Here is a 72089-nt window from a genome sequence, read left to right as displayed (position 1 = left end):
TTCGTAGTGACACATAGCAGAATAAGAAGCACTCCTGTGTCACGCTATCTTACATTTGCAAATGTTGCCTTTGGCTCTTAAAATATGATGCTTGTGTTTGATGTACTGTGTTTGCATCCATCCAAAAGAACAACCTATATCCTTATTAGTCTGCTATATATAATGTTTTAAATAGCATTTCTTGTTCCACAAACCATTGTCATGCTATTGAACAGCATAGCTTTGAGCAGAAAACAACTTTTCCATTCCTTGTGCATTTAGAAGGTGTATGGGTAGAGATCAGGCAGATAATTTATTATTCATTTAGAAGGTGTAGGGGTAGAGATTAGGCAGATATATGGGGCAGCATGCTTGTCATAATTTACTGTGCATTTGGATTAAATCATGAGTCCATTCTGGCAGTGGCTTTTTAATACTAGTGGATAAATAGTAGGTGGCTGGAGCAATTCAGTGTTCAGACTTGTATCCAGCATCATAGAACTTGTATAACTGTAAACATATAGTATAAAGTCTAACAGTGAAAATCACACAAGTTGTGTTCATCTAGCTGCCTCTGCTGCCCTTGAGTGCTGTGTAAAGTGCATCAGGGATTTGTTGACACACATTGGTGCACAACCTTGGAACAATCAATCTGGTGAAATGGCAGTAGCAATACAAGACTTCCTCTTCAAGCTGCCCCCGTGTCTCTGTATGGGTTAAGAACTTCAGTTAAATATTCTGTAAAACATGCAGGGATTGATCATTCTGCATGCTAAACCTTATATATTTACATTTTAATTTGTTCCTGACAGGAAAAGCATTAACACCCTTTTTAATCTTAATCTTAAATGATCTAGAATGCTTGAGACCTTTCCATAATTTGGTTTACCATTTGTCCAGAAAAAAAAAACATTTAAACATTAAATAAACCTGATAGGATGATTTTGCCTCCAATATGGATTCATGTGACTTAATTACCGTCAAGTAAAAGAAAATTTAAAAAATTGTTATTCACTTAAAATTTACAGTTTTGGACATTCTGGGGCTTTCTGTGTACAGGTATGGGATCTGTTATCCAGAATGCTTTGGGACCTGGGGTATACTGGATTAGGGGTTTTAACATACTTTGGATCGCCATGCCTAAAGTCGACTAAAAAAAATCATTGGTTTCTAGACTGGAGGGTGTGTTTGGTAACCTGAGCAAAGTCTGTGGAAGATGGCCTTCTCGTAATTCAGAGCTATATGGATAATGGGTTTCCTGATAATGAGCCCTATACCTGTATCTACATGTGGTGGATAATGTGCAGGATGCCCAATGATATTAGGCTCACTATTTATTTACAATACTTGTACCAATTACTTGAGGCTTATTTAGTACCACTGGGCAGTAGCTCATGGCAACCAGTCACTGATTAGCTTTAATCGGCCAGTTGTAAAGAAACCAATTACCCTACTTTTGTCTGCAGACATATTTACACATTGTATAAGGGCTCTTATAAATAATAGGCATCTTTACATGCATTCTCACACAGTGTTGTTTGTATTTACTGCATGGGAATGGATAACTTAAAGGGGACCTTTTCTATTGTGTCTGTACCCCACTGCACCACATTGAACTGCCAAACGCAGTGGTATGTTGCTTGTTGTATCTCCTGCTTTCCATAGGTCAGTTCAGCACAGCGGGTAAAGGCACAATAGAAAAGAGTACCCCACTAGAGTTCATGTATAAAAAGCCCTTATTTAGTGACAGCTTATTTTATATATTGGAATTTGTCTAATTTGGTTTCAAGCTTTACAAACATGTAATTGTTAGTCCAGTGGAGCAGAATTGTAGGGTGCCAATGTGAGCAGTCTGATTTCCCATGCAAGAATAATACCCACAGTGTGTATTGTGTATAGCTAAATCCTGCCCAGATTCACCTGTTTCTCAGGCAGCAAGTGGAGCGTCAGGAAGCTGTGTGACTAGAGTACAGTCATGTGAGGGTGTAATTGTGGTAGGAGGCAACGGATGTAGAAAGAAAGCGGCTGCAGAAAGCTCCTTATGTGAAATCTGTCATGGGAAGCTCTGCTCTTATTGTCTGGAGTGATCTTGCGAGCATCAGCGCTTGCCATTGATTGTTTATAAAAAAAAAAGCTGAATTGTTTTCTCAGTTATAGGCAGCTAGCTGTTGTGTGCCTGGCGGTGCTGGCTTAGTATGCTGCTTCTTTACACATTTATCTTTTTCCTAGAATCAATCTACCGTCGAGGGGCCAGAAGATGGAGGAAACTGTACCGAGTGAATGGACATCTCTTTCAAGCCAAACGCTTTAACAGAGTGAGTAAAACATGAAAGGGCTGCTTTCAACCTCCCTCCATTGTGTATCTTGTAATTGCATGAACTCAGCAATGAAATGACACAGAAATGTATGCACTTTATTTTTGTATGCCTTTTCTCTATCTGTATGCTATGGTATGCTCCAGTCGAACAGTGAGATAAAACATGAGGTGCTGGGGTGGGCAGGCATGGTCATTGTTTACATAGAATCATTCTGTCACCTGCTCATCCATGCATAGAAAGTCACATTTCATTTTAAATTGAACCCATATAATTTTAAATTTGTGCTGCTTTAGTCCGCTACATTTTGCGGTGGGCCAGTCCTTATTATTTTATTGCAGGGCCTAATTTCTGCTTATGTTCCTGCCGGCAAATGTGGCCATTGTACCAAACCAAATAAGAGAGCAGATTATCACGTTTGAGAGAGATGTGGCCGACTGAAATGTAGTTATCTAGTAGTTTACCTAAGCATTGTTGGATATGTCATTATTGATTGGGATAGACCATAGGCTGAACATTATTAAAAATAGAAACAAAAAAGTTTTGCTTCATCCATTTGTTAAACATCTTCCTCTCCAAAACAAGAATAATATGCTTGAATTAATCTGTTCTGCATATAGTTGGAAACTCTCCATTGGATAAAAGTACATGACCTTAGGTGACTGATGTTAGGTTGTATAGCCATTAGCCATTAGCCATTAGACCATGGTCGAAGAGAAGCATTCTTTCTTTTCTTCCTTCTGCTCTGCCTTTGTAAGGAAAAGCTGATCATTGTGCCAGCTATAAAAGAACTGCCAAGGGGCATTTTGTATTCCACTTTTATTTTCTACAGCATCTAACGTTTTGCAATGACGTTTTCATTTTATCTTTCTAATTGATGATTGGCTCTTGTGTCCCCCGCTCAGATTTTCGTTAAACCCTTTACAAAAAATGTATATCAGAATGGCTTATCCAAAATATAATTATCTTATTGTATGTGTTTTCAGAAAGCCTACTGTGGCCAGTGCAGTGAAAGGATATGGGGTCTTGGAAGGCAAGGCTACAAGTGTATCAACTGCAAACTACTTGTCCATAAACGCTGTCATATATTAGTCCCACTGACCTGTAAAAAGCATATGGTAAGTTATAATATAATAAACTGATTTTTAGTACAGCAGATTTTTATACATACTCAAACATTTTGTATGTATTAAGCCATATCTGAAAGAACAAGCTGCTGTAAGGGAATCCCTTATAGGCCAAATCTTTATGGGTGTCTGTATGCTAAAATGTTCTTGTTTATGTGTGCCTAGTACTGTTTGATTCTGTCTTTATATTTAGATCAGTGATCCCCAACCTTTGGTTTGCAATAAACATGTTGCTCACCCCCAACAACTCGCCATCTACTCCATGATGCCACCCCCCAGCAAAATAAATCTTTGGAGGGGTCCAGTGCACACTGCACCCACTACCCAGCTACTCCCTCACTCAATCTTAGGTAGTAGAGTGACCAGGGAGGGGGCATTCTTTATAGCTATATTGGAAGTAGACTCCATGGGGCCCCTGGAGCCACAGGGTATGCTTCCTCTATAGTTACGTCACTGATGGTGACACAGTGTTTAGTATTGCTGTGTAGAAGGGCTGGGGTTCTAGGTTAAATTAGAGCAAGGCCTCTCTATCTGTAAGGAGTTGTGCATGTGCTTCCTGGGTTTACTCTGGGCATTAGGATCTATTAATTTTACTGAACAGGATTCAGCTTGCCCTTTCCTTCAAGGAGCTCCCCCTCTCTCTCTCCCTCCCTCCCTCCTCGTGACATTGTGAACTAGATAGCTTGCCTGCCTGCTTCAAAGAGCTCTCCCCACTCTCTGCTCTTCACACAAAGAAATAAATAGCAGACCAGTTTGAGGTTTATGGTGCATACCTGTCTGCTTCTCAGGGCTCTCCCTCCCCCTCATAGACAACCGAGCTGAAAGCAGGGAGCGTGTGACGTCACGCTGGGGGGCGGAGCAAGGAGTCAGGAAGGAGCATGCAAGGAGCAAGGACTCAGGAAGGAGTGCAGAAGAGCGCACAGGGGGGTCCAGGGTTGGCGAGAGCAGCAGTAGCGGCAGTGGGAATCAAGTAGCAGAGGGTGCTAGCTGGAGGGACTTGAGTATAAGCTGAGGGTTAATTTTTCAGCACATTTTGAGTGGTGAAAAACTCGGCTTATACTTGAGTATATACGGTAAGTTTAAGAGAAAATGTAAAGAAATTATTATGGCCTTTTAAAACTTAATACCTGATACTGCGTATATGGCCAAAACTGTGGCCTCTATGATTAATATCTAATTTGTCTTGGCCTCTTCAGATATCAGGAAAGATATACTGTACTTTCCCGTTATGTAAGTACTGTATCAGGGAATAGATATGTGGTACTTGACAGGTCCCTTGCATGATCCTGGGGACTAAAAACCGGTTACCTTGATTTGGTTTAACACTTTGAGAGCCATATTAAACAGAGATCCGCTTGTTTGAGATCTCACCCATATACCCACAGCTTTATGGATATTACTGGTGTCATAAACCAAGCAGAATGCTCTCTGGATTAATCTTTTATGGGTCCATCAGAGATCCAAATTACCATCATTTTCCAGTTGTTCCCTAACTAAGGGTCTTGCCTGTATGAAAGTGTGGGAACACGTCAGCTAAACTTTTAGAAGCCAATCTCCTGCTTTTTTAGCATATAATAAAAGAACAGTTCCTAAACAATAAAGCAATGTGAGAGCACCTTGAAAACGTTGTGAATTTCATAGTCCTAAAATCTTAACTTGGAATGATTGAGCAATCCTTTTAATCACAACATCATCATCCTCATTTATTTATCAGGCAGTCTTACTTGTCATAATAATAGTAACAGAAAAACAAAAAAAAATGTAGCATTCCCTTTTTAAAGCTGGTCTTTATAAGAATAAGTAGATCGATATAAAGTCATTCCTGGTTAAGCACTTGTTATAATAGAATATATATTTAGAGCTTCTTGATAGTATAATGCACATCATCTTTTAGATAGGATATTGATTTTTTACAAATATCATTCTATTGTAATCAGTGGCTTATAGTTATTTGATTAGCATACATTCTGAGATGTGTGGCGTGGAGTCTTAATTAATTGTGGGAAGTGGAATAAGTTAGTTCTGTAGTTCTGGTAAGATGTTACCATTTTATTGTTGCTTTATGCCCCCCTCCTCAATTGGACAAAGCCCTTAGCCTATCTAAGGTGTCTGTCTCTTTGCTTAAAGACTTCATTCTTTCTTACTGCCTATCATAATCCCTTTAGTGGGTCATAATGCCCCAGTAATAAAGGGATGTGAGCCTGGCAGCAGTGCTCTGATGTTGAGAGGAGCACCGCTAGCGAAAGGGGTCATCTTCCTAGGGTTTCCCAGTGCTTGTACAAACAGATACAATAAAACTCAGGTACAGGTATGGAGCCTGTTATCCAGAATTCTCGAAACATGGGGTTTTCTGGAAATGGGATCTCTCCATAATTTGGATCATCATGCTTTTAAGTGTACTAAAAAAGCATGTAAATATTAAATCCAATAGGATTGTTTTGCCTCCAATAAGGATTAATTATGTGTTTTAAAAATTGTAATTATTTGATTAAAATGGAGTCTATGAGGGATAGTCTATGAGGGATAATTCTGAACCCTCTAGTAACGGTTTCTGAATAACTGACCCCATACCTGTGCTGATCACAGATGTTTGTTTCCATTGTTGCACCTGTCGCTGGCTGAAAAAAGCAAATCACTGATTGGTTGCTAACGGTAACTGCCCAGGTGCAAATTTGCCCAGTGTTTATAAATGAGGCCCAGAATATTCTAAATCATTTTCAAGTGATGTTGCAGGAGTCATCAAATGTACTTTGCCAGTAACTTAAGCAATAGCACATATTGTTGCTTCCCTACTCCCTCTCAGTCTCTGACCGTACCCAGCTATACCCCCATTTCTTATCTCAATACATCTTTTAGTTTTGTAGCACAGTGTTTTGCAGATATGTCTCATCATTCCCTACCATGCATAAACACCAGGCTCATTTCAATAGGAGCCAGCTCTGCTGGGGACGAGTGTCTGGTGCTCTAAATGATAATTCTCTCTCTGTGCTGTAAACTATGAGCTCCATTTGTTTGTGCATAACAACCTCAGGCATGATACCTGAGAAAGTCCGCAATATACTGGCTGGCATTGTGTTTCACAAAAAATGCCTATAAGGGTTATTGTTAGTATCTTTCTTTTAGTCCATTTTTAAGGCTTTTTTCAGACTACTGTCTAAATCAGCTTTTTCCATATAATGGACCAGATAAGCAAAATATAATGGGCTGGTTTATGTAGTGGTGACATAAAATTCAATAAAACAATGCTAAGCCAGTGGGCTGCTTGCAGGCCCTAATAATACGTTGGTACCAGCTTCTAGTTGGGAAGCAATGCTTTCTCTGTATATTTAATAATCATGTTATAAAGCTAGATTGGTACAAACTTTTTATCTTGGGCAAAATATTGCATTCTGCTGATTTTTGTTTTGTTGAATAAGTAGTTGCAAATGTACTCTCTTTATGTCATTTGATAAAGTCACCTTAATATGTATTGATTATAGTGAATTATATAGTTCAGATATCAATATGGCCGATATTTCTTTCATTACCGATATGCAGTGTGGGATATGTGGCTTTTCACAGAAATACATTCTAAGGTTTTCGTGCAAACAAGTATTATTGACAAATATTTATAAACCCCAATATATCCTATGGTGCTACAAAGTTCTGCCTTTGTTTTAGCTACAGGTAAAAAGATAATTTGTTCACTGTCATGGTAAATTACTCTGCTCATAGTATCTGGAGATAGTATCTATATGTTTGAAAATAAATGCCATGGGTATTATAAAGTATTTTTCTGATGACATACCCTCAAATATTTTTAAAGAAACATTTAAAAGTTACCTCAGATTTGTGTAGGCTTTATGTCTATTATTCTTTATAATGTTGCACAGGTGCCAAGAATAACCTGTAAAATATATTATTATAAGCAGTGCTTTATGAGGTCATCAGTTGAAATTAGTACTTAGTGATGTCACATCTATCACTACTCAGTGAAACTGTATGACGTATATTAATGTACCACTGTTGTAGTATGTGGATGTGGCTGTTGGAATCCTGTAACATGTATAAAATTACTCTGCCTTAATATGGTCATGGAAATTTGTAGTTCCGTGCCCTGTATAAAATCAATCTGCCTTTGGCCTCTTGCTCTTATATGGTCATGGAAATCCTTGATATTTATAATGTCCTTGTACTTTACAGTAGGGGGTACATTTTTCAATATATATTTTGGGGGGGTTTACATAATTTACCATCTAATGTTCATATAGGGTGGTTAGGACATCCCTATTGTACATTATTATTATTAATAACATGTCCTGATAATAATAATAATAATAATAACATGTTCAGACAATAGCCTGAATCTGAATAGCCCCTGTCAGGGAAAACATTTTTGTAAATTATCTTTATTATTTTAAATGTTTAGTTTTGAAGCTACAGACCATATAAGCTCTGGATCAGTGCTGCCTAAGGGCTCTGGCACACGGGGGAGATTAGTCGCCCGCAAGCAGGGAGTTTTATCGCGGGCGACTAATCTCCCCCGTGTGCCAGAGCCCTAAAACTCTCTCTGCTCCACTCTCTTTGTAGGGGATTTCCCAGGCCAGGTCTCCCAAAGTTCACAATGAACTGAGTACTGTGCATGCCTTCCCGCTCCTGTTTCTGTTACATATCATTGATACCATTGGCTGGCAAGATTCAGCCAGTTGGAGCAATGGAATGCAAATGAAACAGGAGAGGGAAGGCATGCACAGTACTCAGTTCAGTGAGAACTCCCAGTTTGAGTAACAGCAAGTTGGTGTTGGTGATCCCTTGCAGAGAGAAAGAGCAGAGAGAGATTTAGCTGCACTGATCCACAGCTTAAATGGTCTGTAGCTTTAAAATAAAACATTTAAAATAGTAAAAATAATTTAACAGTTTTTTTTCCTCACACTGTCTGTTCAAATGCAGACTATTATCTGAAAGTGTATGTCCCCTTTAACTAATATAATAACATTTTGCTGGTTTTTAATCGGCAAAGTTAGAAATACCTATTTATAATGCTTCAAAAAGTTATCTTTAAAATCCAAGGGATGTCAAAGTACATGTATTGTATTATATTAATGGGTGTATTTGTAATAGTAGTTGCAGGATATTTGTTCAAAGGAATTTCAACTTCAACAGCAAAATTAAACCATGGGAGTAGATTCTGTTTTCACTTTGGCCAAAAGTAGTTTATCCTCCATTAATTAGATTTTTAGTAGATCCAACCTGGCAAAAAACATTTAAGGTCTTTATAAAGCAAACTACATCAGTGATAAATTGACACACAACTCCCTTCCCTCTGCACACGACTCAGCCATGCAGTTTCTGGACAAGCCGGCCAGGTTGCCTAGGGCTTCAGCCAACCCCCCGCACATACATGAACAAGCACGCGTATGGCAAGCTGAAGACGGGGAGGGAGGTAATGCAGCTGGTGGTGGGGACATGTGGGTAGTGGGAGGACAAGGACCTGGACTAGGGGAAGACGAAAGGAGAGCATGTCTGGTGCCCCCCACCATTGCACTCTAGACACAGCCTCTCCTGAGTCAGCCACTCGGGCCATATTATATCTGTTAGTTACAGCATGAGTGTGTTCTTTTGAACCAGAAGCAAATATTAGGTTGAAAATCTTACCAATAATTCCTTGCAATTCTAATTAGCTACAAGAAAACGTTATAAAGGCTTTTAGGTAAATAGATATATTGTATATATATAGTGGCAGTTCCCCTTTAATGGTTTTGGTTGAAAATAGCATATTAAAGAAAGTAAAAAGTCACACTCAAGAAAATGAATAAAAAGAGAAAAAAAGAAAACGTATTCAATGCAAAAACACATCATAACAAGTATAGCCCCCCCCCCCCAATTTTTTTTCCCGTGATGAAGACCCTTTATGGGTTGAAATGTGTTGGACTATACTTGTTATTATGTGTTTTTGTATTGAATACATTCTCTTATTTTATTCAGATACTTTTTGCTTTCTTGGATTTTTTTGGAAGTTTCTAAATGGGTTTTTTCCAGTGTCTTTGTACCGCCATTGTTTATTATAATAAAAGGTGTGCGCTCTTACACTTTGCTATATAAATATAAAATATTAATCAGAGACAAATTCATCCAGGTTTAGTGGCATAACTATGTGTACAGCAGACCCTGCGGGGAGGCCTGGGCCGTGGGTTCAACTGTACCGTAGAAGAAGATACCTGTTAAACTTGGCTTCCGGTCATTTGAACAAAGGCGATACGGCGATGCAGGGGAAGTATCAGGTGAAGCATCAACTATGCGGCGATCGATTGATCGAGCCTAGCCGGACTCCTTCCTATACAGAAGGAAGGCTAGGCTCGATCAATCGATCGCCGCGTAGTGGACACTTCCCCTGAAACTTTCCCTGCATCGCCGTATCGCCTTTTTCAAATGACCGAAAGCCAAGTTTTTTTAGGGCTCTGGCACACGGGGAGATTAGTCGCCCGCGGCAAAACTCCCTGTTCGCGGGCGACTAATCTCCCCGAGTTGCCTTCCCCTGCCATCCCATCGGCGACAATGTAAGTCGCCGGTGGGATGGCAGACGCGGCGGGGCGATTTCGGGAAATCGCCAAAAAAGACTCGCAAGTCTAGCAAGCTGCAGGCAGTTTATTGGGACATAGAGGCAGTCTGCGACCATAGTACTCATGAACATAGAATTTAAGCTCTTCTGGGCAGGAATCTCATTTTAGTTGCATATGGCATCTCCTAGCATGTATGCATTTGTTCTTGCTGGTTAATTCATATTAACCTTTGTTTGTGTTTAGGCCTTGTAAGCACTTCATGCACTTGTGGTATTGTATAAATAATAAATACAGTATATGGGTTTTATGATGTTCTCAGTGACACTGGTGTATTGCTTTAAGATTCAGACTGTGCAGTCTGGCTTGCAGCCTGTGGTGTTGGAAGCAATATTAGAATATCTACCTATATGCTACTAGTTTACTCATTATTAGCCTGTTTGGATGCCATACATATTGTCTGACTGCTGTCCACGAGAGCAAGTGTCTCATTTACTGGCTAAATTATAGGCGAGTTACGATTAGTCCTGCTGCTGTACACTCCTGCATGTGCAAGGACATTTAGGGGCATATTTTTATAGTGTGTAAGTCAACATCACTGGTGATGATGCCTATAGTCACCAATCAGATCTTTGTTTTTGTTTTCTAACTTGTAGATGACCATTCAAATCTAATTGCTAATTGGTTGCTATGGGCAACATCACTGGTAATGTTGGCTTACACACTATATAAATTGCCCCTTCCCGTTCATCTTGAGCATAACATTACAGACCTCATATATCTATAACTGACCAAATATACCAGTTTGGGACTATTCTGTTGTAATCATCCAGCTGACTTTTCCTCCCTCAGGAAATAGCTTTCCTACCCACTGTTCCGGGAGGGGTTAAAAGCGCATATTAATTGAGACAGGCTTTATCAGAAATCTTTGTACCAAGCATCTTGATGAGTCCTCTTAAAGGACAAAAAGGTGTTTAGGATGCAGGGCACGCACAGCTCTGGTTATATCTTCTTCTTCTGAAAGATTGGAAGATATATTTTGCTCTTTTCGTTGATATGGGTCAGGCTGTCATAGAAATTTACTGCTACATGAACAATTACTTCTCTCTTTACACCACTAGATTTAGGGAGCAGGAGAATATCAAGATTGTCTGGAAATTTAACCCCAGCTTGTGTATGTTTATAACAGGATTTGGTCATGCCTTTCCAGGAACCGCAAGTAGATGACAAAAGTGATGAAGTTGATCCTCCCTCTGAAGAAATTGATGAAAGTAGGTTAATTGCATGTCATACAAAATCTTCAACATGCAACAAAACATACCGTGTCAGAGACTGTACCCACCTTCTACATGCTTATGTCTTGTGCAGATATTTAGGGCTAAATTATGCAGCATTCCAGCATCATTTGGAAACTCACAGAGAACTTGTTTTGCTTGCACTTACATAACTGTTTGGTCTGCACTGGTGTCACGACCAAATGCACTGTGCCCTTTTTGAAATATGAACAAAAACATGTGAACCCCATTACAGCTTGCATCTGTTCAGACACTTGGGTGATTAATCAGATATCAATAAGAAAAATGAATTGTCCTAGGAAAGTGCTAGTAAAACCAAAAGCAATCACTTTTTTCTTTTCTCTCTTAGTTTCCATTATTGCTCCAAGAAAACATGAGAATCGTAAGGATGGATCTGAGGTGAGAGTCCAAAGATAGTGAAATCTGTATAGAAATCTATATAGACTGAATTTATGGGACATTGTAAGTCTGTATACCTTATTAATGAGCTCTGTTCCCCCTTTAAAGCACAAATAGTGTTTGGATGATAAATTCCTGTAGCAGGAGAGAAAGGACTTCTGAAAGTTAGAGAAGACCATTTTGCTCTCAGAGAATACACATTTCCACAAGCAGACAGTCACTGTTTTTAACCCTTTCTTAAAGTAGTACTTCATAGTATATTGGAAGCTTCTTGAAAATAATTACCATCTCTTCACACAAAAATATTTGTATAAATGTTAGAAGATAGAACTGTGTATCCTTTTGGGGGCTCTGCTATAGGTCCTGAATATAATCACAAACAGGCCATTCTAAACATTTTACATTACTTGCACATTATCCTCAAAGAATAACACATCATTTCATACCAAACAGCAGATGTGTCCCAGTGCTCCAAGGCCCAAGAGAGCTCATCCACTTCTCTCCTTTTCCCTATAAAATGCAAGTGGGGAGAAGCAGATGGTATTGCCAGGTTCCTAGCCCTAAAAAAGGAATCTGTTTTATTGTATAGCTGTAAAATCAGAAAGTTCATGGTGCTGTGGAATTTTTTTCTCAGCTATTGTTAGTCCCTCCTTATCTGCAGTTTCTAGGACTAGGTTTGCCCTTAGAGAAAAAAAGCCTAAATAACTCAGCAAAAAACAGTTTAATGTGTTAGGACATAGCTTAATGGTTAAACTGGGTTTTTTCTTCCATCTGCATCTGGTTGACATGACATACTGTGCCCTTTGACAGAAGTTTCTATAGTACTGCTTATGATAATGTCTGCTTATAAACAATAGAGGAAGCTGCTGTATTAATGTTGATTGTAAATGCCACAGTCAGTGCATGATAGTCCTCTGGTGTTTGTATAAATATCTATGTACATATAAGGAATGCTCTGTGCAAGTTAGCCAGCCCTTCAGCCTACAAACATGGTTGGTCAAATTGGCCAGTAAGGGACCTGGTATTGAAATAAAGATTAGCATTGCAGCTATATATTCTCTTTGGGCAATTATTGTAAGGGTTTGCTTTGTGATATAGTTAGTCTTACTGCTTTCCTGACTAGAAGTATCATTCCTTTGTTGCAAACACATAGGCAGAAACAGGCATTTGGTCAGATTTATCTGCCCTTATGTGCCCAGCTTGTTTGGCTGAAGCTAAACAGTAAATGGCAGAGCTGCAAACACTTTCCACTAGCACCTATCACTTTCCAACATGCTACAATTTCTTTCTGATTGTTTTAGGACCTTAAACCAGTCATTGATGGAATGGATGGGATTAAAATCTCCCAAGGATTAGGACTTCAAGACTTTGAACTTATACGGGTGATTGGAAGAGGAAGCTATGCCAAAGTACTTCTGGTGCGCTTAAAAAAGAATGACCAGACCTATGCTATGAAAGTAGTGAAGAAAGAACTTGTACACGATGACGAGGTACGGATGAGCCCTGGTGTGGTACAAAGATATCTCTCTTTTTATAGTTTTGTCGCTGCTCCTTAATGGCACCCATTTACTTGCTCTTGTTTAAGAGCCTATTATAGATTTTTGAGTGTTCTGTTTGCCATTATTAAACCATGCACTGTGTAAAGTACCTGTGTCCATTACAGTTTGTCATTATGTGAATGAGCTTTAGCTTAATAAGATGCACTAGCTGCAGCGGGTGTCTCTGATAAGTGGCTAATCTACATTACAGGAATCAAAACTGCCCAGGCAATCCCTAGCCTTCCGGGCAGATAATGTAATGTGTTCTTAGTGTTTCATTAATTAAAGCAATTAATCTTATGTCCTTTTCTTCTGTCTCATTTATTCCACTAGTTGTTATCTTTTATGCACAGTAAGTTTTTACACATGTGTCACAGACATGTTACATAGGACTTTAACTATCCAAACAATATTCTAGCTATTTTAGCTCAGGGCCACCACTAAAATATTGTTGTATTTGTACGGGTCTTCTAGAAAATTTTTATGTCCCAAAAGTCAGCATGAATTAAATTAGTTAATGTCTTTGCTCCGATAAACTTACTTTAACAGATATTATATTTATAGTGTATTTGTGGCAATAACTAAGGTTTTAAAAAAACAAAAAAAACAAACACAAGTCTGTAAAAACCATATGATTATGTAAAAATATGTATTTATATAAAAAGACACAGATACTGGAATATTGTTAATATCAGAAATTCTGAGATTCAGTGTATTTGCTTGAATCTTATTTTAGGATTAACAGTCCTTAAAGGAACAGTAACACCAAAAAAAGAAAGTGTTCTAAAGTAATTGAAATATAATGTGCTGTTGCCCTGCAATGGTAAACTGGTGTGATTGCTACAGAAACACTACTATAGTTTATATAAATACGCTGCTGTGTAGCCATGGGGGCAGCCATTCAAGCTGGAAAAAAGGAGAAAAGGCACAGGTTACACAGCAGATAACCGATAAGACACCATTGTACTCTACAGGGTTTATCTGTTAGCTGCTATATAACCTGTGCCTTTTCTTCTTTTGAATGGCTGCCCCCATGGCTACACACCAGGGTTTATATAAACTCTAGTAATGTTTCTGAAGCAAACACACAACTTTTATCAGTGCAGGGCAGCAGAACATAATAGATTAATTTCTTTAAAATATATACATTTTTTGGTGTTACTGTTCCTTTAAAAGAGAGAAAAATCCACTTAGCCAGCATAGGCCTTCACAAGCCCACCTCCCTAACCACCACAACTTTGCCCCCAAAATGGCCCTGCCCCTCCTTAGCAGTCTTACTAAGGCAGGTTTGGCAGCTTCAGTTCTGCTCCCTTCCTCCAAAAAGGAGCATGCACTTTAAAGGCCGGGGCACACATAGCAGATTGTTGTGTGTTGATCTGCTTTCATGCGCTCACTCCTGAAGCTCCATTTAGAGGCACAACGTTGGCTTGGAGCTATGCAGAGCGGATGTCATCATGAAAATGCATACTTTCCTGTTTTAGCTCCAATATCCGTTCCATGTAGTTCCACACAGGCCGATGCCAGCCCTGTCAATGGAGCTGCATGAGGGCGCACATGAAAGCACATCAGCTTTCCCTGGCCTGTGTCAAGAACACAGAGAGAGGAAAGCAGACAATCTGCTATGTGTGCCCCTGCCCTTAAAAGCTGATCAGGCTTCTTGTGCACATGATCCTGGTGGATGATGGGTGCCAGAGAGTGGGTAAGTGGAAGTTAAGCAGTTGCACATGGCAGGTACTAACCCTACTGTTCAACTCTCATTGTGGGGAGCAAGGTGATAGCAGGAATATTTGGTGAGGGAGGTAGAAGGATCAAGGCTGAAAGGATGGGGGAAAGGTAGTAGTAGTAGTAGTAGTATTGCATTTACTCTTTCCTATTCTTGTACTGCCTTTTCTGTCTGCACACATGGTGTTGCCTTGATACACACGCCACTTATGGTTTAGTTGCCATTTTGTAACGTGCTGACCAGAAAACTATGATTTTCATATGTATGAAACCTTATAGCTCAGTCAAAGCAACTGCCATTGTTTTTTAGGATATTGACTGGGTGCAGACGGAGAAGCATGTATTTGAGCAAGCATCCAGTAACCCATTTTTAGTAGGCCTGCACTCCTGCTTTCAGACGCCAAGCCGGTAAGCACTTTTGTTATGTCTGCTGCTAGCAATTTTTATTTTTTCCAAGATAACAAGTTCTGTGTGCTATAAACTATACATGTAAATATCCTGTTTATATTGTGCCTATTTTCTTTCCAGTAAGCTTTATTGGATCAGCTAGAGGTTAGGTACGATTTACTTGGGTAAAGGTTAAACTAGAAGGATTTTTTTCTCAATATTTTTTTTTCACTATCAACTTTTATGTAATATGAAAGCACTTTCTAGTTTAAAAACACCTCCAAAGATGTCTTGATTTATTGATGTCCAAAACAGGGAATCAAAAAAATGAAAATTGACTAGATGCTTAATCTTTCATAAATAAGAAACTGTCTTTCTTGATGCAGGAGTCAGAGATTGATAGCTCTAATATATCATTGGTATGTGCTGTCTTTGCCTAGACTAGTATTACAATAAACAGTCATCTGTCAATTAAAATCTGACTCTGACTCCTGCATGAAGAGAGAATAAAGAGACAGATTACTGAGAGGGGGACAGTGAATAATAACATAATCATTTCAGAAACAGTACCGCTTTTTTTTTTATTGATCATATTCTTCCCATGACTTCCTGATATCCAACTCGCTTGTTGCATGTGGAAGCTGTTGGTCATGCATCTTTACTAAAAATGCAGTGGCTGTGGTTTCTTTTTGTGCTAGAGAACAGGTCAACTGGGAATATGGTATTTTGGTTTTCCAGATATAGATAACCTGAGTAACAGATATGCTGCCACCTAGAGCACTGAATGGGAAGAGGCTTATATGAGACAGGCAGTAAGTAGCTGCTAGCTCGAAATATGTTTCAGTGAAACTTTCCAGCCACCAGGGAATGTGATAACAGTTTGTTGAAATAAGACATCCCAGCAATGGTTCCAGGGTACTGGTGAGTTGGTAACCCCTTAACCTTGAATTTTACTTCCGTGACATGTTGGTACTGTAGAGGGATTATCAACCCTAAACATCACAATTCCTGCTGCAGTTATTATTACTTTTTGCAAAAAGTGCCTAGGTAGCTTTTATCACACTGATGAGAATTCATAATATAATGCATTGGAACAAAAAAATGTATGGACATCTATATTCACAATAACTGTGCTGCCTGGTGGTGTTGCCCCTTGGCCAGTGACCCATACTTTTTTCCAGTTATGTTGAAAAAGTTGGGAAATATTGTTTGTGTGTGGATTGCAGATGATTTGCCATGATTGTCATTATTATGTATCCGTGTAAGCTCCTGAGAGAAGGGCCCTCTGGTCCTATTCTTAGTCTGTAAACCCTTGTTTGTTAAATTATTGTAAGACCCCTGTTTTATAAATCATGTTGATGATGATTATCAGTGAGGATGGGTGCCACCCATATGAGTCAGAGAGACGAGGGCAGAATCCTGTAATATATTTTTTGGTACTTTGGATTAATTCTGAAAATAGTTACCTTTTATTTTTTAGGAAAATCTGCATTATTTTTTTTTTTTTAAAGACTTAAAAGCAAATGCATAAACATTTCCCACTGAAATCCTATTAAATGTAAGAGGCACAGCAGTGATTTCTCTTTTCCTTCTTATTCCTACATTTAGGCTGTTTTTGGTTATAGAATATGTGAACGGGGGTGACCTCATGTTTCATATGCAACGACAAAGAAAACTTCCCGAGGAGCACGCCAGGTACATGGGCGATACGAAATCATTTTATAGAGTGGCTTGAAATCTTTCATTTCATTTCACTGCTACAGCACTCAGTATCATATTTGTTATATCTGAAATAAGGAACATGCTGAAATGGATTTTACGTAGGAATGTGCTCAATTCTCTACCTTGGGATTCGGCCTAATCAGAATCTTTCTTAAAGGATTCAGCTGAAAACTGAGATGAAGTTTAACCCTTATTTGCATATGTAAATTAAGGGAAAGAAGGGATTTGGTTTGGCCAGGCAATTAAATAGGTGAGGCTCACTAGAAAGCAGGTTGGGTTTCAGACCTTGGGGTGGTCAAAATTTCCCCTGTGCATTTTCATTTTGCAGTCTGTTGCCTTGAAATATAATGTACTGTTGCTGGTAAAATAAAAAATTGGGTTTGCTTCAGAAACACTTTTATGATTTATATAATCAGATTACTGAGCAGCTATATTGGCGGCCATTTAAGGTGATATTGGACTATAGGGCACTAAGGCACATAGGGCCCGATTCACTAAAGTCCGAAATAAGGAGTGCTATTTATAGCATGTGTTAAAAATCTTATCACTTCTTATTTTTCACTCGATTCACTAAAAGGACACTTGTCATAATTAAGAAGCGATGTTCTTGGCGTTATTTATCTTGCGACGACAAATTTTCAAGCAATATATTACGCAGCGCACAACATATTAGGCAGCACGTTGCTTGAAAATATGTCGTCGCAAGATAAATAACGCCAAGAACATCGCTTCTTAATTATGACAAGTGTCCTTTTAGTGAATCGAGCGAAAAATAAGAAGTGATAAGATTTTTAACACATGCTATAAATAGCACTCCTTATTTCGGACTTTAGTGAATCGGGCCCATGATTACATAGCAGAAAACTCTGTGGGATACAATGGTTTTAGTTCTTACACAGAAAGGTAAACATGGTTCAAATGTAATTCATTACTTTTTACAGAACAATTGAATAAAATCCTCTCTCATATAAACATTTATAACCATAACTAGTTTATATTTAGGTACTGGTTGAACAGATACAAATGTAAAGGAAAATATATACACATTTTTTATCTGGCTTGCATTTCTAGTCTTTTCATAAAGACCTTTCACTGTCTGTACTGTGCTTCTCTATTAATTAAATCCCTCCAAAAATAAAAATCTTTATATTCAAACAGTTACAAAATATATGATTTCAGCTACTTTACATACATTACTATAACTTTCCATTACTGGGCCTCACAAACAAATCCCTCTCATTCCAAAACCTTTCAGAATGCCAATCCAGTGAATATATAGGCAAGCTAAAACCGGCAAGCTAAGGGCCCGGGAACACAAACAGCACCAATTGCTGTAGAACTAATGCTGCCATCACAGTTTTCCAAATGAGTTGTTAAAGAAAGTTGCTTGCAATTGCACAGCCAAGTGTTTGGTCATGAATAATTTTTGAAATACATGTATGGCATTTTAATACAGATTTTTTCTTTTAAAGGTTTTATGCTGCTGAGATCTGTATTGCTTTGAATTTCCTGCATGAAAGGGGAATCATCTACAGAGATCTAAAGTTAGACAATGTTCTCCTAGATGCTGATGGTCATATCAAGCTAACAGATTATGGCATGTGTAAGGTAAGGCGCTCCATGGGCAGACATTTCTCCAACTGCATGCAGCCTTAATCACTATGAACACCATTGAACAGCACATATGCTCAGGAAGCTCAGTAGATGCAGGAAGAGGATCACCCCATGGTGCTACTCCAGAAATATCACAGGCCGGTGTAGTTTTTTTTTTTTTTTTGCTAGTGGGAGCACTGGCCTAGGGTATCAGGAAGGTGATTAAAATGATTGGAGGGGTGCCTAACATTTGCCACCCCTAAATGATTAACCCTTTCCTTCTACTTAAATTAAAACTAAATGTAATTTATTTTTCCTGAAAGGAAATTAAGGGATCGTTTTACTTTTATTTTTTTTGCATAAATGGTGCAGTAATAGTTACATGACTATCAGTGAATTTCCTTAATGGGATCTTGTTTTTGTAGATCGAGACACTACATTACATTGTTTGAATGTTGTATTGTTGGGCACAATGTTCATCTTTTGTTGTCTCTTTGTTCTTCTTTATGATTATAAAAATGGCTGCTGTAGAATGTTTTGTGTTTCTTGGGAGAAAAATATATTCAGTGCATATTAGAATATAATTTCTTTCTGTTACAGGAGGGGCTAGGACCAGGAGACACTACTAGCACTTTCTGTGGCACTCCAAATTACATTGCTCCCGAGATCCTCCGGGGAGAAGAATACGGTAAGCAACAAAATTCCAAGGTGCAAATATTTTATCTTGGTGTCTTTCACTTTCTTTATATTTAGGTAAAGGGAATCGGCAGTTCACTAAGTTCACTCTCATAAATGGCCTTGTGAGCTAATGAAAGAAAACATTATCTAAAGAATTTTGCAACAAGATTATGAGAAGTATTTGAATTTGAACAGTGCAATGTGGTCCTTCAGATTTTTTAACCTTCCTAACTAGTATTTGCCTGATTCTGGATAGATATTAGTTAGAGAGACTGTCCTGCTTTCCCCCATACACAGGCCAATAAGTTGCCAGTTTGGTGTGGAGTAGCCATGTAGGCAGTTACTGTCTGACAGATTTATACAACTAGAAACATTTTTAAAAACCAGTATACAGTAGATCCGGAATACTCAGGACCCTGGGGATTTTCCAGACAAGGGATCTTTCCATAATTAGGATCTCCATACAGTACAAGGTGCTGTTTTATTGCTACAGAGAAAAAGGAAATCATTTTAAAAATGTGAATTATTTGATTGAAATGAAGTTTATAGGAGATGGTCTTCCCGTAGTTTGGAACTTTCAGACATCATATTAATGTGTACATATAATATTTTTAAATGATAGTATCCCTTTAAAGCAAAATCTAAACTACATCAGACAACACCCCTTGTGTCAATAATTAGGTTTTCTGCTTTTATATTCAGGGAGTGTTTAACTTTTTTAATGTGATTTAAGAAATGTAGCAGTGTTCATTGATACAAATCTAAATGTGCTGTTATGTCAAAATAACCTAGTATATATTTAAGCTAAATGTACTAATTTTGTTTTAAATCAGATGAGAATTAAGCATTTAATAAGCACTGATCTGAAATATCTCATAGTGGTGAGCCACTTGTGATCGTCTTCAACAGCTTAAATTATTTAGACAGGAGTTCATCAGACAGATTTGAAAGATTTCTCATCAAAGATTATATTTTGCGTTCTTTTCGGCAGGGTTCAGTGTTGATTGGTGGGCTCTGGGGGTGCTCATGTTTGAGATGATGGCTGGAAGGTCTCCTTTTGACATAATTACAGACAATCCAGATATGAACACAGAAGATTATCTTTTCCAAGGTTTGTGAACTGTGTTGTCAGTATTTTTTTGTATGTATGTATGTTATATAGTATATGTTATATACTCTGTAATATGAATAACCAGTGCATGCTCTGTTAATTGGTTATGTGCAATACATTGCTTTCTATTGTAAATGGATGTGATGAATTTGCTGCCATGTTCTTACATTGTATAGACTAGTAATCTGTTACCTAGGTTAGTGATTTATCAGATAGGTATATTGGGCAATAGGTTAAAGATGTTGGATGGGTTAGTTATTGGACTAACCGTAAATTCTTAAAACTAAGGATGAATATTACAGGGGACTGCCTTTTCCCCACTTGCAGTTTAGTCCAGAAGGAAGCTTCATGCCAGTGGACAGATCTGTGTTCTGTCAGAAGGGAATCATCACTCACAAACAGGGCTGGATCCTCTCAGTAGCACTCTCTAGATGCATTCAAGACCCAGACAGCACCAGCATGGCTTGTAGCACAGGAGCTGTTTATTGCTATGTTGTCTTGGCTCTGTCTGTCATGTTCAAATCTAAAAAAAAAAAAAAAAAAAAAAAAAAAGTAATCAAAGAAGAGACAAGGCAATGAGCAGAAAGTATAGGGAGAATACATTTAAAGAAGCTCAAATTGATAGCAAAGCATGGATTTAGCTGATGTTTGTTACCTACATCACAATTGTCTATTTCTCAGGGGCTAGATGTAGAATATGTAATGTATTTTGTTAATTTAAACTCCGCAATTACTATGATGGTTTTTACAGAACAGATTTTGGACCCAACTAAACATCTATTTTTCTATCTAATACCCAGTTATTCTTGAAAAGCCAATTCGGATTCCAAGGTTCCTCTCTGTGAAAGCTTCCCATGTCTTAAAAGGATTTTTAAACAAGGTATGTATTGGTTTGGATTCAAAAGCCATCTAAGGGCAATTACAAAACTATATATTTATTTAAAATGTGAGTAAATATCAGCAATGCCTAAAGTAAATGATCTCTTAAAGAGCCCTTCAATATTAGCTTAGTTTTCTCTAAAGTGCTTTATGAAAAGCATAATAAAATGAATAATAATAATAATTTAAAAACATAACAGGTGCATTTATATCTAGAAGAATGTGTTGCTAAAAAACGAAAAATCTGTGCACAAAACGAATATATATGGGTAAACTAAAGCACAGTATAAGTATGAATAAGTTAGTTAGAGAATGGTGTACTACAAGCACCACAGACTTTCTTATTGCAGTTCAGATAAATGGTCTCATTCAGTAAACAGTGGCACCTTGTTTTTGAGTCCTTCCCACATTCGTCACATTTTCCTGTAAGCTAAATGTTTATTTTTTCTGTACATTAAATCTGCCACAGCATCAGTCCATTTGGTTTTACTTGGTGTTAGGTAGTTAGTTTAAAACTGGTGTGTTGGCTGTGTAAGTATATCTGTTATAAACGAGAGAGAGAAAAGACCCCTGACTCATGGTTTTTTTTCAATTTCTTTTTGCTGTTTAAAAGTACTGATTTCTGCAAGTGCATGGAAAAGCAATGAATTCTCTTAATACAGCAAAAAGTTTGCATAACCTAAAAGATTTGTAAAGTAATCAAATTATGCACCTCCTGCCCTTTCTGCAGAACCGATGAGGAGAGCATAGAGCCAGTGACCGTAGGCAAATTACAAAAAGCAATGTGCTAGGCAGGAAACTGCAAAAACATATGCACCACCTGCAGGGTCCAAAAATTGCTCCTGCCCAAGCCTGGGGAGAATCCAAATTAAAATGAAAATGTAACTTCTATTATTTAATAAATGTACAGACACAAACCTTTAAAACTAATTTCACTAATAATAATAATTCAGCTTTAGTGTCCAAGTAACAGGATTTGGAGAGAATGGACTTCATACCGAGCTGCTGAGGTGAAATTGGGTACATATGGGAAATACTTCAAATTGACGAACTTGTCCTACCTATGTCCAGATATCTGCCACCTGACTTTGCCTAAACCTGAGCTTACTCCAACACAGGTCACTCTCCCCAGGCCCAATAGCTCTCCTGTAGCCTGTTACCTAAATGTGCAACGTGCTACAAAAAGTATATAAATATTTTCAATAATTGCTGTTAAACACGATTATGTCACATGTTATAAAAGTACTGTTTATCAATAAGATACAAAAAAAATATGGGTTGGCACGCTCTGACCAAGATAGTTTATAGAAGATATGGCGCAGAAGCCACCATGCAAACAGATGAAAGAAAGGACTTCAATCATATTTGTATATACAGGTGTAGGATCTATTATGTGGAATGCTCAGATATGGTATTGTAATAAAGATTACAAAAATATCCCTTAAGTCTGCTAAAATTCATTAAATAAAGCTAAACCCAATTGGATTGTTTTGCTACCAATATGGATTCATGCAGCTTAGTTGGTATCAAGTATAAAGCACTGTTATATTATTCCAGAGAAAAAGGAAATATTTTTTAAAAATTAAAGCTTAAAATGGAGTCTATGGTAGATAGCCTTTCTGTAATTTGGAACTTTCTGTATAAAGGGTTTCCAAAATAAGGGCTGCTATACTTGTTACATATTTATTGCATTTTATGATTATTTTGTTATTGTAATTATAGCCCGTGGCATTGATTGCAGCTTTATCTCCTAAACTAAATGCCTGAATGCTAGATTTATAATAATTTTAACAAAAACCTTTCTAAATGTATTTCAAGGATCCGAAAGAAAGACTTGGGTGCCAGCTTCAAACTGGATTCTCTGATATTAAGTCACATACCTTTTTCCGCAGCATAGATTGGGATATGGTAAGAATGATTTGTTTTCTTTTCCCTTTCTTCCATCAAGTTCTGCTGTGCTCTGTATGGGTTTCTTTAAATAAGCAAGTAATTCCTTAGAAAACTAAGATCAGTGTGAGGCTAATATGGCAATTTGGCTACTGATGGTAGTGCGCCTCCTGGTGATTGGCAGGACACATTTGTAGCTGTCACTAGTTGTAGAGAAGGGTGTATCCAGACAAACACTGGGCTCTTGCCTGCCCTGCATGTAGAACTGATGATCAGATGTGACTTGGAGTTATCTTCCTCTCATAATGTCATAGCATCCCCTGGTCTCTGTTCAGTGAGCAAGCAGTTTTCCCTCTGTTACATTTGGAGGCTGTGTGTGCATCATACATGCACCTTTATGGTTGTCCCCAAGCCACTGCTTGTAGTTAAAGGGGTGGTTCAACTGTTAGTATGTAATAGAATGACCTATTCCTAGCAAGTTTGCAACTGCTTTTCATCACTTTTATAGTTTTTTTTAATTATTTACCTTTCTCTTCTTCCTCTTTTCACTGGGTCACTGAAAAGGCTACAAATATATTATTATTGTTGTTAATTTTTATTACTTATCTTTCAATGTAGGCCCTCTACTATTCATATTCCCACCTTTAGTTTAAACCACTCCTTGGTTGCTAGAATAAGTACCCTAGCAATCAGATAGCCGCTAAAATAACAAATGGAGAGCTGCTGTACAAAAAGCTCAGTAACTGAAAAGCCATAAAAAATGAAGACCAATTGTAAATTGTCTCAGAATATCAATGTCATACATCATAATACCTTACACTAGCAGATAAGGCTAATATGGCACAATACTATAGATGGTAAATTACATTGTTGCAGAGACCCATAGCAAACAATTATCAGTTAGTTCTAGCATAAGTAATAAACTCAGACCAAAGATTTGATTGATTGCTGTGGGTACTGCGGTGTTGCAGTTTAACACCATCTTAAATTAGTGGATATTACTTGTAGCTGGCAACAAATAAGATCAATAATACCAATAATAAGGCTTTCCTTATAGCAAATAAGGAAATCAATATATCTATCCAGCAAAAAGAAACAGATACTTATTTTCCTCAGTTGTATAAGGTTATTTTTGTGCTTGAAAGAATGAGCAAAGTACAAAAAACGTTGCAGAACCCGCAGACTGCTCCCTTGAATACAGCGCTGCCTGTGTTTTGTTACTTTGTTTCCGGTTGGTGTCGCCCACTCTCCCTTTTGTGTTGTGCCTTCTGACACACAATCTGATTGGTATAAGAAGCAAGCTGCAAATAAAAGATTCCAGTCTGAAAACCCACTGCACTCTGGGAACAGTTATGTGAAGATGGTATTTCACACTTATTATCTACTGCTGGTTCTTGTTCTGTCCAGGGCCCATTTTCCCATTTCCTCCCAATCCTGCACCAACGTATGGATGTAAGAAACAACTCCATGTGTATCATCTCTAAGGTGGTCAGTAGGGGGCAGCAGAATCTTATCTGTATTGAAAAGCATCTGTTTTATTTTCAAGGATTTGTTATAACTGTTGTTTCTAATAGACATTCATTTTTCCATAAAGTAAGAGACTCATGGGAGAGTAATCTATGCAAGTCCCAGCGGGCACCTTGTGCACCAGAATGTGTGGAAATGCCAGATAAAACACTTGGGCAGAGAGACTACCATAGCAATGACTGCTTGTGGCATTGGAATAAGTGATATTATTTAATAGCTATAGCCAAGAAATACTTTACAGGCCCCACAGCAGTTGGCATTGCTGTGTGCCCAGGAACATTCCACACTGTTCAGTTTTAGGAGCAGGTGCGGCACCTGTGTATACTGTAGGCAAGGTTATGCTTGAAATGTTTTATATGTATGTATATAATTATATAGATGCATTTCCTCATAGGCTTATTTTAACCAGTGTAATCCAAATTAGCGATTATATACTGACATCTAGTGGCCATGTTGTGTTGCTATATACTGTATATCACTTGCTTAAAGGGAAAAGAGAACAGTTGCTGTACCTTTGTAAAAAAAATATTTTCATAAACTAATAGGACTTGTAATATCCATATGTCCAATGTGTCACCATTTATATATATATATATGGCAAAGAAAGCAATATCCATTAAACTAGTTAATTGCATCTTTCTAGTGTATCTTATGATTCATCTGTTAAAGTGAAAGCACCCTGGATTTGGTTCCAGATATGACCAAACCCAAATGCCTGGCCGAACTATTCTGTAACCTTTAAAATATTGATTGGAGCAAGTGAGATTACTCAAGATCATTTAACATGATGAGGATTTTTGGTAAATGCACCACCCCCCCCCGTATCACCATAACTGTATATAACCTGGCTGTTCATTTCTGTGTGGGTAAGGCAACTGCTTGGGGTACAGTTACCTTTCCCTCACTCCTAATGGAAAGGCACAAGTGCTGAAATTGCTGCTATAACCTGGGCATTGGTTCTCCCATAGGAAGGAGTTAGGATGCCCAGCTCATACTCAGTGCTGCTGCCTGGACCAGTTGCAATTTAGCTGCTCATTTGCAGGACCATATGCTGACTTTGAATGTAGAAGCAAAATGTTACATTCTGGGCTACATGCATATCTGGCTCACAGGCCCTAAGCCACTACCCACACCCCGTGCATTTGGAATCACGTTCTGTTAGAGTACTTTCTGCTTATATAGTAATCTTATTATTATTGTTATTATTGCTTTATTAGCTCAATTGGGAGGAAATTGTTGGTGTTTGTTAAAATGCCATTTAGCAATGAGCCAGTATGTCAGACATGCAGTGGTACTGTGTGCGTGCTGGCCAGACATCACTGGGTTTGTGTGCGTGCTTACTGATAACGCGCAGTGTTGCTTGATTTGGTGACATCAAGTGGCGCAGTTATAAAGGAACCCGTAGGAATTACCAGTCATGCAGTTGGTCTGGCAGCTGAGAGCAGGGGGCGTCGCAGTTCCAGAATTTGAAGGGGTTGGGGTGGGGGGTGGTCAAGCACTGCATGGAGATCCTGCTGCTGCTGGCATTGCTTTTCCTCTGCACCCACCCATAAGTGCTGTAATCTCAAAAATCAGCTGCTGCTGTCATTATGTTCCTTAGCTGCTTTATATGGCTGCCTCTCTGCCCTCCATGAACTGTCTTTGCTTTGACTGGACAAAAACTGGAGACTAAAAAGTTAATCTCCCTTCCGCATGTGGTATGTTGGGGAGGGGCCGCATGTGCTATGTTGGGGAGGGGCCGCATGTGCTATGTTGGGGAGGGGCCGCATGTGCTATGTTGGGGAGGGGCCGCATGTGCTATGTTGGGGAGGGGCCGCATGTGGTATCTGTATCACTAAGGATTTCTGTTAAGCAGTACATGGGACAAGTGGGAGATTTCCAGCATTTGGACCCCACTAGTTATAGCATGCCCTGGCAAGAGAATGCTGGGAATCACTGTGTGTGCCATAGCACTTACATTAGATGGCATCACTGTAACACACACAGGGCGAGGCCTGAGAGAGAACAGGGCACCAGCATTGGTTTCATGCCATGTTCTTGATGTGACTGTGTCAGAGGGCAGATCTGAAGGCTCCTGGGTACCAGCAGGCACAGTGCACAGGAATAAAATGTAATGCCCGTGTGTGAGGGCCTGTGAGGCTATTGAGGCCCTTTCTTTAGTATACTGCTGGGGCTACACGGGGCAGGATGGGGCTCATTGTATGAAAGTAGCAGTGTAAAATGAAAGGAGGGAGGATTCATTAAGTTGCTTTTGTTTGACACACAAATCAGCACCAATTTAGATAACTGCTCATCCTCCCCCCCCCCCCAAAAAAGAGAAACTATAGGTGACTTTAATAAAAAAAAAAAAAAAAATCAAACATTCTCATTAGCTCATTGGCTTTTGAAATATTCTATATTTTCTATATTCTACATTCTCGCTGTATTTCACACTTTGCACTTTCTTTGGAATGCCCTGTGCTTGGCACCTTTGGGTGACGGTTACTGTTCGGCAGGTATAGCCGGAGCCCTTGTACAACTTACTTTCCCAACTGGGGCAAAAACTTAATTTTTTTTTTTTTAGGTAAAATGTAGAATTTTGGAATATTACAAAGCTAATAGTGTTCAGTGGTTTGATAGTGAACCTATAAAGTAAACAGATATATTTATAGGACTGTCCCTGTGTAAAGGAGAGGTGTTATTTACACACCGCTTTACGCTACAGATATATAGATATCTAAATAAAACCCTAAAACATCTGATATAACTGATCTATATTTGCTGACTAAAATAACAAGTGTTTAACCCTCTGGTATTGATTTGTTGTGTATCTAATTAATGTAGGGAAAGCAACTGGCCAAAGGTGAAATATAATAGAAAGTATAGGGAGGGTGGATATTGCTATATTCTTATATTATCGGTGAGTTGTAATGTTACTATACTGAGGCAGGAGTCAGTGAGTGCAGCACAGCATGTTAATACGCTCAGGCCCTGACTGCAGTTCCAGTACAGACACGCGGGCATTACACCTGCGCTGGCACTCTCATGCCTCACACATACTCCATCTTTCCATTCTGCCCTGTGGGTGTGGGACACCGAGGGACACGTAGCAATTGATCAAGACCTATTTGTCTGCATTTCACACTGTTTTCCCATGGGTGCAGGCCCACAGGGCAGAATGAAGCCACTTACACTGGCATTGCCATTTCATGGAATGTAACTAAAATTGCACTGCAGGGCAGAGATGGGAATGCCCGTGGCCTCGCACCTCTCAGGAGCTATATTACCGGACGCACGATGTATAGTACAGGTTTCTGTGATAACTGCTTATAGCTGCTGTTAGGATGCCTTTGCCTGTTTTAGAGAAAATACAATATTTTGGATTAGCAAAGGCATTTTGGTTCCTGAAGAGGCCAAATGTTATAAAATATAAGGATGTTATAAGTTACAGAGGTGTTCCATGACCATATAAAAGTGTGAGCCCAAAGGCAGTATGCAGTTATTCAGTTTGTGAGAATATATATATATATGTACAGGCTGTGCTGGTTTCTGTGCAAGTTTTGCAGCTTTTTCTGTGTTTTTGCGCCAGAACTGTGAAGTAACAATGTACCAATTCTGAGCCGCTTCCATTTCAGCTTTATGTATCAGTAATGGCCAGTGTATCCCATCCATCTGGCACATAATATGGGGTCTCGGACAGCAACATATGTTTTACTTGTTATTTCTTCTTTCTTTGTAGTTGGAGAAGAAGCAAGTCGTCCCTCCATTCAAACCTCAGATAACTGATGATTATGGGCTGGAAAACTTTGATACTCAGTTTACCAGTGAGCCCGTGCAGCTCACACCCGACGATGAGTATGTTGCTTTATGGCTTGTGTACATGCAGAGTAGCTTGCCAAACCATCTGTAGTGGCACAGGAGGCAGCACTGACTGGCACACATATAATACATACACACCTGTACAGCAGGGTATTATGTAGTACCATCTGCTGCATTTGGTACTGATATAAGCAAGAACTCTACATGGACACTATGATTATTTTTACTCACATTGATCAGACCAGCGGGATTGAAAACACCTTAGACAGTCATATGCCCTTACATTACAGTGACCCCTGCTGGTCACAGACCATAATGACAATATAAAGATACTAATAAAGGCCTATTGAGTTCTAGCAATTTACTATTCATCATTATTGATTGTTATTGACTCCACTGTTGTTTTTGTTCTTCTTTTGCAGAGAAACAATAAAACGAATAGACCAATCTGAGTTTGAAGGTTTCGAATACATTAACCCATTGTTGATTTCTTCAGAGGAGACTGTATGAAGGACTGGAATCTCTCTATGGACAAATAATACGATTGATCCCGAACTTGTATCCTTAACTACAGTATATGCATGCAAGGCTGGAAAACTAATGCAGGGTTGTGAATAAAAGGCCAGTTCTACAAGATTTGCTGCTGCTGCCGCTGCTGCTGAAATTCCCTATTGAAGGAGAAGTGTCTCTGGGCTGTAGCTGCAACCCTTTTCCAACACAGATATCTCTGGCTACGTTACACACTAGATTCGTATTCTTGTGCCTGCCTCATGAAGGTTCCACAGTATCTGCCAATTAAATGTAGCCGTGAGGTTGTGTGTAGAGGAACTCTTCATTTTAGGCAATCAGATAAGCAAATTGCTTCCTCTAGTGCATTAAACCAGTGTGCTCCAGTCAGTGGAACCAGATGGAAAATCAGGGCAAGAAACCTGGAACTATGGACTGAAAGCCTTCTCCTGCTGTCCCTAGTATGGCACTTGTACATCTGACATATTTCCATTTGGCAGAACGGGACACTTGGGGGGAAATTCTAAGATTTATGCAGTATATAGACTTATGAGGGAACTCCATAGAAAATATTTGCACTGGAGAAGGTCCCAAGTAGAGAATATATGTGGAGCAAGTCAATAATTATTGGAAAGCTAGAGTCTAAATCAGCAATATTGCACTTAAAAAGTTGATTGTCACTAATTGGGTTCAGCAAAGGCAATAAGCAACCAAAACAAGTTGTTGGGAGGAGAAAACCAATTTGCACATGAAATGGCTTTTTTGGAAAATCAAGATTGCGACGTGCCTAACTCTTAGTTTGTAGCGTGTGACATTGCGCTGGTTGTCATCAGCCGCCACTCAGTGTTTCATGCAAACAATATTCAGCCATAGAAACCCAACATTACCAACAATGCATCTGGAATTCTATATCCCGCTGAGCACACATCCTCTTCTACATATTCGTTTTTCACTCTCTAGGTCACGGATATGTGACGCCCCAGTATTTCCATAGTATAAGCACCATTCAGAATGCGGGGGAAGCTGCAGAACAGTAATGGGAGTGGTTTCCTGTTCACCCCCACCCCCCTTCCTTTTGTTGTATCTGAGGGGGTGGGACTGTGAATATACGATCACTTTGAGCCATTTTGCTCATGACACGGATGTAAGATACTTTATTTACTAATCTAGTCCATTCTATGCAGCTTCTAGTTTACAGGTTGTCCAAGATCCATGTATCCCTTCACTTGAGCTCTATATCTTAACCTAATTTATATATAAATAATATTTATTATTTTCCATGCCTTGGCAGACAGGAACAGTGCAATGAAACGTGTATGGGAAGGGCTGCATGGCTAAGTGATGCCTGAAAGTAAATGAGGGAAACCCACAGCACCTATGTTACGCCAACGTCAAACACATCTTAACAACTTTATGTAGTGTTAGAGGCACATTTATTAATATTTGTGGGCAAATATGGATATTCTATGGGCAACTGCATTTTATTAATGAAAGCTTCTTCAGTTGACACATCCCCAAGTATTCACAAATTCTGAGATAAAAAAAACTCATAATGATGAGGTTCAAAATGAAGTTTCAACCCATTGGCTCACACCTACCGCCATGCCATAGAAATCAGCAGGAAAGTGGCTATTCAAAATTTTATCAAGATTTGTAAGTGTTTTCCTCATAAATCAAGGTCTTCTGAGTCCTCAAATGCATGAAAAGCAGTGAGTCATGAGAATGACCCTCAGTACTTCTTGTGATCATGATTAAGTTCAGATTTAAGGAAAATTGTGATTGCAACGGAGATTAATCACGATTATGCCCATACGCCGCCATTTTTAATAAATGTGCCCCTTATATTTCAGTCATTTTCATTCATGATTCTCCCTTCAGCATTACTGTTCAAGTATTTTGTCACATTGGCATCTTCTACTCATGGGTATCACGTGCCCAATGCTAGGGTTTCCACGTGGGCAAGATCTGGAGTGTAGGATAAAGCCCACAGAGGCACATGACAAGGACAGACTGTAGAATATGGCATCAAAAATGCATTGCACTTTATAGACCCTGGGATTCCTTTGTAGTAATTGCTTAAATGTTGTTTTACTATTATAACAAGATAGGTTTAGGGTAAGGGTGGATTTGGTTCTACCCCATATCTCATTACAAAGCTCATTTAAGTCTCTGAATTCATATCATCCAGGATTGGCACCATGAGAGATTTCTATTGCGAGACCAAACTCTATTGCATCAGGGAGGTAACTGTACAGAGAGGGCACTGGAGCCCGGCAGGGCGCGCAGGGAGAATGAATAATGTGTATATCTGCTCATAGTTTAACAAAGACTTGATTTTCTACATTTACGGCATTACAAACGGTCCTGTGTTGCCAAATGGTTCTGTTGCTCATATGCAAGTGTATCGGGAAACGTTCTGTTCACCATGAAGGGGAAATTTTTTTTTATATAAAAGTATTTGTTTTATAAAGTGAAGAAAATGAAGGCTGTAATTAATTGTGTGGTTTGGGGCAGAAGGGGGTTAATATATGAACACTTTGGCTTTGGATCTTATTTCCTTGTCTTATTATTATTTGGAATAGTAAATGAACCTTCTAGCGAAATGAATGATTGTAAAACAGTAAAATATGTTCTTGTAGTTTTGTAACTTTCCGATCTCGCTGACCAAGTTAATTGTGCAGAGGATGGTCCTACTAATCCATAACAATTGAGATCATTTATATTCTTGCACATTAAAGACTTTACCAAAAAACAAACATCAGGTTTTTATTATTTCTGCAACTTCCTTGCCTTACTTTCTCATGTCCCGCCAATACGGGATCCCTGTTCCAGTGGCCAATCTGCTGAGGGCGAAGATGCAACAATCCGACTGTCATCTGCTCGGTAGATGTTCATGGAAAATGCAAAATTGATATGAAAGTCAAATGTTCATATGGAGGCTTTACATGGACTTTTCATTAAAATAAATGCCTAGTAGCACTTATTAGCACAGCTTATTTTACACTGGGACTCAGGGAGCATTATCTATTTGTATGTGTGTGTGTTTATTAAACAGCCATGATTGATCCAATCTGGTAACCCATTAACCAGAAGAGAAGATGTGAAACATTGGTCAGCCATCAGTGTACTGTTGCTTTAAGGTCATGCCCTTACCTGGCAGCACTGCATCCAATTGTGCAGTTCCCATCTACATAGCATTCTTTCATTAGTTTGGGTGAATGGGCCGCCCTGAGAGGAAGGGGAACATATGGATTGTTCCTAAACCTGAATGGGGGCAATAAGACCAAAAATATGTGGGAGTGTATAATATCTATCTGACTAAAACCCGCAAATAAAATATTCCTGTTATCAGTATTTTATTGTGTAAGGAGGTTGTTGCCTTGATCACTCTATGAAAGTGAATGGTTATTAGTTACCTTTATTGTAAATAGTTTTGCTACGCAGAAGACTTTGGTTGGCAGGTAGCACTTCTAAAAAGAATCCCGATACACAGTGCTTTACTGAGATGCTTCAGTGTCCCTGTCACATTCACATAAACGCGCTGGAACTGCTGGGGTCCTGAGTTCAGTTCTTTCTGCATATCTGTGTAAGTTTCCTCCTGCCCCCAATACAATACACAGGCGCGTGCCCTGACTCCTGTGTTACTGACGCAAATGCTCAGCTTATACTGTTGTAGTAGGGTAACTTGTCTTTAAAGGACAAGGAAAGGCTAAGTCACTAAAATGTTAGGCACCCCCAAGTGACTTTAATCGCTTACCTTGTACCCCAGGCTGGTTTTCTCCTAACAGGCACCAGCCCAGGGTACAAGGTAAGCAATTAAAAACACTTGGGGGTGCCTAACATTTTAGTGACTTAGCCTTTCCTTCTCCTTTAAGTTCATATGAAGACTTTTTGATGTAATTGGTCCATTAGAAGATGGTGTGCAGAGTGTGGGTCTGTATATAAAATACCAGTTTGATAATAATATATAATAATGATAATAAAGCAGTTCTTTTCTGTACTGCATATGTTGGGGTCATAAATGATGAATTGATAGTCTTGCAATTTAAAAACAATAAAAGCCTAAACATCCTGAATTTATTACTAATTAAAGGTAGGTTTGCCCTTCTTGAATTACCTTATCAACTGGGACTAGAGGACCTTGAAGGGGGACTCCGGCTTCTGAAACAAAATTTGCTAAAGAGCCCCACACAACACAGAAACCCCTAATATACCAACACTGTAATCTGTATGAATAAATACCATTTCTATATGCTGAAATCCTGCTGCAAAACAGTTCTTCTCTTTCTGCATCATTTGAAATCCTGACAGGAGGAGAGACTAAAACACTGATGTTACAAATTGTAACCTGAGGGCACAAGCAAATGTTAGCCACCAAAGGATTTTTGATGGTCTCAGCTTGTGCAAGGTCCGTGTACGACATGAGAGTGCATGCATACAGAGAGACACCTGGCCCATGTTGCACAGCACTGGCCTAACATACTGCACAGACTGCTGGAACTTTTTTTTTTTTCAAAAAAACCCTCTTGCATACAAAATTGAAATAGTGATGAGATATCCATGAGATGCGCTGCATATAATGAAGAGAAGCAAGGTAATGGGCATTTCTAGCTCCCCTTCAATTCACCTGGATACAGATCTGCCCAGGTCCCCAGATCTCCCACAGATGTGAGGAAATAACAGCAGCAGAGGGAGTGATTATATGTGGTTCAGCCCAAATGTGCCAGGGATTGGTACAAGAGAAAGCAAGGCCATACAGTGATACAAAGTCAGGTGTCAGTTGTTGCTCCCACAGAAGCAGGGGGCTGGCACATTGGCCCAATAAACCCCCTGCCAATACAGCCAGCTTGGAAAAAGACTTTATTTTTCTTTGCTGACGGCCTTTACCACATCACATCTACCGCTGTTTCAGACAAGCACTGCGCCAGATGGCTGTCGATATCAAGCTGAGATAACCTGGGGGTGGAAGTCAGAAGATGGAATTAATGACAAATATTGACATAATCAGTTAAAGGCAATTATTTAATTTCAGTTAAATAGGTCCGGTGGTACCAGTAAGGTGCAGAATCCCTCTTGTATATAGAGTAGAAATATAAGGAGCAGAGAAGCTTCATGTGCTCCGTGTACTGCAGTGTAATTAAACCTGCGTCTACTGTTTCCAAGTGGAGCCTATAGCAGCAGGGTGCTGGGGTGGAGCCTATAGCAGCAAAGTGCTGGGGGTGGAGCCTATAGCAGCAGGGTGCTGGGGGTGGAGCCTATAGCAGCAGGGTGCTGGGGGTGGAGCCTATAGCAGCAGGGTGCTGGGGGTGGAGCCTATAGCAGCAGGGTGCTGGGGTGGAGCCTATAGTTCAGTGCAGGAGCAGCAGATGGGTATCAGCCTGACAGTGATTACAATAAGTTGGTCTCACACTGCCTTACACACAGAGTCTGGGTTTGGTTCTGAGATGGGTACAATCTTGAATGGATATTGTATGTTCCTCCAGTGGGTCATGTGGGTTTCAACTCACTAAGGCGTAAGCCACATGGGGGCTGATTCTCAGCCTGAGCATAGAGGGGAGGTCACACAGGGAGTTTTTAGGTTGCCTTTTTAAATACGCGGATTTGAGTGTAAATACACAAAAAATAAACCCCTACTGATTATAATGAAATACGCACTGTAACAATTCCCGTGGGGCAAGATGACACCCACCATGTGACACCAGTGTTTGCGTTTTTCAGCACGAAATGACAATATGTCAAGGAAACGCCATAACGTTGAACTCTATGGGATCTGCAGGTTTGAAAATACACTTTATATGGCGGCCAAACTCTCACAAGATGAATTGTGCATATACGTATTTGCAACATTGTCAGCTAGTAATGTAATTATGTTGTGTATCGACAATCAGTCTGGACATTTTGTGTTTAAATTGCTTTTCCAATTGGGTTTTTTTCACGAAAGTTTACTAGAATTTTTCCAAGGTTTCTTCATCCAAGGCTTTTTTTTTTTATACGAAACGTGTACAGAGCATGTGATTATTTTGTATGAGAAAGGATGAGCATGCATGATGGGAAAGGAAAACTACAGGCAGTGAAACACATCTAATTGGCTGTGTGGGATTTTTTTAGTGTATTTACGCTCTTACCCACATTTTTAAAACCCAGCGTGAAAAACCCAGTGTGACCCTGCCCTAAACACAGGCCTTGAATCGGCCCCTATGCCCCAATCAGCCTTTGGATGTGCCTGGAATCACTGAGTTGGCCTGCGTGCAGGCACACAGAGCAGATTTTAGAGCAGTGGCACACTGGGAGAACATAACATTTCCAGTCAAAATTGTGCTCTTTTCAAAATCAAAACCAGTGTGTGAGGCTGATACCGTTCCTGTGCTGAGCCCTAGGCACACAATTACCCCCATGTGGCTGTAGCCTAGGCATGATGTTACTGACCCTGACTGCTTGTGTGTGGTATAATTACTATTGCACTCTCTGTAACATACTGTACCATATATCGGCACAACATAATGGGTAATAATAGGTATAACTCTAGATCTGACCATACACTGGCTGATTCTGGCTGCTAACGCCTGACATCGGCTGAAGTATGAGGCCAAAATGATCCCCTCTGTGACTAATTTCATACTTACATCTCATCAGTGTTTATTTTTTATCCCAATAGAGAAACACAGAATCTAAACACAGCTCAATGCAGTTTTCTTGGGAAAACATAACATAAAATTCTGTTTCTCTGAAGAACCAAGAATGACGGGTACTGCCATTTTAAAGCCCATGAAGCTTAGCTAGGTTACCTCCATACAGCCCGAGTGACTATGCTAAATACTCTTGCTGAATGTATTTCCATAGGTAGCCATAGAATGCTACACACCAACTGAATCATGTGGGACAATGTATGAACTGATAGAAATGGTAGAAAGTACCTCATTGAAAACGGTTTCAGGCACATGGGGCAGTTCTCCAGTGCCCCTGTATTTGCAGATGAAGTATTTGCACTTTCCCTCGGTGCTATAGGGGAGCACAAGTCGTGCCTCAGAGAGTCATGTGTTTGCATATTCTCCTGATCCCTCTTTTCTGCTGCTTCAGGGGCCTGAGCCAAGTGGCTTCTCTCATCTACTGTTGGTTTGGGGGGAGAATACATGTTGCCAGTTTGTAGCTTCTGCTCTGCCCGGTTATTAGGCCTGTGTTTAGCCTGAACTAAAAGCACATTAGGGACGGTTCCCTCTTTCAGTTGGTTATTTCTGTCCTCAGCCGCAGGCACAATACCCCTATCTGTAGTGCCCAGCAATCTTTCCTGCTCCTCGGCTGTAATGGTTCCCTCAGCACTGCTTTCCTGCATGGAATCCCTATGCTCTGTTATGTGCTGGGGCGAGCCAGTGGGAAATGGAAACCATTCAAATCTTTGCTCCCCAGCTTTAAAGACTTCAGGCTCAGCTGTCCCATTGGGTCTAGTATCAGTGATCTGCAAGAAAAATAAAAAAAAGAGATTTTTTTAGTACAGCTGTACTTTTTATTCCAAGTAGCATATTGTTACAATGCACACTGCTTTCCCTTCAGTCTGTCACATACACAAGAAATGGCAAATGGCAAATATCCAAGCAGGGGGAAAAAAATGTCACCGCACACCTGTTAATTCAAACCACTTACTGCACCAGTGGTGCAAGCCTTCCATTGGGCCGGCCAGTCCCTCCAACAGAGATAGATTATACTGGAGCAGCACTCACTATATGCAGTTGGGGAGCTTACCCCATTTATTGTAACCACCTTAGATCAATGTTTCGGGGGTGGGGGGTGGCACCCTTCCTTCATCAGGTCAGCAGGCCCGGATTTGTGGCGAGGCAACAAAGGCCCGAGCCTAGGGCGGCACAATTTTAGGGGTGGCAGGTGCTGCAGGTCAGTAAATATATATATAGTTGTTAGAAAGTTGTTTCTATATGGCACAGAGATTATACATCATTTATATCAGTTTCTACCCCAAAGAAGCTTACAATCCAAGGTCGCAAGGCCAACTAACCTGCCTGTATGTGTTTGGAGGGCGGGAAGAAACTGGAGATATCTGTGATATATGAGTAGCCACATACAAAGCCAGTGCAGTGCAATTTCTACTGACCCCCAAAGAAACGGACTGGTAATTAGTACATTACTAATGGAACTCTTTAATGGACTGCTTATTATGGAGTGACACCAGCTGTTTATATTGCACACAGAAGCACAAGGGGCAGGGACAAATTTTGGTATTGTGCGCTTGTGTTCATGTGGGGCCCCATATAAATAACTTGTGCAGGGCCCTGGGCGCAGGTATGGTATGATGGGAATGGTTTGGTTTGGTGTGAATTTTGGATACATTTATGATTGTTTTGTGCACCAAATAAACTGTTTCCTGTGCAATACTGCCTATTGTTTGTATGAATATAAAGTCTATTTACTTTAAGTGATTGTTGAGAATAAGAGGAAAAGAGAGAAAGACAAGAGGAAAGATAGAAAAGAAGAAACAAAAGGAAGAGGAAAATACCGAAATGAATATGTGCAGTATATCTATGTCTCTGTACAGCAGGGATCAGATATATTGATACAGTACTGAATAAATAACTGATAATGAGGGTTCTTGCTGTGGGAGGGGTTTGAAAGGAAGTTTGGCTCCAAAAGGGCATCTGGCCAAGAAGCTAGACAACACTTTGGTAGCCCAACTCATCATGCCACTGCTTATATAGCTGAATACTGAATACTAATACACAAGGTAATGTGCTTATTACATGTAGATCTGGCAGGAGAATGAATTCCCTGTTCTGCTTTTATGGCTTTTGGCCTAGTAGTATATACATTGTGCAAGAAAAATAGCCCTCCTAAGCAAAATAAGCTTTGTTTTACCCCAATAAGTGACGTTCCCCCGCCCAGCAGGCAGCAGACAATGCTTAGGGAGGAAAAGCACAATGTAACTATAGAAACAGGGAAAATATTACAGTTCTCTGCTGTTGTCATTAGGCTTCAGCTCCAGAGTCTGCACATTGCAATGTAGCGCTTATGCAGCTGGTGTGCGTTTAATATCCTATAAAATGGTTATTTCACTACTGTATTTTGGAAGAGCCGCAGACCTCTTTTCCCTGGGATCTACCATAAGCGCAAAGTCAGCCTCCTGCTTTTTCTCAAATGTTCCATTAGAACTTCCCAGGCAAGGAATGCAGGGTTCTATGGAATGGCTGCGCCGTCCGTGCAAAAACTCAGTGACACACAGCAACGACATTCTGCAACCAAACACACACATTTAGGGGCAGATTTTAGTTATCTTGTTATATCTTTGTTTGAAACCACAAATAAACTTGTGTGGGGAGAAATCGTTGAAAAGTTGTGAAAAGCGCAACTTTTTCGATTTGATGCACGATAACCACTACTTTTTCAAACTGCTGCACAAAAACCATCTTCAAAAATCTGAGAAACTAGGAAAGCAAAGAAAAATTCTCCAGGGAAGGGAAGAGACACCTGCCATTAGTTTCTACATGACCGTGACAGGTTTTAGGTGGAGAGTTTTTGGATTTGGACATTCACTTTTTTTTTCTTTTTTTCCTACAACTTTTTCAGGGTTTGCAACTTTTTCGGTGTCAAACACAAAAAAGTTGTGGGTTAGTAAATGCACCCCTAGTCTCACCTGTGCCATTCCTGTGCTGCTGGACAAAGCGAACACTTCTACATGTGAAAATGTCAGACACTGTAAATGTTTATGTAGATCAGTGCTGTCCAACTTCTGCGGTGCCGAGGGCCGGAATTTCTCTTGCATACATGGTGGAGGGCCGCTAATGGAAGCCACTTTTGACCACTCCCCTTTTTAAACCACACCCACCCAACCCACACCTATTTTATCACAATGGTGGTAGTGCAGCAAAAACCCAAATGCTTGGTCCTTACTGTGGGGATATCAACCGTCATTCATATGTAAAAGAATTATATTATGTCATATTATAATATACCCTTAAATCCATATGCCTCATCCTCCCCTGTGGATAGCACAGCAACCCCCAGTACATAATTACACACCTTAGGGACCATTTAATGGCTATTTCCAACTGCTAACAAACTCCCAGAACAAACCCCTGCCATGTTCACCTCCCACAAGCAGCATAGGGCAGGTAGAGTATGGCACACACAGGCAGCACTCTGCCCGCCCTACCCTGCCTGTATGTGCAATACTCTGCCCGCCCTACCCTGCCTGTATGTGCCATACTCTGCCTGCCCTACCCTGCCTGGGTGTGCCATACTCTGCCTGCCCTATGCTGCCTGTGTGTGCCATATTTTAAATGCCCTGTGCTGCCTGTGTGTGCCATACCCTCCCTGCCCTATGCTGCCAATGTGCCATAATCTGCATACCCTATGCTCCCTCTGTGTGCCATACACACAGGCAGCATAGTCCAGGCAGTACCTATAATGTCTGAGGTGTGAACAATGGGGGTGATTACAGCCTGAGCCTGAGGTGTGAACACTGCAGGGGGTGAACAATGCAGGGATTAAAAGGTGTGAACAACACAGGGAATTACATTTTTAAACAATACAGAGGGATTACAACCTGAATCTGAGGTGAGAACCATGCAGGGGGGCAGTTAATCTCAGTACTGATACCATTTAAAGCTTACTCAAAGGTAAGCCATCAAAGCAGCCAGACAGGTGGGGGGCCACACAGAGGGGGGTCGCGGGCCGCCAGTTGGACAGCACTGATGTAGATAATGTGAGATTCTGCTCCCCCCCCCAAACAATATCATTATTATATCATAATGCAAGCAAAATTGGGGGTCACTCCTGTGCCCCCTATTTCTCTGCATCACCCCCTCTGCTTAGTGGTTGTTAAAACCTTTTAAGTAGATCATATTGCTGAGCTACATGCTGCAAGAAGAATTGGAGGTAGGTGGGTATTACACATGAACGGATCTAGGAAGCATGACTCAGAGGTTAAAGGGATAGTGAAAGGTTCCAGGTTTAAAGGGGTCGTTCACCTTTAAGCTAATTTTTTCTATGTATATATATCCCAATCCTAACAACTTTGCAAATGGTCTTCATTAGTAATTTTTTACAATCTTGGAATTATTTTCATGCTTTCACATGGGGGTCACTGACCCCAGCAGCCATAAAAACCTTGCTCTGTGAACATACAATATCATTATTATGGTTACTTTTTATTCATTATCTATCTATGCATTCTCTGCCCTATATATATTTCAGTCTCTCATTCACACCACTGCCTGGTTGCTAACATAAATAAGACCCTAGCAACCAGATAGCTGTTAAAATTCTAAACTGGAGAGCAAGTGAACAAAAAGGTAAATAACTGAAAGAACACCAAAACAAAAAATGAAAACCAGCTGCAAATTGTCTCAGAATATGAATATCTATGTCATACTAAAAGTTAATCAAAGCCCTTTTTGGCATTGGTCAAGTTCATGAATACATAGTTTCTAAAGAATGTGTCACTATCCCTTTAAGTCAATAGAGTTTGGCTAATGTGAACCCCTATGGGAGTGTATGTACTGTACCTTCCTATTAAAGGCTGGCAGGCCTGGCACTGCATCCCAGCCCACACTCTGCACATCTGTGAAAGTTGCATTCAGAACCTGCTTCCATGTTTGCTCGGTAGCTGTTAAATCTATTTCAGAAAGCCAGGAATTGCCAGGAATCTTCCTTCTGGAATACAGGAAAAGAGCAGGGATAACCAATCATAAGAAACGGAAAATAGTAAATATCAGGCAATAGGGCAAATCCAGGCAAATGCGCCCCATATTCAGATTGTGGGGTTTATAAGGAAAATTCCAAACAAAAGCAATGAACATTTTTGTAAAGCCTCAGCACTAAAGCAGATTTACAAATAATGTATGTTTTATTAGTATTTATTTTGAATTATGCATCCTGAAAGAACATGGATAAAATATTAATAGTGACTACATGACTAGAACTGTTTAAAAGGGATGTTTAAAAGGGATGTCCACCTTTTTTTTTCTGTACACCACAGTACAGTATAGGTGTGGGACCCATTATCCAAAAAGCAAAACAATCCTACTAGGTTTATATAATGCTTAAATAATTTTTTAGTAAACTTGGAGGTCCAAATTATGGAAAGATGCCTTATTCAGAAAACAGATCCATATCTGTATCAGGAAATATATTTTAACTAACCATTTAAACCTCTGTTGGCAACACCAAGGGACATTCCTGTTGGAAATGTAATATATATGGCTTTGAGTTACAACTCCCTGCAGCCTCCATGAACAGATGAATATTTTCAAAGCCCCCCATGTTTAAAGACAATGTCACATATTTAACAAGCTTTGCAATTTCTCTGTGTGCTCTGCACTAAACAGAACAGTGACCCAGTATAGTTTGAACACAAAATGTTTAATTCCCAGGCACCTATAGGCCAGAAATAAATATCATTTACATTCCATCACCATGGCATCCCTGAAAATGAAATAAATATCCTCCTATTGCCGCATATCCAAAGTCATTCAAATATTCAGCCCATGAGTACCACCCTGGATTACTGTATACAGATATCAATAAATGATGAAGCGCAAAGTGCTACAGTCTCTAAAAATAGCAGAACTCCCCTTAAATTCAGACCATAAATAATTCCAAGTCTAATTTACCAAATATCAAGAGCAGCATTAATAAAAAGCACAAGCGCTTATCTCGAAGCCCTGCGTGCAACCCACTGGCAGCCTCTCCTTTTGCACTTCCTAGTGGCAAGGCACGCGCCAGTATTTATCCCAATAGAAGTGACAGAGGGATCCAAAGGGACCACCGTTCACTCCTGAGGAACAGAAGCACCCAGGCATATTTATATTTATTCAGGTCAATTAGTGTTCTTGTTTAGAACAGAAAGCAATGTTTATGAAATGCAACAGGGGGTCCCAGAAGATGTTGCAAAGTGCATTAGTGGTGAGCATGGCAGGACGTGGCAGGATCCCTGTGCCACTATATAAACAAACTAGCAAGGCTTGGGGTTTCCTAAGAAAAGCTGCATTTCTCTTACTTCCAAAGGCACAGTCAGTTGACAGCTGTCTTCCCCCATCACTTGACCTCCTTCACACACTGCTGATCTCGGCCAGCGCATTCTCCCCTTCCTGGAACTGACACAGCTTCTCACATCAAGCCAGGGCCTGCACTTCCTCACCTCTCATTCTCTTTTAGCGTCTTAAAGGGCCACGGACAGCTGTGTTTCTCTAGAATATATATATGCGTGCCTGTTTCAGCAAACAGGATCATAAATAAATGTGAAAAACCATACGTAATGTGAAAATATATTTGCTATGAGGATTTGCTATATAGATTTTTGTTTTGCTTGGCAGTAAGGCACCAAAACCTCTAACTGCAACCCGACTACAGTCGAACTAGAAGTCATTATTTCACAATAACCAAATTCAAATACCAGCCATCAGAATCAGCAGGGAGTTACTGGCAAAACTGGCAGTGTAACCACTCCGCATATGTCTGGGCACCAGTTGGTCTGTGAGCAAAATAATGGGATCGATGTACCCTGGCCATCTACATAAGCAAATATATAGAAGATAAAAGGCCCGCCGGGTCCAGCTACACATGTCGAAGACCATCAGCAAAGGTCGATAACCAGACAGAACAGAAAATCTGAGCAGGAAGCCATGAAATCCCACAGGAACAGGTTTTGTGCTCTGAATTGCATTTAATCATGGAAGTATAATTAGTAGGACGCATAAGGCTATATGGGCTCTACTTTTTTGTGAAGAACCTACTTTTGCTATTATCATGCCTGTTCCTGTGGGATTCATGACTCAACCTGTCTGTATCCATGCAGCCTCTCTGTATATGCTCTGTTCTGGGTAGAAAAGGCAGATATCAGACTACTAAAACATGGGGACAGCTTGTGCATAAATAAACCCCCATGTTTTGTATTGGGCAGGTCAATTGAAGTTCCATTATGGTTTACTAATACTTAAGCCTTGAAGTGCTCTTCCAACCTATTGTAATCTAACCAATATATGCCTTATAGAGAAAGGTTGCCCAAGCTAATTTTTATTGGGAGGATAACTTGGAACTCAATAATAAGTCATTGTGATTGCACTGGACCTATTGTCACACAGCACTAAACTTCTGATAATTTAGCAAACGGCTCAGTCCTTCCTACCTCCCGTTCTGATTGGAATTCAGTAACACCTACTGACACAGAGGAAGCCAAGAGCTACTAGTATCGCCATAGCAGGCCCTAGCTCCAGGGTTCCTCTGCATTAACTGGGGTAACTGTGCACTGAATCCAACTACATTGCATCAGCTATGTTTTTGGGTGTGCAAGGCAAAAATGGAATAAAAACAATTCCATTTAGGCCATATAACCTGACTGTTTGAGTGTATGGAACCTTGAGGAAATGGTGTCCATCTTCAATAGACATACTGAGATCCCATCCTAACTGAAAGTGTCATCTGTCCGTGACTCTTTTGGTACCTAGATTAGACAATAAAAGATGAGGTGAGTGGAGTGTCACCACTGGCTGGAACAAAAGAACAATGTTGTTTTGTCATTTGCATGAATAATCATATAATATCTCACTTAGTCTGATATCTCTAAGGTTGGCTTGTGTATGGACACCTTAAGTCAAATCACATACCTTCTGAACAATTATCAAATAAATCAGTCAGGTTATTAAATCCATTCATTTTCACCCAAGATTCTAACTACAAGTAGATGTAATAAAGTTGATTTATTGTTTACAGACAGTAGAGTTTTACAAAATCACCATGTTGTTTGGCAAAGCTTGGGAAAGTGTTTGCTATGACAGACAGGCAGTTCTCTTCAATGTTTCTTAGTGGTGTCTGCCGCTCGTTGTTTTTATCTGGAACAGGCAAAGCTTTCCTGCAATTTGCTATGGGAAGCAGAGACAGATGCTGTTGGTGTTTTGACTGCCGGGATTCTCTGCTACAGCACTGCTGTGGTCACAATAACCCAAGTGCCAAAGGTCTTTCAAAGAAAATAATGGCTTCAGTAAGGATATTCCACCGAAAACAGGATTTTTACTTGTTTTGCTATAATGTCACATCTCATTGTTCAGCCATCTGTAATAAGTTCCTGAACTAAGGAGGCACCTCTGACCTCATTTCACTTCCCTTCCATCCATTTCGCTTCATGCACATTAAGGGGCTTCACATTACTCTGCTTTTCACTTAGTCACTACATCATAACCAGCGCCAATGGACAGAATGAAATTACACCACAGTATAAAAACCCAGAGCTGCTCTGAGTCTTTATTTGACCCCTCTGGGAACACTAACAGGTTAGCCTACCAAAGCATAGGATAATGTTTACACCTGCCCTGTAACGTGTGCCAGAAATTAAAGGTGAAATATACCATTAATGCTTCCTCTATATACAGTCCCCAGTTTTGGGGTCTGGTTCAAGGTGGGGTCTCGCTTTGTACAGTGGATTTTAAAACCACACCTTGGGCAACACATCTATTCAAAGACTGTGTCTGGAGTGCTACACACATATATATACACAAACAAATATTATATATTAGCCTTTTCATATTTAAAGGACATTATATTATCTAATCATGGGTTAAGAAAAACCATACATGCTGCATATGTTTTTGGGTTTTTTTTTACATCTCAGAGATGCTTTGTGCAAAAATAATAGCTTAGCAGTGAGTATTCCAGAACTTTCTCTTAAAACATGGGCAAAAGAGGTCAGTGTTTCATCAGAGATTTTGGATGAGCAATGGCAGCTGCTCTCAAGCACACAAACACATACAAAGTAGATGACAAAGTAGATGCAAAAAGGCTTTGAGTACAAAATAACTGAATACCTTATATCTGTATTTTACAGAACATTTATAGAAAAATGAAGTGAAAGTCAACATATAAACAAAAAATAAGTGTGACATTTCTACATACAAACAGGAAATACTTTCCTTATATACAGATTGCACCATGTGGGCACACCCTTTCTTGCAATTCTCTGGCAGTTAGTAATCACACAATATAGCTAGTATATATATGTAAAACTGTAAGAGATAAGCTTGATAAGGCAGCACATTCTTTTCCCCCAGGATAAAAAGATGTGCCTTCAAAGGCAACAATGGCATTTTTTTTCTAACTATTCAAGTTTATGAATGTCAAGAAAAAAAATTCACAACAGCATGAAAATGAGATCAAATTGCTCCAAACTAGAGATTACAACGTGGTCCAACAGTTTCTGTTCGGCTGCACTGTAATCACACAGGGGTATGTTTGGCAAAGCGTGACATTACAGCGTGCCACATCTCACCAAATGGAAACTTCAAAGCTCTATATTCCCTTTTATATGCTATTTAGGGGTGTCATAACCAAAGTGTGAACTCTCACTTTCACAAAAAATAAACAGAAATGACTGGCAATGGTAATGTAACCCCCTAAAAGAAGGGGTTTTCACATCATATAAGCACTGGCCACATAAATAAACCAAGAAATTAAAAATAACTGCATAACTGTAATATTGGTTTTCTCACCCATTGATTTCTAACATTTCTATAACATTCAATACAACATAGAGTCGTAGCATTTACCCTCTGCAAAAGACCCACTGGATTCTTATAGGAATCAGTTGCCTTCTTTACATGAATCTCCAACTGACTCTGTTCTGTATTGGACATTTTAACTATGTTGCATGAAGGCCTCATTAGTATGTGCTGAAATGGCGAGTAAATGCAGTGCTTTGTGCACAAGTTGGCTGTATATGGAAGCTAATACCTTCTGTATTACTGCATACGACTAGACAGCCTGAAAGCCAATGCTAAACTGGAAGTCAAAATGGCCAGCATTATACAGATGAATGCGTTAAACCGTATTGCTTATTATGTCCTCTTTAAACAGTTATTTTAATTTATATGACTTCAAGTAATCTCAGTTACCGTCTGGTCTTAAGAAGGCGCCCACCCTTCTTTCACTAATTAAAATATTATACCACTAAAAATAATTTGGTACAATTTTCTTTAGCTCGTCATTTTCTCTCTTTTATGACTGCATCACAGCATAATAACTCTGCAGGTCATAAGTGCCTGAATGTGTCGTTTAACTATATATTTCCTATTGATAGTAATTTGTTGTGAATTTCGCATTAGGCTGGGAAATCATACCATTTTACTTGTGCGTATCATGTACTTGTGCTAATAACCAGATTCAGCCCAGCAAGCTACTTGTGCGTGACTGGGCATTACACAAAGAGTAAGGTTACCAGAAAAACAACGACTTCTATAAAACCCAGTTTGAAGGACTTTTATGTTTTACTTGCAGCACTAGCAGGCACAAAGCAGTGTTTTTGGGTTGGGTTGTCAACCCGCAGATCACTACTGCCTGGGTAAAGACAAGGCTCCTTTACACCACAAGCCTACTGAATGACACTCATGTTAGGGGCCTGATCTGCCTACATGCTCACACAGCCTGATCCTCACAAATACAATGCTGTATTAAAAGATTTTCTGAACTAGACCTAAAAGTGGCAATATATCGGCCCAGGGCCAGGCCAAGGTATTTTGCCAAGTGCTCAAGGCAAATGCTTAAATTGTAATCCCCACAGAACACAATGGAATATATATGTAATACCAACTTCAGGTTTAATGCCCAACTATATAACTGCAACTATATCATTACTGCCACATAACACATAGCATAAGATAAGCAGTGCCAATTTCATGATTAATGCAGAGGCGAAAATAGATCAATTTCAACTTTACAGTCATCACAGTGACAGTGGCAGCTTGGGACAGGCAAAAAATATTGGTATTGGGGGTTACGTTTGGTGGGGATAATTCAAAATGGCCAGGAAATTAAGTAGGTGACTGGGGATTTAGAGTAAAGGTAGCATTTGTAACAAGTTAATATTCCCATTTATAAAGTATTTATAAAGATAGCAGCTGGTAGATAGAAGCTGGTAATAAAGGGTTATACTACAGGGAGCACCAAATCAGATCCCAACTCACAGTACACAAGAACTTCTCCAGCCCCATGTATTTATGGGAGCCCTTCCCCCAAGATGGAAGAAATTAAACACAGAATCTTCTCCAAATTTATCAGATATTTTGTTTTCCCTGGCCAACTCCATGTCATCACTTACCGCCCCCAACTGCTCCCATCAGAAGGAACCTCCCCAAAACTTTAAAAGCCCAACCTTACCCCCAATCCAGTGTCTTTTTTGTCCTTCAGCTTCTTGTTTGGCTCCCATTGGAAGTAAATATTTCTTTTTAGCCTAGGGAAAGCATTAGGTCTGCAGAAAAGTCTTAGGGACTTTTATTAAATTATTATAGGGTTAGTGGACACCAAACAATTGTACATCTGGCAATTTTTTATTTGACATTGGTCAGAAAATCGATTGGGCAGGTTTGAAAATGTTTGTCACTAACAATGAGATTGATCCATTGTCCAACTGTTTGCAGGGTTAAGCAGGTAGCTACTCACAGTTTTCCTAGCTTCAGCTAAATGTTATTGCTTGAAACAGTCATTTTGTTGATGGACAAATTGTATTCTTAAATGATTGTTTCAGCATAAGCTTGGTCCTATTATAACAAAAAGATCTTTTAAAAATCTTAATGTGTACAATAAGCTTAAGTCTCTGTGGGTTAGTTTCTGCAAATCATGGTATGTATCAAGCTGGCCACCCGGTAGGAATTTTGTGCAGGGTGCCATCTTAGAATATACAGGGGCCAGTAACAGTATTGGGCAGTTTGACTTGCAGAGGAGTTGTGTGTGTGTCTGTCTGTTTAGCCAGTTTTCTATATTTTTCTTTATAGTTATGTATAGGTAAGGTAAGGACTCATGTGAAGTTATTAGTCCTCTCCCTCCAGGCGAGAGTGCCAGGCTGGTTGTGCACTTAATATGATTACTTTGGTGAGGGCCTTGCCTCTTAAGAGTTCACAGGTTTATACCAAGTTTTTATTTCTAGGCTCACCTGTGGGGGTTTCATTTGCCTTGGGATGTATCTGGAATAGAGCTACATTCTGTGGTCCAGATTTCCTTCCTTCTTGGAACTGTTACCCTCCCAACTGGGGATTTAAGCTTGCTATGTCCCAGAAAGTGATGACATGGAGTTGGCCAGGGAAGAAAGAAAATTGTATCATACTTACCGTGATTTTCCTTTCATGCACAACTCCATGTCATTTATGTAGTTTCCCACCCTTTTTCAGTAGTTTCTAGAAGCTTATTACTAGACACCGGATTGGGGGAAGGGATGGACCTTTAAGGCTTTGGGGAGGTTCCTTCTGATGGTGGCAGAGGGGCAGGCCTATCTCAGCAAGTGATGACACGGAGTTGTCCAAAAAAGGAAAATCACGGTAAGTATGATACAATTTTCTTCTTTGCTGCTGCAGCTGCTAAGTTTGTGTGAGATCTGTCACATGGAGCTTTTTAAGAAATGTAAAACAAAGCACAGTGTATGAAAAGCAATGTCTGTCAATAAAGGGCATGATGTTTTCTATAAATAACATTACTCTGCAAGGGATATGCTACTCACACAGTTGATGCTGCAGGAGGGAGATGACTGCTCTCAGATGCCTGTGGCTCCTGTGCTGCGCTGCCCTTCCTCCTCTTCAGCTTCAGTTTAACAGCCCTCTCTTCAGACATCACTCACAGCCTACAGAGAGATAACGGGGAAACCATGTCATAATGGAACAGCAATCCTGCATGGGGCAAAGCACACCTTATAAATCTCACTGATGAATGGCTGCACTTCACTAGGCAGCATACAGCACAGCTCACATGGTACTTAATGTCCAAACTTACAACTCCCAGCACCACATTCCCCTAAGTGTATTCAATGCTGGGAGTTCTAAGTAAGTCAGAGTTGCCAGGTCTAATTTTCAAAACCAGCAACAGCCATTTCAAAAGTAGCCCCAAATAGCCCAATATTTCAGTAAGATCACTGCATACCTACGAACATTTGAAAAACTGAAAGAACACTATGAACTGCACTGAACTACACTATGATTGGAATGACATATTGTGGCCCCAAAGCAATTCATGATACACTGTACTCCACAATAGTGGTCCCCAATAACTTAAAGCGGACCTGTCACCTCAAGAAATAATTTCAAATTGTTTTCTATTGTGTTTGGCAAGCAAAATAAACTTTACTTACTTATATAAATTATTTTAATCTTATTTTCTTCAGCCTTGGAATTCACAATTGCAGCAAGCAGGCAGGGGCCATTTTGTGGACGCTGTTATCAAAGCAGGCATTGCATCCTACCAAAATCTTGTTTCTGTGCCAGTATGGGGGGACCAATGCCCATATCCATGCACTGGTTACACAATTACATGGTGAGGAGGGAGGGGGAATGTGAGGAGTGCAGCAACATCTAAGAAGTTCTGAATTGAAAGTGAAAGTAACTGTCTGCCCCACCTCTATGCCTAAGGCATAGAGGCGGGGCAGGCGTTATATGATTGACAGCTGGGATTTTAAAATGCCTTTATAATGGGTACGGATGTGTTAATAAAAAAATTATTTTGGGTTTCATGTTTAATTTGAAAAGGGCTTTTATTATACAGCTTTTTATGTCTGGGTGACAGGTCCACTTTAAGGACAGGCACAGTGGCAGCACCAAGCACCCTCCAAACAAACTGTGCTACCCATCCTATGGGTATCCAGACTGGTGCATGTTATATAATGTGACATAATAGTGTAATCTCACAAGACAAAGACCAGGCCAGCAGGAAACAAGATGTTAAAGTAGCAATCTGGCTGGGCGACAACAATATGGACTGTCCCACTTAAAGAGGAACAGTTGGAAGGTATGTTAGTGCAAAAATGGTCTCAAATGATTGCATGATATACATATGGGTGCACTGCACTTCAGCTCTTAGCAACCACAAGAGATCCTAGGAGTAATAGTTTAAAATTTGTCTATCACCTAAAAATATTGTCACACACTCCTTATGAAGGAAACAATAGTCATTTTTATATGAAAATCCCTCTGTTATGCACTATGGCTCCCACTCTGGGAAACCATGTAAGCACATGCTTAAAAAATGAGTGCTCCAGCCCTGATCATTATGTTTAAGTGTTAGTGGCGCCTGATCCTTTATCACACGCATGAACATAATAAGCAAGCTGGGATTTTTGCCCATTATGCGCACATGCATTTGCCCCAACATGCCAGCTGGCACGGGGGGCTCCCTCCTAGTGCAGGACCAAAGTGCCTCATTTGGGGGGAGATTCTTTTTGTAAAATACTATTGTTTCCCCTGCTTTCAGCTGTTTCCAAAATTCAGAGTGGCTTGTTAAGCTGCCCTTTGGTTTTCAGATGAAAGGAGCCCTTTATGGATCAACCATAGAAATACATGCCATCCACCACCCCCCACCCTAGGGCTGGTCTTAACAAATGAGGGGCCCAATTGGAACCATTTTGGCGGAGCCCCCTAGATGAAGTTTTGCTGTCTGGCACAGGGTTCTTGGGCTGAGTGGGTGAAAAGTGCCTACCATTCCCTCTGTCCAAGTGACTGCTGCAAATCAGGGTTGGGGGAAGACTGGGCAGGTGGGGGACAATGTTCCCTCTAATATTTTTTAGGTTATGTGCCCAAAAAAATTATTTTGTGCCACTTTCGATGACCAATGTACATATATGTGTGCAGTACCATGCAATATATATATATATATATATATATATATATATATATATATACAGGTATGGGATCCCTTTTCCGGAAACCCGTTATCCAGAAAGCTCCGAATTATGGAATGCCCGTCTCCCATAGACTCCATTTTAATCAAATAATTCAGAATTTTAAAACTGATTTCCCTTTTCTCTGTAGTAATAAAACAGTATCTTGTAATTGATCCCAACTAAGATACAAATAATCCTTATTGGATGCAAAACAATCCTGTTGAATTTAATTGCAGTTTTATTGATTCTTTGGTAGACTTAAAGGGAAAAGAAAGTCAAAGTCACTTGGGGGTGCCAAAATGTTAGGCACCCCCAAGTGACTTTGACCACCTACCTTTTACCCCGGGCTGGTGCCCCTGTGAGGAGGGAACAGCACCAGCCCGGGGTAGCTGCATGCGCTTCCTTCCTCTTGTTTCGCTGCGCGCGCATGCGCAGTAGAGAGAAAAGCCGAACTTAAACATTAAAGTCGGCTTTTCACTCTACTGCGCATGCGCCCACCGCTGGCATTCAGGAAGAGGAAGCCAGAACACGGAAGCACTGCGCTCCAGGTGCCCCGGGCTGGTGCTGTTTTCTCCCAACAGGGGCACCAGCCCGGGGTACGAGGTAAGCGGTTAAAGTCACTTGGGGGTGCCTAACATTTTGGCACCCCCAAGTGACTTTACCTTTCGTTTCCCTTTAAGGTATGGAGATCCAAATTACGGAAAGACCCCTTATCCGGAATACCCTTGGTCCCGAGCATTCTGGATAACGGGTCCTATACCTGTATAATAAAATAGATGTCATTCATTACTCAATTTTAATTTTATGTAGTTCACAGCATACAAAGAACAGGTATACATTTTCACAGTATATCTAAATATAGGCTGCATTCTTTAAAGAACTTCCCTTCTGGTAAATAGTACAGGAAATACCAATTATGTCATTAATGTATAGTATCTCTCTGTACAGGCTATGAGCAAACTTAGGGGGCTGTTCCTGCTGAATTGTGCTTAGTACGGGGGAATCCATATGCTGCCATAGTTTTATAGTATCTCTCTGTACAGGCTATGAGCAAACTTAGGGGGCTGTTCCTGCTGAATTGTGCTTAGTACAGGGGAATCCATATGCTGCCATAGTTTTATGGTATCTCTCTGTACAGGCTATGAGCAAACTTAGGGGGCTGTTCCTGCTGAATTGTGCTTAGTATGGGGGAATCCCTATGCTGCCATAGTTTTATGGTATCTCTCTGTACAGGCTATGAGCAAACTTAGGGGGCTGTTCCTGCTGAATTGTGCTTAGTACGGGGGAATACCAATAGGGGTACACATTAAGCAACAGGTTCAAACTACTAAAAAGCCAGACTCCCAAAGGCGACATTATGCCAGATCTGTAGGGCTAGTCAGGTGGCTTGAGTCCTCCCCCACCTCCTCAGACGGTTTTAGAACAAAGAAGGTAAATGTCAGTTTCAGCCAGTTTTCCTAGTCTAGTTCTATAAGTTTGACAAAGGCAGAAAAATGCTTTTCCAGCATCTGTCACTGTGTGTTGAATATTGGTTTTTTTCTCTTACTTTGTGTCCATTATATAATAGCTAGCATTTCTCCTTCTGATCATCCTTCCCTTTAGTGCCACTTTCTTATATTGTTTCACCTTTCTCCATTCTCTTTCCTCCTCTTTCATTTTCTCGGTCCCCCCATTTAATACTGCTCCCCTACATTAGCCATTCTTTCACTTAAAACCTCATGTAACATTCTGTCCCTACCTCAGCACTGTTGAATCATTTCTACTTGCCATGAACAGAATTGCTGCACACACTGCTAGTTCCTGCTTGAAGTTGTAGTCCCGGAACAGCAGCACAGGGATTGGTTGCTTGTTCATACTTCCCCCTGTCGCCCACCCAATCCCTGAGTGGCTGTTGGCTGTGAACTGTGGGCAATGCAAGCAGGCGGAACTGGGATCCTTCCCTGTTGCAGCTTCTCTCACTGACCGATCTCCCCTTTCTGCAGCTCCTTTCTTTGACTTTGACTTGAAGTCTGTCAGGGCTCTATGCGCACCACAGAACATTGGTGGGGGAGGACATAAAAGTTGGGGGCTGTGGTGCGTCCCCCATAGCGCAATTGGTTCAGTCGGCCTAAGGCAGGCGAGTTGCTGTTTTACCCGGACGATACCAACAGCACGGATAGGTCACAGTAGGGGGGGTCACCGGTAAAGCTCCTTCTTCTAATCTGCTGGTTTTCAGAGGAAAAGAAGTGGCCTCTGCTTAATGCTTAACAAAGCAGCAGCAGCCACAGGTTTTCATGAGAGGCAAATAATAGTGTCAACATCCTGACCTGCTTCTCACTCCCCCAGCCAGGACCACCCTCACTATACTATAAATTAAATGAGAAAACATAATTAACCCCCAATCAGCCTAGGAGTTTTTAAGATGCCAGGAAATGTATTGGGAAGGGGTAAGAATGCTTGAATTTTCATTAAGAACTTTCCTGCACTAACGATTGGAATATATTTATTGTTATTAAAACCTATTGTGTCTTTCAAGTTTATGCTGAGAAACTACAGGAGGGCTATAGACTGGAAGTATAAGGCTGATGGCCCACGGGCCGAGTTAGTCGCCAGCGATAGATCACTGCTACTGTGGGCGACTAACCTCTTCGAAATGCCTTTCCACCAGCAACAATTGGAGTCGCCAGTGGAAAGGCTTACACGTTGCTTTGGCTTTCTGAAGTCGCATGAAGTTGTCTGCAGAAGGAAACTTAACACCACTTTGGAGAGCCGAAGCGATGCATAGGCCATCACACTGCCGTCTCCTGTTGTTGCCGGTGGAACGCATTTTTGTAGTGGTTAGTCGCCACGGTAGCAAAGATCTCTTACAGACAACTAACTCGCTCTCAGTGGGCCATCAGCCTAAGGCTGAAGAGACACAGAGCTACTTAGTAGCAGCTACTTGTCATAGCTACTTAACACCACAAAATACCCTGCCATGGACAAAACTGAGAATTTCCTACATGCTAAAGTGCATGTAGAGACAATTAGCAGTAAATGATCAGCATTTTCTATTTCTGTAGCTGTGACAAGTAGCTGCTACTAGTGGCTCTGTGTGTCTTCACACATTAGGATAGTAAGAATATGTTTATTACCCATCTGCCAATTTTTTTCTTTGCTTCTGTTACCTGCCTAAACCACATACCGCCTCTGTCCAGTCTCGTACCCCTTTGCAGTACGGTAAAGCAGAGCTGGAGAGTATAGACTGGCTCGACCATTATGCAGTGTGATGATATTGTTGACACAATTTGCATTTGCAAGCATAGGAACCTGTTTCCCTTTTTCTATTTTTAAATGCTGGATGGCAACTCATGCAGAAAGTTATCATGTGCATGGTTGTCTTTAGCCTCCCCAATGGGAAAAAATCAACCTCCTATGAGTATATTTGAGTTTTTATATAAAAAATAACTTTGGTGGGTGTCTAGATGAAAAACTTGTGGAAGATCCAAAGCCCAAATCTGTACTGTAGTAGAACTGTTTGGCCACCAATATGATATGGATTTATGCAGCTTCGGATCAAGTACAAAGCACTTTATTAGTGATAGGGATAAATATGGCAATCAATAGATAGAGATTCTAACTATGCTACAAGAAGATAATTGCAGCAAAATCCTATCTGGAACCCCAGAGTTTACATCCTTTCAGGTTTTTAAACCCTTACAAGATTAACTAAGTGAATGAGACAATAATTCTTTCAGTTGTTTGAATTTATGAAAACTAAATGTGATTATTAATGAAAAAGTGTTATTAATGAAGAAGTGCATACAAATTAAGACAAAGGTATTTAAGCAGTATCCTTCTAGACCGACCTTGGCAAAGACAAATATTTTCCTGTGCTGTGTATAGTAAGCAAAAGGAAGTGTAACCTTTTAAACTATTTGCAAACATTTCCAGATGTGCAGTGAAAATCTAACCAAACAGTGTAATGAGATTGTCTAGACACAAGAGACAAAACATAATATTTTTATGTGGTGGTTTTTTTGGATCCTTTTATTTTAAACAATTATGGTTTGAACACTGCAGTGGAGAGTAAATGACTGTCATTATAGTTTATAAAGTACCAATATTTTCTACAGTGTGTACAAAAAATACTCTTGCCTTTATGTTGACATTGTAATGCACTGTTGTTGTGTAGGGCCATGCAATTAGAATCTTCACTTAGGGAATGTAAAGAAATGGAAATATTATAAAATTGTTACTAAATATGTCTGTTTATCTATGGTGCATTAAAGGGGATGTAAAGACAAATAAACAATATTGAATGTACTGATTGTAAACCTAAAATGAAGCATATTTTCAATGTACTTCAATTAGTAATTTTGTACCTTTGTATAATAACCGATTCGGTGCAGCTGCACTTTTTGTCTCCTCTCCCTCCTGAAGCTGCGTACAGGATTCCTTTCCTGGCCAGACTAGAAATAAATCTATTAGCGCTACTCTGCATTCCAAAGGGCAGGGTTCTCCTAAGTACCAAACAGCAATACTTTTCTGAATATATTTCAGTGAAATAAACAACCATTTATTGGCTCAAAGTTAAACAGAAAATTCAAAAAAAGCAAACATATTAAACATACTATACCAAACAATGGATAGGTGCATCCTAGTGCCTCATGGTACCCACTCTCCTAACGCATTTTGCACCATTGGGTGCTTCATCACCTCCTCTGATAAAGCACCCAATTGTCCCGCCAATCAGCTACTGAAAATTTTATAAATTTACTTTATTTGTGTGTGGTAAAAACACAAAATATACATTGACCCCCCCCCCCCCAAACCATATATTTTTGGAAAGAACACATTCAGGTGAATTCAAAATGGGTACCCATGTAGTTCTACTCCAAACTAGAGTCACAATGCTTTCCCAAAATTGGCAGTTTTGATGAAATATTTGAAAATCACCTCAAAGCTTCAATTTTTAAGCATCTTATCTCCCACATAGCATTAGTTACCAAGAAAAAAAAAACACCCTAAATATGAAAGCCAAGGGTTCACTGAACAGTTTGATGCATAGGATTACCAATGTATCTGGCATTTAGATACCGCGAAAGGGGGTTAGTGCATACATATTTCATGGTACTTATTTCTACTATCAAAAAACAAAAAATACACTGCTTGATTTATGTATGGTAAAACTGGCAAGTAACTAAGTGCCAAACAGCAAAGCTAATGTAAATGTAGTGATTTTTATATCGTTTCTGAAAATTGTGTTAAAGCAATTTACCCCATTATGCAGTGTTGAACTGGCCCACCAGGGTACCAGGAAAACTACCGGTATCACAAAGCTTGCATTTTACCCCATTATATACCACACATTTTGTAATGTACCAACATCAAACATTCTAAATATGAACACCAGGGGTCTGCGCAACAGTTTGATACCCAATATGCATAGATTTACCAATCTATTTGGAATACAGAGGCACCCAAATAGATATACAGCAGACAAAATTTCCATGGGCACCAGCAAGTAACATAGAACAATGTGCAATGGTAACACTCCAGTTTCAGAACGCACAGTGCATAAAGTGAGGTTTGTACATAATGGGATGGCTAAGAGGGAAATAAAAGAACCTGAATGGCCTGCACAGAACCCTGACCTCAACCCAACTGAATATTTGTTGGATGAACAGGAAGTTGACTGTGATCTAGGCCTGATACCCAACTTCAGAACCCGACCTCTAGTGGATACATTAAAAGTAAATCCCACCAGCAGTGTTACAAAATCTAGGGCAGTGATCCCCAACCAGTGGTTCGTAAGTAACATGTTGCTCACCAACCCTTTTGATGTTGCTCCCAGTGTTGTGAAGTACAAGGTAGGTACCAATTTTAAATCTTTGGCTTGAAGTTTTAGAAGCATAGAAACACAGTTTTACTCCAAGCGGAGCCTCCGGCAGGCCAGGAGTCCACATAGGGCCACCAAATAGCCAATCACAGCCCTTATTTGGCATCCTCAAATAACTTTTTTCATGCTTATGTGGCTCACCAACAATTTTTCAGAGTTTGGTAAAATAGGTTGGGGATCCCTGATATAGGGGGAAAGCCTTCCTAAAAGAGTAAGGGCTGTTATAGCAGCAAAGGGAAAACCGACTTCGTATTAATATGGGGGGGTTTGGAAAGAGACAGGCAGGTGTCCGGATAAGCTTAGCCATATTAAGTACAAGGTTTGTATACATTGTATGTTATGTCTGACCTTTGTGACAGTTCAGAGGGGAAGGACTAGAATAACTGCTCTGAGTAAAAGTCATTGTTTTCAGCTAGATGGAAATATATAACTCTGTGCATGGTAATAAACATTCCAGCTGTCTTAATGGAGTATTTAGTCTGTCTCTAAGTTTTAAGTATACAATATTTTCCTAGTACCTAAACAAAATAACTCTTATACATCTTTAAGTGCACGAAAGGTCCTTTATGTATTATATAAAATTTTACTTTGTGAGTCAAAGACCGTTCAGGAAGAAGAGGAGATGGTAGCAGGTCAGTAGGGCACACGTAAGTTAGTTCCAAGTATTTACTTCCGACTGCACAGCAGTTTGCTATGGAGCATTACAGAATTGTTGGAAGGGCCGGTGGTGTCAGTCTAATCTGATTAACTGTTTGAGATGGCTGGATCAGGACAGTGCTTTTAATTTGGTATGGTTTTGCCAATGTTCTTAAACCTTGTGTTTAATTCATTCATAATATAGTACATTAAAACTGGATAAACTTTTTACATAAGCTGACAACAAATATTGGAGCATGTGTTAGGGCTTCTAGGGAATTTTTCTAAGAAGACTTTTAAGGGTGGCTCAGTGGGTAGCACTTCTGCCTTGCAGTGATGGTGTCCTGAGTTCATTCTTAGCCAGGCCACTGTCTGCAAAGAGTTTGTACAATATCTCTGTGTCTGTGTGGTTTCTTCCCTATACTCACATACAGGCAGGTTAATTGACTACTGACCATAGTGCATGTGAATGTGATAGGGACCTTAGATTGTAAGCTTACCTGGGGCAGTAAATTATGTATAATCGCTGTAATGTGTTCGTACTATGGAAATACCAAAAAATAAATATATGAAAGGCTGAAGATTCCATCTTATTTTCCATGTCTCATATGTTGACCACCAGTTTTAATCGCATGTTCATCTCGTCGTCCACAAATGATTAATGGCCGGTATATAAAAATGTTGTAGTTTTCACTGCATGTTGAAGTGATGTGAAACATCTATACACATTTCTGTTAATACTGTTAATGTGTTGGGACAAAAAGTCAATTGTAAAGTTATTAAAATTTCTGACTTTAAACTTTTCCAGTCTTGCAACTGTATCTTAAATGCAGTGCCAGGTTAACAGTCAATATGATTGTAAATTAGAATTGCGCTCTGCTAAGTTGATATCTAACTATGTATGCAAGCTTCGATATAAGCCATCTAGTGGATACAGTTTGCATTAAATTGTTTACGATTTGAAATAATTAAAAGTAAAACTCAGGCTATTGGTCAATCTATAGCCAAACTGATTAAACAAAAGTTTAACTAACTATCGTTAACCTAACTCTTCTACTGTAATGACCCAAAACTAGCAGAGGTATCTCAAAGCACTGCCACATAGGCAAGCAACCTTGGTAACAGTGATATCATGAAACATTTCTTTTACCCAGCAGCCAAGTTGCATTGCACAAAAGTTGATTTACCAGTACAGTTCTTATGGGAAAACGCAAAGGGGTCACGCAAAAATAAAAGCATAGTGGTCTATCCAACCTATAACAGCCCTCGGTCACCAATGCAAATCCTTGTTTTTTTTATTGCAGTTTACATAGCAGAGGCATGGTTCAGACAAGGATAAGGCAGGGGAGTAGTCCAAAGGCAGAGGTAACTATGGGTCAGATGGAAAAGTAAGCAAGAAAATAGAGCCTGTAAACAGGAGCAGACTAGGCTTAGGGAAAAGGACATGGTCACATGGATCAGGGATTTTTAAAAGCAAGGCACAGACAGGTCTCTGATAATATTCTGCGCATGTTGGTAAAAGCAGTGCAGCCAAGTCCAATTAGGAGAGCCTCAAATAAGGGTTTCAGTTCTAGGTCTTCTATATGAAAAAGCCAGGAGCATGCAGCCTACCTCTGTAGCACAGAGCTAAGGCCAGAGATCTTGATCACCATTCTCACAGAAGGGTCTTTCGCCCAAAAAAATCACACATGGTACAGTACAGGCTTCAGAATCATATTGTACCCAGAGTGCAGGCATAACTATCCTGACACTCATCAGGGTTAACGATGAATAAGCTTGATATTAGTGACAAATAATGGATGGAGAAGAGGTTATCTGGGCAGGTAGCCCTCAAGCACAAAAGGAAGGTGAATAACATATATTAAGGGGCAGATATATCAAAATGTGAAATTAGAGCTTATCACAGAAAATTTCACCCTCTCTCTATTTATTCCTATGAGATTTTTAGAAGCCTTTTTATCAAATGGTAAACTGTAACTTAACCCATTGATAAATGCGCTTCTAAAAATCTCATGGGAATGAATAAATAGAAGGTGGATTTTTGTGTGGTGAGCTCTTATATCTGCTGTCAAGTAAGAAAAATGCTGTGGTTTGTCTGGTCATATTTGGGAGAGAAGAGAAGAGCTAAACAGGAAAGGAAAGGAAAGGAAGAGTTAAAACAAGACAGTAAAAAAAAAGTGGGTAAGAGAATGAAAGCTAGCTTCCATACAACAGGAATAAACTGAGCAACTGCATGGGCTAGCTATAGCTATGTCATGGACTTACTAGGCCAGATATTTTATTTTTGTCTCTATTTACTCAATATATTTCTATCCATAGACAACATATGCAGCCATCTATTCTGTTATTACTTATGGATCTGTCAGAATTCCCCTTCAGCTTACTTATCAATTAGTGCTGCTATGAGGATATCAAGATAGCAGGCACTGCTGCTGAGAACTAAGGTCAGGTTTCAGAACCTATTATATGATATGAATAAATATAAACCTCTTGCGAAACGGCGAAAATGTTGCACGTCAAAAAAAATTGGCGCCCGTGACAATTCTTTTTATACGGGCGATAATTCTTTTGACGCGGGCCACAATTCTTTTGATTTGGGCGATAATTGTTGGACGCACAGCAAATTTATTTCATTCGTTTTGCAAAAAAACCCACCAATGGCGAAACGTGGAAATTCCCTGCAAATACATGCCTGGCAAAACATTTTGCCTATCACTAGAGAAGGGTACTACTGAGGGAATGATCTTTCTCCACTGAAACACAGTCTTAGTTCTCATAAACATCAGCTATTTTCATGCAAGTGCAATAAGTGCAACAGTTTGCACAGAAATGTGGGTCAGAAAATATGCATCTGTAAGTAAAAATCACATCCACTGACACTTGTAGATCAATAGAATATGAAACAAAGTTGAATTATACAAAACAGCATTCAGATTGGTTCTCTATAGTCGGATGTTATACTAATTGGTTTGACTGTCGGAAGGTGTTAAATTGCCATCAAGTAGTACTGGCAAGATGTGTCCCCTACAATTAATATTTTTCAGGCCAATTGCCCTTTCTAAACATACATGGCAACCTGAAGCTGAAGCACTGTGCCTTTCTCATCAGAACTGCCATAAGCCAGCATAAGAGGTCATTTGCTAACACAGTCTCAAGTGCAGTCATGCAAAAATGAACACAGCTGTAGCACAATGGACATATTGCTGGTATTCAGCAGTACTGAATGTACTTACTGTATGTCCAAGAGCCTGTGTCCTTCCTATCTCTTTTGCTGAAATGCAAGAAAACCCTGGAGCTACTACCACCCTAAGGTTGATGCCCCACGGAGCAAGTTAGTCACCCACGATAGATCTCTGCTATTGTGGGCAACTAGCCTCTCTAAAATGCCGAAAGGCCAATGTAGGCATAGGCCTTTCCACCGACAAGTCCTATTGTTGCTTGGTGGAAAGTCATTTTGGAGCGGTTAGTTGCCCGCGAAAGCAGAGATCTATCACTGGCTACTAACTTGCTCTGTGTGGCATCAGCCTAAACAAGGTGGGAATTCTAAGGTTTTAATAGTGGGCTGCGTCAATAGACCCAAATGATTTGTGCCAAAAGAATCACACTTAAACAGCACTGTAATACCATGTGCTGGATATGACGATTTTGGCTGCAACTTGCATCTGATTCATAAACATATCAGGCACAATTGTGGCAGCCTTAAATATACGCAAGGCTTCAATCACCTTGGCATTGCAGTGAAAAAACATTGCAGATACATCAAACTGCACCTTGCACACTGCACTTGTGTTTGTAAATGGCCCACTCACCAAAGTGGTATTTTAAGCTCTTTTGGGCAGTTCCCTCTTTAGCTTTTTTATCACTTATCAGTAGCATTTTTAGAAAGAGTTACAACATATTTGTGTATTACTTTTATTCTGGCTTTCCTTTCTGCACTAGTAGTCATTTATCACATGAGACAATGGGAAGAAAATTTGGCAAATCATTTTTTTTCTCAGTGATGCGTTGGAAAGAACAGGCTCATTATTCTGAATTATCTTCCTGCAGGCTTTTTTCTCTGACTGGTGTCATACTGTACATCTCATACATCTGGTAGAACATAAACATCATTGTTACTATTTTTGATTGCTTGTTCCCTTCTTTCTATTCAAACATCCAAAACTAAAAGGAACGTCATTTTGCCTCATTTACTAACACAATTTTGCTTTAGTTTAATATCCCACAGCAACCAATCAGCAGTCGGTTTTGATCAGTCTACTGCTGAGAGAGCCATAAAAGTAAATCTCTGGTGGCCATGGGTTACTTAAGTGCTACATATTGCAGAAATAACCTTTATATGGAAACCCCAGGTCCTAAGCATTCCAGATGAAAAATTCCCAGGGTTGTTCAAGGCTATTAACTGATTGGTTGCTATTGGCAACTGTACTTTTGCCATTTAGTGCTATGTTTGGAAATGTGCCCCACCATATACCTTTATATTTCAGTTGTTTATAGTAATACAAGCAATGTTTATTGCAGAGCCACCCACTAGTTGAGGCACAGCTTTCTGCATTATGAAAACAGGTCAGTGAAGCAGCCTATCTTACAACTCTTTGCCTTAAGGGCACTTTACTTTGACTGAAATAGAAAGAATGTGAGAGGCATGTCTGTTTACATTATTTTGTTCATTTGCAGGAAATACAGCAATAATTATGCGTTTGTTATTATTGTATAACACAGCAGTGCAGAAATGCATTATTTACCATTTCATACACTGGTTTTAAAATATTCCAAGGTTTGTCAGAACCAGTTTAATCAGTTGGTTGCTGGGATGTTTGATGATAGCCTGGAAAATAGCATCATGTTGTGAATATCCAGTGTTTATCATCTGCTTCACAAAGCAAAGGAATTAATATTAACATTTAAGACCAGAATCTGGTCTTCTGCAAGACTGAATGTGGCTCTTTACCTGAAATCCCTATTACTGTATAGAGGGACAGTTTCTGAGCCTAATTACTATAAGGAGTAAAAGAAATCACTGTTGCAATAAACTTGCACATGTGCCACAAGAATATCTTTCATGGTCATTAGCTAATGGAGTGTCACATCAACTGATACGTTATGGAATGAATAAAGCTAAAGGGGCAATGCAAAACCGTGCATATAGTTTGCCCCAGGTCTAGTAACTCATGACAGCCAATCAAAATCCTTGCTTTCATCAACAAACCAGCTTATTACAAGAGCAAACTTTGCAGCTTTTATGATGACTGTATGTTGTTAAACTGAAAGTATAAATGTGCAGAACTGCAACTCTGCTTTATAATCGAAAGGTGATCACTTGTCCTTTTGCTTTTAGTTTATACAGAAGTACTGGCCAACTCCTTCTTGTAGCATCCCCACCAACATTTCTTGCATATGACAGGTGGTCCCTGTGGTGTACAATAAATAGGGCAGCGACTTGGCAGTTACAGATATCTTAATATCTTTTTATTTATTGCTGAGAGTAAGTGAACAGGATCTATTTCTTGTTAGGAAATAGAAAATGTACTGTCTGTGTCCAGGTTTTGCCCTCTGCCTATGACCTCACTATGACAAAAGGAAATCCTTTAATTCCTGCGGCAGCCACCGGTATCCTGTCCAGTCTTTGTGAGACATTACTCAATATCTGGCTTCATGACAAATCCTCCCAAAGATAGACTGATTAATGTTGTTTCATTGAATACCTAGATACTTAAGTACTGGAGAAAGCCTCTAAATTAGATCTTTTGTATTAATACAAGAAATAGGTTTTCTAGAAAACTACCAATTAACCACACTTTAGTACTTTGCCATACAGTTCACTGAGGATTTGTGGAATCATTCCTGTTGAATACGTTTCCCAGATGCCACAGCAGAGAAAGCAATACAGGTCTGTGTCACCAACAGGAAAAGCTATTGAAAGTGTCCACTCTGATCTTCAGTATGGCTAACGGAGTCTTAAGCTCCCCATACACGTTACACGCCAAGCGAGCGTTCTTCACCCGATATCCCCACCTAAGGGTGGGCGATATCGGGGAGCGTGTAGGCTAATTCGACCCTGGGGCCAAACGATCGAATAATATTGGTGGCAATGGGGCAGCCGGTTCTTGGCGGCAATGGGGCAGTCGCATCGTTGATGCGGTCCCCGATCAGACTGAATCTTTTAACCTGGCCAATCGATATCTGCCCAATTTCAGGCCAGATATCAATCGGGCAGGCCCCTCATTTCTGCCCCTACACGGGCCGATAAGCTGCTACAATAATCTACTACAATCGGGCTGTGTATGGGGACCTTTATTTTCCAGTATAGGTTTCAGATGTGAACCCAATTACAGTGTATAACATTTGCAAAATTCGAGTGGAGCATAGAACAGTTGCCCATTAAATATTATACCAAAAAATACATAAAAACAACAATTTTCAGTATTATGAATAGAAAGAATTTTCTTTTACGTGCAGAAGGGACAAACGTCATTTTAAATAGTAGTGGAGTGACGTGGATCTTTACAATCTTTCTAGCAAGTGTTTAATGTTTCATGCTACTTTGAGTGAAATAAACAGTATGTACTAATACATTTTTGTCTATTACTTGTTAAATTTTTGTCTATTACTTAATTAATTGTTAAATTAGAAAGCTATAATCACTGGGGTGTGCTAAATGCTAGGCATTCCCCAAGTGATTATAATCACTTACCTGATACCCCTGCCCGATGTAGCTGAAAACTAGGTCCAGGGTACCTCTGTAAAGCAGTATGCCAAGGTCTTCCCAGCGTCTTCCCAGCTTCTTCCTTCTCCAGTTTGGGTACATATGCACAGTAGAGTGAAAGTATAACATGATAGACACAACTGGATTTATTTAAGTATGAAAGAGGGTTACCTAGGAACCAAAAAATTAGTAGATTATTAAATATGACATCCTACAATAATATCACAACTGGTGTTTATTTTTATTTGGGCTGTTTTAATGAGCTACATTGCTGTTTTATTCCTCCCCTATCTAATATATCACTCTATTTGCAGTTTAGTAGAATTATTGCCCTTCAACCAGAAATAACCTGAATGCCTGATTAGAGCCAAAATAGCATGGTGGGCGACTAATCTCCCCGCAATGCCATCCCACTGGCTGGAATGTAAATCGCCGGCAGTGCTGGCAGCTCACAAAGGCAATACATATCCAAAGCTTGTTAAACTGCTTAGTGTGGCCATAATAAGTACATGCAATTTTCCCCTCTTGCACTAAAAGATCTATGGAATTCCTGCACATATTCCTACACTGGACCAGGCACTAATATTTTATTTTATTTTGATATACAGGTATGGGACCTGGGGTTTTTCGGATAATTGATCTTTCCATAATATAGATTTCCATACCTTAAGGCTTCTAATAAATAATTTAAACGTTAATTAAACCCAATGCAATTTTGCCTTCAATGAGGATTCATTGTATATTAGTTGGGATCAAGTACAATGTACTGTTTTATTGAAGAGAAAAGGAAATCATTTTTAAAAATTAGAATTATTTGCTTATAATGGAGTCTATGGGAGATGGCCTTTCCGTAATTCAGAACTTTCTGGATAACAGGTTTTCGTGTAATGGATCCGATACCTTTTACATGATATTTTTATAATGTTTTTAGACTTTGCATTAACAAACAGTATTACTGGATAAATATATTTGGTTGTTTTCTGTTGTATGACTCTAAAGGATAATCAAAAAGAAATATAAAAACACAGAACCAGGAAACACTGGGGCTTTTCTTATATAAAAATCATATGTCCACTACTTTAAAGGAGAAGAAAGTGATTTTGGCATTTTTCTGCCAATAGATTTGCTACATTAGTGCCACCTAGAACACTATATTTATTCCGCAGAAAGCTTTACCATACCTGAGTAAAGAGCCCTAGAAGCTTTAAGATTGCAGCTGCCATTTTAGCTTGGTCTTCATGGCTTCCTGTTTGCAGTCTAGCCGTTATAGCTCAGATCACACATTCCTAAGGGTGGGGGGACTGAGTTTTATGAATTCTTATGGGAGGGGGGAGCAGAAGAGGAGAAAGAACTGCACAGACTCTGACCCCAGGAATGAAGGATTTTTCTGAGAGAGGAAGTCACATACCCTAAGAACATGTTTACAAAAAAGGAGACTCGTGAGAACTGAGAGAACTCAGTGCAGCATTTCTGTGAGTGCTTATGGCTGTATATACATAGACCTTTCTGATAAAGCTTACTTAGTTTTTACCTTTCCTTTTCCTTTAAATTATGAGGATATTAGATATCCACCTCATGGTTCCATGACCTGTATAATTATTCTCCATATAATTTAATATGAATTATAATACATGATTAGGCTTCCAAAGCACAAACTGACCTCATTTTTCTGGTTTTATTTCTTCAGTATTTTTATTCTTTCATTAAGTAGCATATTTCATCATTTGAGTTCATTATGTTCATTAGCTTCTCTTTGGGCTTCTTTCTTTAGAATTTTAATTTTTTTCCAAAGTAGCACTTTGCTCTTTTTGCACTTCATTATCTGTCCAAGGTTCCGCTTGGGCTTGCTTCTCTAGAATTTGAATTCTTTCCTTAAAGGAGAACTACACCCCCCCTCAAGTATAAAAGCCCCCTTAACTGGCCTGCCTCAACTCCCCTCACCTCTCCCTTATCGCATACTCTGTAACCTAAAAAACTTTCCCTGTCGCAAACCCCAATCTAAAAATGCAGAGCAGCGCAGCTGAGTACCCGGGCGCCATCTTCTGTTCAATCATAGAAGCTTCGTGTCTCACTGCCGACACAGACCCGGCTTGAGCATGCGCAGTTGGGGCAATTAGGAAATCAGCTTTAACTGTGCATGCTCAAGCCGGGTCCGTGTCGGCATTTTTAGATTGGGGTTTGCGACAGGGGAAGTTTTTTAGGTTACAGAGTATGTGATAAGGGAGAGGTAATGGGGGTCGAGGCAGGCCAGTTAAAGGGATACTGACACCAAAAATCATAATGCTTTTTAAACCTCTCATTGCTATATTATTGTATTAGCTTTCTTATTTCAGTGTAAAACTACTTGGCTATTACACTTATATTTCCTGTACTATCCCCTATTTAACTGCCTGAGGGCGCCGCCATGTTTGTGCTGCAAAAGTCGGTTGTTGTTTAAAGCAAGACTTTTTTCTGTCAAATATCTACAGCAGGTTGCAAAATTGACCTCTTACAGCAAAGAGTTAAAGGCAGTGGTTTCTCAGAGCAGCGTGCAGGACATTGTTCTGGGCTGTGTCCGGCATTAAAGTATGTGGGAGCGGGGAGACAACACAGGTCGCACAGGCACGAGCAGATAATAAACAGCATGATTAATAGACAGCAAACTCACAGTTCAGATGTGAGGAGAAACAGGTCACTTTTTTAGGTAATGCACGGACTGCCTAGAAGTAAGGGGGAAAAAAAAGCAGGTCCTGCCTATGTCATGTGATGTCAGTGAAGAGATAGATAACAGACAGGGAAAGAAGTGGCAGTCGGGCTGTAAAACAGTCGGGATCAATCTTCAAGGTACTGGCAAAAGCAAAAGTTTAAACAAAAAATGGTCAGCATGACCTATAGCCAACTTTTGATGCACATTATTATTTTGAAAAGTCATTTTTTTGTGTCAGTATCACTTTAAGGGCACTTTTTTAGCTGGGGGCCATGTAGTTCTCCTTTAAGTAGCACATTTCTCAAGTGCTGTTGCCTTCCCTTTCCCTTGGCTTGCCTTTGGACTTCTAGAATTTTCCATTTTTCCTTCTCTAGCATGCTTACTTTCTTATGCATTACATATATGTTGGTTTCCTGACTGGCTTCATTAGAGCTTTCCCTTTTATAATTCTCTCATGTTCTTCTTTGTGTTCTCTATGTCTTCCTCATAGAGTGTGCTTGTAGCATCTACAGATCCTACATTTAGTTTTGCTGCATATAGGATCCTATATAAACAATTTAAATATAAAATATTGGGCGTTTAACTGTTAAAATACTTATGAACTTAGTCTGAATATAAAATGTACATAATATAAGAGTAAAGTAAAAAAAAACCTTGCTTCATATCTGCCTGTGGAACTCATATTCTTCTAGAGACATTCCTGTTCCAAGTCTGAGTTCAAGACCAATTATTGGTATTTAAGTCCTTCTTAGTCCTCTGTAATTTCATATTTTTAGTCTATTTGCTACCTTTTAATCTGGTGATCAATGTGACCTGTATGAATGTAGCAACTACTTTACGATACATGGCTGTTGTACTTTTGACAACATTTTGCTGTCATTGGGCAAATGCAGAAGCAAAATGGGGATTTCAGTCTATGCTTTAGCTTGAATTGAGTCTGTGATGCAGGAGAATAACAAATAGAAGCTAAAAATAGCCTTCAGACTTTCCATTATAAACTTTGTTTATTTGTGGGTTGTACAGCTGATCTGCATACTAGATACTTATGTGGTTCACACATCATGCAACACAAGCTTCATCCAGACCATGCACATGATGGGATCCATAAGCAGAGCTGCCAACAGAGAGGTACAGGGGGTACCACAGTTAGGAGCCCCATAGCAGAGGGGGCAATGAGAGACCTAAAATTACAGTTGTGGGTGGGGTTTCATTATAATGGGGTGTGACTGGGAGGATAATGGCCATGGTAGGGCATGCTCAGGCTACTTATTTTTCATTAGGGCTCCATTATACTTTTTGGCTGGTGAGTAAATAAGTGCCCCCCTGGGAGGAAGGGCCCTGCTAATTTAGTAACAGAAGGGGCAGCCCTGCCAAAAATTAAATGAGTAAGATGAGTCCATTTGAAGAAATAGAAAGAGACAATATCTTTTTCAAGATGAAAGAATGGCTAATATATATATATATATATTTGCTGTGTAAACTTTGCTGGCTTCGCTGATTTGTATTATTCTGCTACTTAAGAGACAAAGTAAACGTACAGATAACACATTTTTATACTGCTGAACCATGTTAATTCTGTTATATATCTATCTGTATTATCAACATATTTCACTTTCCATAATGGTTGTTGGCATAACTAAAGGACAGGTTAGTGTGTGTGTCACAATACAATGAGGCCTGCTCCAGGTATGGGCACACAAGCCAACCTAGTAGTTGTGTGTTATAAAGCCTGCTGTATTGACACAAATGTTGCATATGGGAGTGTACTAACTCTTCAACTTGTAACTAGATTTAGATCTGTGGATATTGTGGCAATGCAAGCTCCATAACAGATATGGTATATATGTGGCAGCACGTAAATTCCCTCAAGTGTAGAGAGAGAGGGTCAGAAAGGGTCAAGTGAATAGGGAGTTAAACAGGGGGCCAAGGTTACTCTCTTTGGCTGCTTGAGATTAGAAATAATAAAGCACCTACTGCAGGTTATGCAAACCATGCCCTCTCACATCATCTAAAGGGATTTTGTCATGATTTTTATGGTGTACTTCTTATTTCTAAATTACACAGTTTTATATAGCAAATAATTCACTCTACCATTTCAAATTTTATCCTTGAATCAACAATTTTTTTTAGTTGTATTACTGGTCTGTAGGCAGCCATCTCAGTGCATTGTTCTTAACTAATTAGCAAAAAACAGGAGCACTCACTGGTTACTGTCAGATTGCTCAGAAGCAGTGCCTAAGTCTGAGTTTTCAGAAGGAGCCAGCGCTACACATTAGAACTGCTTTCAGGTAACCTATTGTTTCTCCTACTCCCATGTAACTGGAGGAGTCCCAAGCCAGACTTGGATTTCATACTGTTGAGTGCTATTGTGATATCTACTGGGAGCTGCTATCTTGCTGCCTTCCCATTGTTCTGCTGATCGGCTGCTGGGGGAGGGTAATATCACTCCAACTGGCAGCTCAGTAGCAGAGTGTGACTGAAGTTTATCAGAGCGCAGGTCACATGGCTGTGGCACCCTGGGAAATGAAGAATATGGCTACCCCCATGTGACATTTTAAAATTAAATATTAAAAAAATCTGTTTGGGTTTTTGAAAAATGGATTTCAATGCAGGAATCTGCTGGAGAAATTCTATTAACTGATCTGTTTTGAAAAAAACATGTTTTCCCGTGACAGTATAACTTTCATGAAAAGTCTGTCTTTATAAGAGAAACCCTAAGCCAGCCTTACATGTAACAGGCTTTCCATTTGGTCATGTTGCCAAGCAACCACACCTTATCCAGTTTGCGCAACTACACGACTGAGCATTTGGTCAACAATTGCATAATACCAAAGCCTAAATACAAACATTCCTAAATACAAATAGGCTTTATGATTTATTGGGAAAATGCAACTTTCCATGGGATAGTCACTAAAATGGAGATATTTCTGCTGAAAGTGAACTTCTCTTCTCTAAAATATGGTTTAGTAACTTAAATGTGATGAATCACAGAGATTGGTAACATATTTGCGTCTGCATGAAAAGATCGCAAGTGGTGATGGCAAAACCTGCATCTTGTTAATATCATCACTCCTGCTGAAATGTTAAAAAGTATTTCACATCCAGTTCTGCATTTGTATGAAAAGATCAGTTATTCAGAAATCTGAGCACGTTTGTCTTGCTTTATTTCCAAGTTATTCACTCCAAGAATAAGTTAAGTTATAATTTCGATTACGATTTTCTGCATAATAGTTGCCTGGCTTCAGAGTGTTTGGTGACTCACATCAGTGGTTTTATAAAACTGTTTAAATATCATGTAGGTTTTGTAGCTTTGACTTTCTGGGAACTGGAGGGACACCTGTCTTTGTAATAGTTGGCACCCAGTTCATAACATAATCCAAATAAACGAATAAAAACACATTGGTTAAATGTTTGTGGTCTGCTAGAGGACCAAATGGCCTGCCAGACTGAAAAGCATCTACGTTTAGGCACTAGTAAGACACATGGCAGTTACTTGGTGACCAGCAGTAGCCCAGTTACATTGCTCATCCTCATGTAGCCCAGTATCTGTACATTGTAGCTGTATCTGTAGCTCTGTTATGCTGCTTAGTGAAAAGGTTGATTATACTGCACGGAAGCCAGCAATATTATTAAGTGTACAGTAAAAGGTGCCAAGATACTGGTACATTGTTCAGTTCTTTGCAAGTACATTGCACAATGGTATTTAAATTCTTCGGGGCCCATTACTACCCACCTCGGGCGTGTGTGCAGACCTGGCTTAAAAGTCACCACACGTGCCTAATCAATCATTAGACCTTTGTTTACATGAATGGAACAAAGTACACCAGATGTTTAATCTAAGGTGATATACCAGTGTAGATACAGCACCAGATGAGCCAGGTGTAAGAACTTTCTGCACGAGACTATTAGGGCTACTATTTTTAGTGCTCCTAAACTTGCACCTATACCTAAATAAATAAATAAAGTAAAAAAAAAAGCTATCATTACCATACAATGCCAATCACCACTGAACTGTCTCAAGTATAAGACAGCAGCATCCAGGTATTCACCTTGCTTTTTCTAACTGTACTGTCTCTTCAAACGGCCATATTTATCAGGATTTCAGCAGGCAAATGCTTACAAACGTTCAAAAGGCGTATGGGTCCCTGGAATATAATAATATTCAAATTGTTCAGTTTTCAGGACGATTTTAGTACCATCTAATCTTCTATTCATGCCTATGAGTTAAGGAAGTGTTAAATTATTGCATGTGGTTTGGGCTACAAATGCATCACAATGCTCTTGGTGATTGACAACTTGGCAGACAAGAAAAAAAACTTTTGAAGTCGTCCACCATTCACTTTACAGACATGTAAGCATGAGTGAAATTGCTTGTTAGATTGCAGCATGGAGAATAGACTGCCATGAAACCTATCTGACAAGTAATTGCTCCTGCACTTCTATGAAAGGTGTTGTAGTTGCCTTCTGAGCTATTTTCTGTGTGCAAAAAAAAGCTATAAATATTGGCCTTACCATAAGTATTTTAGAGAATCGAGGCAGTTTAAGTTGAAGGGAAAGGTGTGTATGTAGTTAGTTTCTGAAAATGCAGTATAACAATATGTACAATAATAAAAGTTCCTTATAATGATCTGGAAGCTTCTTGTTTGTACTCTATATAAGGTGAGTCGTTTATTGTGGGTAGCTCTAAATGAAATGCATAATGAAGTGCCAACCCTTTGTTGTTATGTGAGCCAAGGGTGTAACAAATATTTCCAGCAGACATATACACTGCACTGGCTTTAAGAGTATATAGGACATTGGGCGTGCTGTCCGACGCTCAGTTTCATCTTCTTTTCTATGTTTGGAAAACAGGAGCTTAGCACCAGCAACAGAGGCACCGTACCATCACTGTGTACAACCTTGCTCCCATGGTGATACAAACCTTGGAAAGGTCTGGAATATGTGCTGGGTATAAAATCACAACACAGAAAACGGGGCTTGGATGATTTCTTCAACAAGTATTGATGTTGGTATGTATAGTGTATGTATGTGAGTGTATAGATAGGTCAGTATGGGTCTGTATGTGAGTGTATAGATAGGTCAGTATGGGTCTGTATGTGAGTGTATAGATAGGTAAGTATGGGTCTGTATGTGAGTGGATAGATAGGTCAGTATGGGTCTGTATGTGAGTGGATAGATAGGTCAGTATGGGTCTGTATGTGAGTGTATAGATAGGTCAGTATGGGTTTATGTATGTGAGTGGATAGATAGGTCAGTATGGGTCTGTATGTGAGTGGATAGATAGGTCAGTATGGGTCTGTATGTGAATGTATAGATAGGTCAGTATGGGTCTGTATGTGAGTGTATAGATAGGTCAGTATGGGTCTGTATATGAGTGTATAGATAGGTCAGTACGGGTCTGTATGTGAGTGTATAGATAGGTCAGTATGGGTCTGTATGTGAGTGGATAGATAGGTCAGTATGGGTTTATGTATGTGAGTGGATAGATAGGTCAGTATGGGTCTGTATGTGAGTGGATAGATAGGTCAGTATGGGTCTGTATGTGAGTGTATAGATAGGTCAGTATGGGTCTGTATGTG

The 72089-nt window shown here is 39.7% G+C and overlaps 2 protein-coding genes and 1 long non-coding RNA gene across 7 annotated transcripts in view; 2 read left to right on the top strand and 1 right to left on the bottom strand.

Moving 5' to 3' along the window:
• prkcz (protein kinase C zeta) overlaps positions 1-31756 on the top strand; it is a 111771-nt gene extending 80015 nt beyond the window's left edge. For 3 of the 4 annotated variants that reach the window (XM_012965860.3, XM_012965862.3, XM_012965861.3), the window contains 14 exons: positions 2209-2294; positions 3281-3412; positions 11147-11228; positions 11602-11651; positions 12953-13141; positions 15222-15319; positions 16907-16993; positions 18493-18628; positions 19214-19301; positions 20283-20402; positions 21203-21282; positions 23100-23189; positions 28414-28529; positions 28916-31756. In XM_012965860.3, the coding sequence (XP_012821314.1) occupies positions 2209-2294; positions 3281-3412; positions 11147-11228; positions 11602-11651; positions 12953-13141; positions 15222-15319; positions 16907-16993; positions 18493-18628; positions 19214-19301; positions 20283-20402; positions 21203-21282; positions 23100-23189; positions 28414-28529; positions 28916-29003 (1442 nt within the window). In that variant the 3' untranslated portion in view covers positions 29004-31756. 4 annotated transcript variants of the gene reach the window in all.
• A 1516-nt stretch (positions 31757-33272) lies between these two features.
• On the bottom strand, positions 33273-52772 carry faap20 (FA core complex associated protein 20). 2 transcript variants are annotated; one of them, XM_004916152.4, is made up of 5 exons: positions 52393-52772; positions 48478-48597; positions 40508-40655; positions 35915-36453; positions 33273-33956 (listed from the first exon to the last, which is right to left on the bottom strand). In XM_004916152.4, exons 2-5 carry the CDS (start codon positions 48585-48587, stop codon positions 33884-33886), a joined length of 870 nt encoding a protein of 289 aa, XP_004916209.2. In that variant the 5' UTR covers positions 48588-48597; positions 52393-52772; the 3' UTR covers positions 33273-33883. The 2 variants fall into 2 exon arrangements, with proteins under 2 accessions (XP_004916209.2, XP_004916210.1); XM_004916153.4 differs by having other exon boundaries at positions 52364-52770.
• An 18505-nt stretch (positions 52773-71277) lies between these two features.
• Positions 71278-72089, top strand: part of LOC105947895 — a 2531-nt gene continuing 1719 nt past the window's right edge. The window contains exon 1 of the long non-coding RNA XR_001171315.2: positions 71278-71519. This is a non-coding gene — a long non-coding RNA (uncharacterized LOC105947895). The remainder of the gene's footprint in view (positions 71520-72089) is intronic.

This window comes from Xenopus tropicalis, chromosome 7 (assembly GCF_000004195.4).
Source record: "Xenopus tropicalis strain Nigerian chromosome 7, UCB_Xtro_10.0, whole genome shotgun sequence".
Lineage (NCBI taxonomy): Eukaryota > Metazoa > Chordata > Amphibia > Anura > Pipidae > Xenopus > Xenopus tropicalis.
This window is presented reverse-complemented; position numbering and strand designations above follow the sequence as displayed.

Bases quoted from the DNA above. Each gene is read 5' to 3' on its own strand.
- faap20 (XM_004916152.4), bottom strand. From the start codon at position 48,587: ATGTCTGAAGAGAGGGCTGTTAAACTGAAGCTGAAGAGGAGGAAGGGC. The intron at 36,454-40,507 runs GTACAGTACATA...TTTTTCTTGCAG, and splicing joins TGCCAGCCTTTAATAGGAAG to ATCACTGATACTAGACCCAA. The intron at 33,957-35,914 runs GTACTTTCTACC...TTCCACCCCCAG, and splicing joins CTGAAACCGTTTTCAATGAG to GTTATCTCAGCTTGATATCG.